The sequence below is a fragment of the Drosophila erecta genome, unplaced genomic scaffold, assembly GCF_003286155.1.
Source record: "Drosophila erecta strain 14021-0224.00,06,07 unplaced genomic scaffold, DereRS2 tig00000055-arrow-pilon, whole genome shotgun sequence".
In the NCBI taxonomy this organism is placed as follows: Eukaryota; Metazoa; Arthropoda; class Insecta; order Diptera; family Drosophilidae; genus Drosophila; species Drosophila erecta.
In genome coordinates, this window is record NW_020825200.1 from 10,176,571 (window position 1) to 10,234,617 (window position 58,047).

Sequence of the window (58,047 nt, forward strand, 5' to 3'; positions counted from 1 at the left end):
ACATAATACTTTAAATGAGTGATGAAAATGCTTGGCGTCTTGGATTGTAAAACTATTTGTAAGATTGTAAGGAATGCTTATTGAATCATTTGCTTCCTGCCAACTTGTTTCCTACATTTTCTCCAATTTCATCCCAAAGTGTCCTCGTGCCAATAGATTGCTAGATTTGAAACAAAAGCATCACAAAGTTGCTCTCCAATGTTGCCACAGTCGCAGCTCTTGCTCTCGATTTTGTTTCCTGGCCCTTTGTCCCAGTTTGATTTGGTGCTCAAATTGGAAACGGTGTTATGTGGACTAGATGGAGCATAGACATTGGCCAAAAGGGACAGGAGGGTCAGGAGGGTCAGAAACACGGCGAAGTGAGACAGAAGCCACCGTAGGCGCAAGAACACACACACACACACGCGACGATATACACATACAAAGAACGACGGGGAAGGACATGGCAGTCAGTCAAGTGTAAGAACAAAGTACTCGAGGGCACATCCAGGCCGAGCTTAAAGGGGCCCCACTGATTCTGGCACCTGGTCTAGTGCTCATGGGTTCGGGGTTGAAATTCGAGGGCCATCAAGCGGCATCCGCCCCGTTCCAACCTCCCATATTGACACACATGAAGTAGCTTAGTGATTGACAAATAACAAATAGACACGTAACTAAGCTAAGCGGCTGGCAGGGCGGCAAACATTGATTTGATTAACTTTTGACAATGGGCCCAGGCGCCCCGAAAAGGATTGTCCGTACTGAAATTGGATTAAAATGGGTTGCAAAACTCGCCGAACTTGGGAAATCATGCTCAAGGAAACCCAAATCGATCCGGTGGAGGTCGCATTTTTCATATATCGATTTATGGGCCCTCTGTCGATCCAATATTACTATTTAGCTCAGCAGAGCAATAACATCAGTCTGCATATTCGCTAAAAATTGTACAGGTTTTAAGTTTTAAGTTTAGTTTTTAAGTTCGAACAGGAGAAAATATGCGGATAGAACATTTACATAGTGCCCAACCCATTTAAAATTTTCTCACAGATTCACATCACGCACAAGAGAAAGTTTGTGCTTCTTTAATTTTTTGCTGTTTTACCCGTTACTCGTAAAGAAGAAAGGTATACTAGAGTCGTGGAAAGGTATGTAACAGGTACAGTCAGTCTGACTGCCCAAATGAGCGCTGTTATCTCAGGCATCCTACAATCTTTATTTACTTTGGAACCAATTCTATTATGTCTCAATCAATGCAGCAACCAAACCATCTGAGTAACGGGTATCCAATAGTCGCGACACTCGATTCTAGGGTTATCTCCTGTTGTTTTGCTATTGTGTTTGTCTTTAACTGGGTTGCACGGAGAAGGGGTTGAGGTGCGGAAGAAGAATACCAAAGTTCGTGTATGTGCGTCCGGTTGTGATTTTAATTCCGAGTGAGTGTGAGTGTGTGTGTGCCTGCCCCGATTGTGTTTGTATGCCGGTTGCATGCGTGTGTGTTTACTTGGCATTGGCCACTTGGGTATAAATATAATTAAAAGCGGGATTTCATTTTGGATTTTCTTGCCGGTCTCTTCCTCGAAAGGGGTAAAAGCTGATTGCCAGCAGGCGAGGCAAGCGGAACCGAAAAAGTAGGTGGAAGTAGGTGGAAGTTCCCATTCCAACTGTGTGTGTGCGAGTCTGTGTGTGTGTGTGTGCGATAGAGCCAAGGATAAGCATCTTATGTGCGTGGGTCCCTGAGACTCAAATCTGCCCTGAATGGCTTCCGCAGCAATAAAGTGACAGCAGTTGAAACAGTTCAGCACGAGCAGTTCAGTTCGCATAAAAGTTTCGCCCAGTTACCAGCAAAAAGAGCTGGTTGGTACCGAAAGGGAATTGGATGGAGGAAAGGCTAAAAAAATGAAGTCGCTTCAAAGTGAAATTATTAACTCCAGCACTTCAAACTAGTTTCAAGCGCTGTCGTCAACAAAAAATTATACAAAGTTTCATCCCTGCGTAGTCATCTTCTTGATTGCATTAACTTAATGAAATTTTTTATTGAAAAGTGCGAGTAACAATCAAATATTCAACTCATTTTATTATTAAAAGTATAATTAAGCATGATTATACATCGAGGATGAAAAGGATTGCATGGCAGTATTAAGAGATACTTTCGTTTTACTTTCAATTCCGACTGATTCACATGTACTTTCATTTGCTATTTGGCCAAATAGCTCAGCAATCCGGGTAGGTCTTCAACAAAAATCCGGGTCAACAAGCCTAATCTGGAGCAGCATTTCCGTAGAAATGCCAGGCATAAATCATTGAAACGCACGTTGAAACTCCTACAACTCAGCTCCTGGCCCACAAAATCCGAGAAAGAGGGAAGCGAAATGTGAATTGAAATTCAAAGAGCATTCCACATATTTAATGTTTTGCACACGCCATTCAAATTCCAGCCAGGACGCTAAAGAGGTCCGGCTCGCATAGGAGGCTCCGGGCCAGGACATTCAGGACCTATCGCACCAAAAAGCGGCCTGAACTGGCAATTTATGCGCTCAGTGTGCGTTATTTATGATGCGAACCATTTTGGGGCGCTGCAAGATGCGAGTTTCGGGCGATGAGCGGTGCTGGCGCACAAAAAATGGCACAGACTTGCTATAAAATAAATTAATCTGCCGCACAACACTTGTCAAATGGGCGTGGCACGCCCCTACCATATTTTGCCCTTTTGTATAGTCTAGCTCATTTGGAGCGGCGTCATCATCATCATCTGAAACATCTGTGCTCCCCGCTTTTCTGACCGAGCTTGCCGCACTTTTACTTTCCTGGCTTCTATCATTTCGATTGTACAGAAGGTATACCGAATATTACATTTTTAGATGTCAAATTGGAGCTCTACTTTTCTACTTTTGTCTATAATAGTTGGTGTAAATAAAATAAAGAAGAAAGTTGGTTACTTTGAGTTCTTGTGTTCAGCAGCCTATCATATTTGAAATTTGAAACAGATGGCAAGGCAGTTTTATTGTCCTAACAATTTTCTAAAGGGTATTTAAGAGTGCTTAAGAACATACCAGATGTCCTCTTAGCGGTTTTTATTTTCAGGGGGATTTCCCTTCAGTGTCAATGCAACCATTGTTTCGCCTGTTTCGCCGCTTCTCTAGATTTTTCTTGGTCTTCCGAGGCGACTCCGCTTTCCCTGTTTCCCCATTTCCCCGCTTTTCCCGCTTTCCGCAACTCTTCACACCAAATGTGTTTACTTCTGCGCCATTTATCTTGCTTTGGCGCCTTGCGACTACAATGAGCGTGCGGGAGCGAGAGGGCTGCGGTGTCAGAAAGGGACGGCTGCAGGCCTGGCCTTGTTGAAGCTTTCTTTCCGTTTCTATTTGGTTTCTTCCCTTCTGCCGGTCCTGCGAATGGAAAAGTCAGCGCGGAAATTCCAAAATGCCGCCACTGCTGTCCCAGTCGCTCTTCTTGGCTCTTCTGGGCTCCTTCCTTCCTTCCGTTCTTGGTAACAATTTAATTTTTCCCCGCATAGTTTCCCCGACGTTGGCTGCGCTTAATGGCAGGCAAGTGTTCACCAGACGGATTATACATTTTGGCCTCGCGAATTATATATGCAAACGAGCCCAGAATTTCGCTGATTGCTGGAGCGAATAATGGAGTCAGTATGCTGCGATGTATGGCTGTGTATTTTTTGGATAAGCGAAGTTATGCAATCTGGGCAAGAGGAGGGGAGGAGAAGCATCAGGGGTGCTGCTGCCCCACAATTTGTTCATTAATAATTCATTATTTTAGTGATCCGTGTCACCGGTCCGCGGACCACGTAATCCCCTGCATTCGCTCGAAAGTTTGCCGCTCAAATCCTGTGGCCCACAGCTTGCTGATTAAGACTGTCCGTTCAATAGCTGCCACTAATCGCTTCTTAAACACAATACAAGCCAACTGCGGATTTTGCGACCCAAAGCCAGCGGCAAAGTGGATGAACCAGAAGCCACTGGATCGCGGTGCTGTCGCAATAAATGCTCGAGTGTACAGGGAATTGTAAATTATAATGGACATTCTAGTAGGTTGAAGTAAGTGGAGTGAATACAAATTCCTGTGTTCCAGCTAATAAAAATAGCTTTTTATATCCACCGTTCAATGACTACTATATTATGCACAATTAAACATGTAATATGTTGGAATGTAGTTGCTCAGCTTTATTTTCAATATTAATATAAATATTTAAAATGCATTACAATACATTACTTATTTGCTTTGCATACTGACATATTAATCTATCTATTTGTAGTATAAACCGAATTCTTGTTTTCTTTGTATCCTTATTAATAGAAGGACCATCGAAAGTCCATTACTGCAGCGTATCCTTTCATCAATCAGAACAGGGCAGAACAATATGTCGGGCAATCAGGACACGTCAAATTTACCTACTTGTCCCTCCGCCGGAGAAGTCTATCTAAAAATGTGAGCCCCGAAATTCCGTAAGTTCAGCAAAGTGGTTTATATAATGTTTTTGGCCGCACTACGCCACGAGCAGCTGGCGGTGACAGTGATGCACTGTCTATGAAGTCGACGGAAAAATCCCGGCGCAAAGGCTGCACCTAATGGCGGGTGCTGGCGCATTCATATTTATTAACTTGGCCAGCAACGGAGGCCCTGACCCGCAGCGTATGGGCCAAGTCAGCGGCTAGCCTGACCTTGCTGACGACAAATCTCACTTCGATCAAGTGGGCGGAGCCGCGGGGTATGCGGTCCGGGGAATTGGGAGGAAATGCGGAACGGGTATCAATCAATAGCCATTGATTCGAGCCACTGGGTGGGCCATGGTCTCGTTGGCGCCAATTAAGTGCCCATAAAAAACGAGCTCGAGCGCTGCCAGTTTGCCGCTTGTTGCCCGATTGTCTCAACAGCAACGTGTAGTGTGTGCGGGTGGCATTAGTGCTATTTCTTTTTCTCTCCTTTTTTGTTGGGTCTCCAAGTGGCCATTAGGGGAATTCAAGCCGCAGACTCAGAGGAGATGGTCCCAGAGGCCATTCCTAGTACTTTTCACCACGAAATTACAAACTTTTCCAGTATCAACGAAGTAAATAGTATCAATCAAAAACAGGCGGAAACAAAAGGCCAATTCGAAAGAAGTCTTTTTCTACTGATTATTAATAAAAGTTTTATTGAATTTTGGTTATATGTCCTCTTTGTTCATCGTAAGGCAATCAATTTTGTATGCATACAAAAATGTGTTCAGAATCTAAGCAGAAATTGTACTAAATAAAATTTGCTTAATGGTATAAAACCGTCTGTCAGATATCGTATCGGTGCAATAGTAGTATTTAACAATTAATAACTATCCTCATTTTTCCTGAACTTCATATTTGAATGTTATCTAAGCGATTTGTTCACATAAAAAGTTAGCGAGAGTTGCATGTGTCCTGCTAACAAACCGAAAAGTGGTATCTCTTTCGGGGAACGCCCTCAGATTAACACTAGCCGTCGCTCCCCTGGCAGTGTACTGCAAAATGTTTGCCCAAGGAGCCAGATACTTTCAAGTACTTCACATGCTCCACAATTCAGCGTGGCAGGGTAAGGGAGAAGGGAGAGGGGTGGGGTAGTGTCCTAGAAGTGTGTCAACTCAGCCACCCACGGCAGTCAACATGGGGCACAGGGCTTCTGTAGTGTTGCATACTTTTTGGCGCCTCAAATGTTTGCTCGGTTGGGGCGGGGGGCGTGGCCAGTCACGCTGAACATGCCAGCATTAAAGCTATTTTGCATATCTGTTGCACTTTCTCTGCGAGATGCTGCAGCCATGCCGAAGCTCAAATGTAATTAGCAAATGGATGTGGCTGTTGGTTCTCCGAAAACCAAGATAAATTAAACAATTGTGGGTTTCGGCGGGAACTACAGGGTTTTTAATATTTAAATGTACAGACAAAAGAGTATTTTCTTTAATATTGCACCGCAGGGTATTGCACCCATTCATCCATTCAATTGCCTTAAAACCTAAGGATTATTTTAAATAAACGTATACATTAAATGTGTACACTTGAACTCAGGAGTAATATCTATTATAAATACTTAAAAGCCAACAAGCAAAATAAGTTTGTTGGAGAATGGCCATTAATTTAATTGAACAATGGACTTCATACCTATTTTTGTGTTACTTCTCCTTTTGTCTGTTTTGTGAAAAGTCAAACATAGGTAAGCCACTTCGATTATGTATATTTTTAGACTGAGCCTTAAGCCTGCCCCAAGGGTCCTTATTCTCCTTCCAGGCTCATTGACCTTTTCGCAAGCGGGAGAAAGCCCTTCTTACTCGGTTAGTGGGAAAAGAAAAACAGGTAGGCAGGAAATGGACAGAAACAGGACAGAGCTGGCCAGCAGTTGCCTTCGGCAGGTTAAGCCGTAATTCGCAAATTGACTGAAAATCACAGGGCGATTCGGGGCATGAAACACCTACTGATGCTCTCAAGCGGTTTGCATTTTGATTGGGTCGAAAGGAAAGTCGAGGCTTCCTAAACGTATTTGACAGTTTGTTGGAAGACTTTCCTTCGGGTAGCGAGGATTCTTGTTATCCTTTCATACGGAGTTTGTTTTTTTATGTCTGTAATTCCAAGCCCTTGCTGCATTTGTCTTATTGCCTTATTTGAAATTTCCCGCTTTACGGCTGGCTGTGAAATAAGGGGACGAACTCGTTTATTACTTTAAGTAGCTTCTAAGCCAACAAAAACGAGCGCATGAAAAACTAGACAACAAAGAGGCTGCAAAGGGAAAGCAGAGAAAGCGGGGAGCAAAAAACAGAGAGCATTTAAAGTCGCCGCAAAGTCGGACGGAAAAGCAAAAGAAAAACGTGTCCTGCAACTAACATTTTTATAGCAGAGAGCATTCTGTTGTAGCCCATTTTCCACCCACTTTTAGAAGGCGCTCTCTCTTATTTTAAGGTTGCTCTGTTACCCGGTAATTTATAATCCTCTGTTTTGATACTACAATTTATAAATTACTATATAAGGGATGCCATTTATTCCATTAATTTTAAATAGGGGATATGCGTTTGATGTTGGCAATTCAATAGAATTGCCTCGATTTTTTAGAGATTTAACAGAGCGTAACGGATTCTGTTAGTTAACATTAGCAGAGACATTTACCGTGCCGATGTTGCGAGCTCCCATGCGAGAAAAAAATTACAGCACACTACCATTTTTTAACTTTTTTATTAATTTAAAAAATGTAAAAGGATTTGGCATGAAAAGTATATCCACCAATTTTGCATAACAGCATACCATTTTTTTTAGTCTGCACTTGTAAATAATATCATACTATTAACAACCTCATTTTGCTCTTCGCCCAAGGCATTTTCAATTTGGAGCCATCATCAAGGACAAAAATATTCAAAACGCCGGCACCAAAATGTAATTTCCTCCACATAATAATTATAAATATTATTCCAATTTCTCAAGCCCCGTTCCACCGTCGAGCGGCTCTCGAGGAAAAGTTATCCACTCATCTCGCATGTCTAACGAGCATAAACGAGCCACCAACTCACGCAGCCAAGGCCAAGGAAAATGGTTAATGCGTGTGGAGCGGGGGCGGTGCACAGGGCGTATGAGCGATATGAATTCGCATGTGGGCGGAGTTCAACCCATCAGCAGACAGCTGTTGCTGACACCCGACCACCAAATCCGTGGAGTCATTCGGGTGGCTGATTGCGCCATCTTCTGGTTTATATTTTTACGGTATTTTAATTTAATGCCTGTTGACATTTGGTTACAACGGCGACAACAATGTCCTGGTCGGCACCTTGCTCCCGCCCCAATTACGAAACTTCGAGGCGGTTGTGTTGCGCCAAATTTACTTGGAGATAAATTGTTTGGTTTCCTTCCTCCAGCGCCCACGACTAGCTGATGGGACACTTGTGGTTGAGTGGTGCGGTGTCTCAGTGGCCCACTCTTAATAATGTTTTTCGTATGCATGACAACGACTGTGAATTGAGTTGCGCAGGGCGATGAGAGTTTGCTCATTAGTACAATTTTTTGGACAGACACGTAAATTGTTTTGAAATATGTCGGCGGCAAGCAAGCGTAAATATTTGAGTACTTTAATTGCCGTCTAGGAAAGTAAGACATAAAATTTCGGGAACACATTGTTTTGAAATATGTATTAACATGCACTTCATGGAAAATGTTTGTTTTTTTTATCAATTATAAATGTGTAATTCCTAAGATGGTGGATTATATAAGTAAACGCATATTTAAAAAGTTGAAGTGTATAGTTTTAATCGCTGTCTTAAAAATATCTTGCTGTACTCACAATGTAAATCCTTTTATTGCCAAAATTCTGCAACAAAATTGATTCGTTCAAGTCTGCTGCACTTCCAGGCATTAAACCAGAATTTGCATTTTGAGAATCAAATTTAAGGCTTATCTCAAAGCTGCACAAGTCAACCGAATGGAAATTTTTAGGTTGACGATAATGACGTTCTGGTATGGAAAATTGCATTATTGTTGGGCAAGGCAACGGCCAAAGGTCCAAATGGTCGTAATTAATCATTTTAGGGGCAAGGAATGCCTTCGGCCTTAATGCCACACCCATATACGTGGTTGAGGTAAACCTTACGCTACAGCCATGAAATGGCTTTTGGGCCATAAAAATCTTAAGCCAGGGTATGGCCGGAATGTGACAAAAAATAAAAAAATAAACAGAAGGCAATGGCCTTGGTGTATTGCACATAAAAGTTGAGCTTATAATCCATTTAATTGATTTATACACATACGTTTTAATGAAGCTGCAATACAGGAAAGCAGTTTAGTCACGTCCCTCCACCCAAAGCGTTTAAAATGCATTAGTTTCGCTTAATTAATACCGAAATGATTGCCTAAAGGGCAATTCTCACCTTGCCGTTGAGGGAAATACACGGCTGAAATTTAATCTCCGACAACTATACACGGAAATTTCGGAAATTTCGATACAATTTTAATTAATATTTCCTCTTCACCCGCCACCCGCCACCCGCTCGAATATGCAACATGACGTTGTGTAGGAATTACTGCCGTAGCAAGGAAACAATTAGCTTCTGACCACGGGAAACTGACCAAATTATGTTGATTTGTTTCCCATTTTGCGAAATATTTCAAACATGCCCTCGCTTTTTGTGGGTAGTGGGCGACTCGGTGGAATTATCTTCCATGTGGCATGTTATGTTCTGATTGCGTTGATGCTACTGCTCATTAACATGCTAAACTGGGATAGGAAAATGAGTTAGTTGGACTAAATTGATTTTGGACAGAGGATTAAAGGACCTGTAAGACAAAGCAAAACTCGTACCATTGTTTTTAGTGTAACCCCTCTATAGCAGCTAAAATGTATATGGGAAGTAAATCGGAAAAGCGTATTCATCATTTGGAGCATTGATAAAATCAACCCTGAATGCAAAAACTGCAATGACAACGTCTGAGCCCACAGAATTTGCATGTCAATATGGTAAGCCCAAGCAGCCCGAATATACATAAGTTAAGCTAAAAAGAGCCAAAAAGTACGCAGTAAGGCCGCAAACTCATGCAGACAAAAAAAAAGAGACAGACCAGAAAAGGGAAAATAACTGAGAAATTTGTATTTATACAGTTGCCAGGTTTTTTGGCGTAGAGAGACAAACAACAGCAGGATGTGGCACAGAAAAAAGGACAACAAACAACAAGCTCCAGGAGCCCAAAGAAATGCAAACAACAAACTGCAAACTAAAAGCGCATTTCGAAAATCGAAAAGACCCAAAGAGCCACAAATATGCAACCGCAACAGACCAACTCAAAAGCCACGCCCCCACACACACATGCACTTCCACTTGCTGTTGTGTGCGAGTGTGTGTGTGTGTGTGTGTGTGTGTGTGTGTGTGTGTGTGCGGCAAGCGAGATAAATGCATGGAACGCGCACAATTAAATATTCAGAGCGAATATTTTTTGTCGGTCCCCGCCAGTTGCCATTGCAGTTGAGCGCCAACTATGCAGCCAACTAACCAAAGTAAATTAAAGCTCAAACGGGAGCTTGCATTCTCATACTTTAAAGTCATTTTATTTGTATATTTACGATTGCTAACAATCTGGCTAATAGTGTAGATCTCTCTATCCTTCCAGCTGTGTAACAGTATCTTCACTAATAGAGGGGTACACACAATTCGAGTTCGCCCAGTCCTGAAATGTAAAGTTACCTCTGGAAATGTTAACGCCAGGCAAGATATGCTCTTACCACATGTAATGCATCAGTTTTAGCCACATTCGGATAAGTAAGGCAAAGGCGTGCTGCACTTAGTAGGCAGAAAGTTGTTAATTTTTAATTCAAGTATTCATTTTTTATCCTTGAACTGCAGTTTTTAAGTAGTAGCAGGTAACTTCTAAAAGACACACTTCTAGACTAAATATTGATTGCGTATTTTGGGAGTATCCAATTAGTTTTTAAATCTAGTTCTTTAGTCATGAAACCCCCGCCGCAAACAATGAGTACCCTTCGCGGCTTCCACACACAATTGACTGGGTAAAAACAGGGGGAGAGCAACAAAGCCTTGCGGTGAATGGGAAAAGAGCTGGAAAAGCGGAAAAGCAAGCAGGCCCAGCTGTCAAAGGTACAGTAGCTGCCGTGTGTGTCCGGATCTGCATATGGGAAAGAGACTTCGAGTCGCTGTCAGAGGAAGAGGCTCTCCCACGTCGATGGCGACAATGATGGTGGCGATGATGACAGCGCTGGCGTGGCGGATGCGGTTTTTGTTTCCGGATTGCGGTCCAAGGCTGGAAAAGCGGACCGCGCTAGTGGCTACTAAGCTGTGTCCATTTGCTGTTATCAGTCGTTAGCGCTTGCAATTCGGTTGAGCTGCCATTGGGAACATTTCTGGTGCTTGTGTATCCATTTTGTGTGTTGAAGTTTTCCCATTTAAATGCGACAACTTCCTGGCCCTTGAATTGACACTGGTTCCGACCCGCCCGCACCGCCCACACCGCCTGCACCGCCCACTTGGCTCTCTGGGAAAAGTTACTCGGCTGCATTTCCTGCTGCAAAATGTTGCATTTCCTCTGCTTCTCTGGACACTGGGCAAAGTTTACGAGCTAAACTTATTTGGATAATTAAGTGGACCAATTTCGGACGTTAAGCTGGATCGACTTTGATGCAAACAGGTTTAGTTGAAGGGAGAGACACATGGTTAATCCCTTTATTGCTCCGTGCATTTTCCCAACCCTCCTGGATTCGGCATCTGCACCTGGCCAGCTGAGAGAAACTCATATTTCTATAATTATTATTTTTCCAGCGCTGACAATGGAAAAAGGTCAAAAATATGGACGCACACATGGTCGCATATAAACAAGAGGAACTAGGGGGGATGGGGAATGCCGGGAGCTTCAACCAGTTTGCAGTGGCACCACGGCGTATACGTAATTTGCATTACAATGAACTCGACACACCCCGTGCCCCGTTCTTTCCACCGCTTGTCGTTCATTGCTGCAAGGTGTATAATTTTGATAGCAATTCTACAAAGGCCACAGGACTGCAGTTGGAGAGGGGGAGAAGGAGGGCTGAGGCGCTGGGTGAACGCTGCATTTCAATTGGAATAACAATAATTGTTTGCAGCAGCCACAGCAACAGAGCGCCTCCAACTCCCCCAGCCCCGAAAATTCCCCACCCACATTGTATTGCTTTGTTTTGTGGCTTGGCAATTCTTGCTCTTCTGACGCTTTCCCCGCCCCTCCCCATTTTCAGTCGCCCACTTTTGCAGGAAAATGGCAGGAGCGGATGTTGAGTGTCAGTGACTGCCACGCCCCCTTTGAATGGCACCTCCCAAAGCGGCTATCTAACCTTTTGTTGCCGGGAAAACCCTTGGATTCAGTCCAACCACACACAGTTTCGTGAACAAATATATTTAATTTTATTTTTAAATTCTAAAAAGTTGATCTAAGCTCATTAAAGTAATATATTGTATGACACAGCGTAGCTCATTAAAATAAGTTCATGCAGGGGTGTCAAAAGTATTTACACAAAATTCAGGTGCCCAAAATCTTTAAAAATAATTGCTCTGTAATTTAAATACCTGTTACCTATGAATATATCATTCAATAAATTATTTAGTTAATTTATAGAGTAGGAGCTAAAAACAAAAGGCTCATTTTAGCAACACTCCAGCTCAATTATTTAGCAGCTTTAAGTAAATTGTTAAGTTCCTCCGAAAGTCACTTAATCGGGCTTAAGTAGTTTATCACTGCTTACTCTGGAAAATATCCGCCCGTTCCCAACAATTTTCCCGCCCCTAACTGAGAAAATGTTTTGCCCGTTTCACGCTCTAAGTGATTTTCAATTATGAAGGGCGACAGGCGGAGATTGGGAGGAACTACAATAGCTGCGGAAATTTCAGGAACTGTGCATAAAGTTTTACCTGGGGGAAAATAAAAAATGTCTTGCATAAAAAGTTTTTAATTGCCATGTGCTCTTGGCCGAAAAAAGCACGAGGCGGCGAGGGAAGTTTGCTGTAGTAATTAGTTGGGCCTGCTTCCAGCTGCAAATTAAGCCATAATTATGCACAGCCAGCGACACTTTCAAGGAGTTGGCTGAGCCGTCAAGGGGCTCAGTGCAAACTGTGCAGCCGCTGAACAGAACAGCCTCCCAAACCACAGGCATCGCAAAGTCTAACCGCAACAATTGGCCAACAAGTTGTCGCTGGTCAACAGTTCATGCAACATCAACACAAATAGGGATTCAAAATATTTGCTTAAAACATAAAGTTGCTCCTCGCAGCGGCATTGAGCTGGAACGTTTGGAGCTGGAACAATTTGAGCGAAATGCAACGGTGGCAACCGATGGAACACTCGCAGGACGATTCTCTCCTCCGCCAAAAGGACTCGGCAGTGAGCAAGACGGTGACAGGGCGCCGACAATTGCAGCTGCCTTTTATTCTAGAAGTTCTGAAGCTCTGCATTCTGCATTCTGTATTCTGGTCATAGACCATTTTCCACCATTGTTACGCCAGATTGCTGATGAAGGCGACGGAGGGGGGACCAGGGGGGGACAAGGACATGACTGATAAGCGTGGCAGCGACGCTGTCAAAGGTTGTGATTGATGCACACAGGTTGTAGCTGCTGTCAGGACAGTGGACATTGAGTGCGAATCACGATCAGCCGCAATTGAGATGGGTCCTGAAGACAAAAAACATAAAGAGCAAACAGGTTAATAGTGCAAATCAAAAAAATATCTTTGAAATATGCTAATCCCAACTGGCAGGTCAGAAAATGCACATCAGAAAAAACTGCTAACGATATGCTGTTTATCTATCTGTATGTAAATATGCATGCGATTTGTGGCGAATTAAAATGCATTTCGTTTCAGTATTTATATGGGAATAATCTACATTTACATTACATATACGCCTTTCATTTATCAAAAAATCAATAGAAATTCCAAATATTCTTTCAACTTTCATCAAAGGACTGCATATATGTATGTATAATATCGTATCATATCATATCATAAATAATTTATTTCCTCACAAATAATTTCAGAGAATAAAATAAAATTATTTTAAGGTGTTTTGTTTGTTTACTTAATATTCTTTATATAACAAACCTTTTACGGTGGTAATTTTTATAAGCAAACAAATTGTTGCTCCTTCTAAATGCTTCCTCCGTACCATATAAATATATGGCAACAAATTCACATAAATATTGGTTCTGAAAAATGTTAAGAAAGGTTTAAGCATGTATTTCAATAATATGATAATTATAATTTGAATGAATAACTATTGTGATCTGTTTAAGTGTCGACAAGATGATATTACACAAATTTGTAGGCAAGCAGCTTTAATTTCATGTAGGTCCAGTTCAATAGTTTCGACTCTTTCTCGGAGGCTCCACTGTACAATAATTGCTGTTGGTCTTTCACCTTTGCCACTGTCAGCGCACTAACTGCAAACGATGTTTTCTCGATGAAGCTCAACTGCAGTCGCACACACGTGCAAGGACAATCACCTGAACACACACACTCACGCACACACACACACGCACACACAGCGAGGAACAGGCAGTGGTGTGCGTGTGTGCTGAAACTCGGCGCTCGGCAGGAGGTTTGTTTTTCACTGTGACACTAATGTCTTTTTCTTGCTCTTTTTCTGCCGACCACCCACTTGGCCTTTGGCACTTTGTCAATTCGCAAACAAAAACGAATTGCACGCAGGATTATCGAGGAACACACACACGTACGCACAGGTGTACAGTGTGCCCTCGCGCTTTGCATTTCTGGCTGTGGTTTTTGCTCCTTGGCCCAACAGGGTTTCCCCACTGAATAATGTATATATAAGAATATATCAGGGCGAAAGTTGGAACACCGTTTTGGATATAGATGGGATGTACTTTTCGAATTTAAAAAGTGGAAAGTTTCTCTTGGGATTTTTTGTCAAGTCCAAGCTCATTTAGTGAACAGTACCTTAAAATCCTTGACTATCGGCCTGCAGCAGCATATATTTTGTAGTCGAAGATGGAAGAAGCTCCAGTGCCCCCCGCGGTTCCAGATCGCAAGCCATGTGGAACGTTCAAGCCGCCGATCGTCTACCAGAAGCTGATGGTGGACAACCTGACCGTCATCCGACCGCCCATCCTGAAGATCTTCTACTGGGAGAGCTTCGACATAACGGGGTGAGAAGGAACCTGCGTCCAGGTAGCGTCCAGGCTATAATTATCCACCCATGCCCAGCCTGAATCGGAAGCTGCGTTCGAACCGCATAGAGCACGAGCATACCTTCAAGATCCCCATTCGCCAGATCCACAGTCATCCCCTGAAAATGGTCTTCTGGCTGCGCAATCTCGCGTCCAAGAACGCCAAGTTGACGCTGAAGCGCATCCAGAACTGCCAGTGCCAGCCGCTGCAGACCCAAGTGGGTTTCAACCAGTTCCGGCAGCTCTTCCACTGCCCACACCGCAGACTGCTGCACGTCAGCCAGGAAATCCTGGACATCAAGCCGGACGAGGTGGTGGCCCTCACCGTAACGGCCTACTTCTTCCTGTACGGCGAGCACCTGCTCACCTACGAAGTGCAGTAAGCGTAGTATGATGTACAAATATTAATATATAATCACATCACAATATGTTGTTCAGCACCGAAGACAACCGCAAGTTTCTATGGCACTTTCACCTGGAGATCTCGTCCTTCGACCCCGAAAAGTGCCTACTCACAAAGGAGCTGCTGCCGGTAAACATTAAAAACTATTACCACATAACGCAGCCGTTGTGGGTCCAGAACATCACGATGTCCCACTTGTCCTTCTCGTTCGCCTCAAGGGATCGTGGCCTCAAGCTGCTCAATATGAATCTCACCGTGCCGCGCCAGAGTGTGTGGCCCCTTCTGGTGGACTACCGACCCCTGGACTACGAAAATGAGGTAATCCTGGCAAAAGCTAACAGCGATTTTCCCACAGTTGTAATGCCTAACCTGTGATTATGGTTTATATAATGTAACGCAGGCGGAAATAGTCTTAACCTATGAAAATACCAAGGCACGCTACAAAATTAAGGGACGCGGTGTGCTGGCAGACGAGAAGGAGCAGACGGACATGCCCCTGAAGGAGCGGGAGTGCGCCGACTTCCTGCACGTCATCTATCCCAATAGGTTGAACTTCGAGGTCTGCCTGCGCGAGGATCGGACGCAGCTCGTCAATGTGCACAACTATGGACAGCAGTGCATGGAGTTCCGTTGGCAGAGGTAAGATGGAAGGATGAGGATAAGGATATTTAAATGACTTACCCTTGCAGCTACATAATCAACGACTTCTTCTCGGTTGTGTTCAACCCGCCCTTTTTCCGCCTCAAGGGCCACCACTCGAAGTTGTGCGAGATCCGGGTGACGGTGTTCGACCGACTGGTGCACTTCCGCCGCATTCCCATCGTGATGGAGGTGCACCGCATCCTCGATCGCGCCACCATCATAGCAAAGCAGGAGCTCGAGGAGGTGGAGTCCATCGACGACCCCAAGTGGAAGGAGGACAGCTACGTGGAGCACGTTTATCTGCACCTGAACATCCGATCCACCATCAAGCCCGCCATGGACTCCGATGAGGTGGAACCGGGCGACAGGATCGACCCCACGGCTGGTCCAGAGCCCTGCAGCCAATTTGGTCCTGGGGAAGCCAGCAGAGCCAACGGCTCGGGCGACGGTCCAGCTACTCCTGCACCGAGCGCCGAGGAGCAGCGCAAGGAGGCCGAGCGCAAGGAGCTGATCACCCGGCTGGTGGCCAAGAACAAGCTCAGCCCCAACGAGGTCATCGAGCTCAGCATGGCCATCGACCAACGCATCACCATCTTCGAGAAGCTCTTCTGGAAGTACCTCAGCAAGTCCAAGTTCATGCGAATCAACAGCGACCGCAAGCGGCAGAAGGTGGTCAAGACCTACGAGCAGGTGGTGTCCCCGGACAAGACGACTCCCCTGGAGGCAGCCACCGAAATCGATCGAAAGTAGGCATATTTATTGGAATTTATTTAATTATTAACAGTATAGGAAGCCGTTGATTATACCATCACTTCCAGTCACGTCATGGATCTGCTGTCCCGACTGATGCAGGAGGCCATCAACGACTTGGCCAAGAACTGGATCTTTATTCCGGCGCAGTACTACGAACGCAACCATTAGGTGTTCCCACCTTTGACTAAATGCATTCCACCTTCAGCGACCCCCGCAATCCGTATCCTTGGTTTTCCTGGTCGTTGCGTTGCACTTCGCTTTGCGTTGTCCGCGCCGCAAAATTTATGTAAGATTTCGCACGAGCTGAAAGCCGATGCCGAAAATTCTGCCGAATTTATGTGTCTGCAGGCAGCCTTTTAGGGCTTTCACGCAGACAGGGGGCGTGGTCGTTTGGGGAGTTTAATAGTAATGGTCAGGCAATTTTACGCGAGTATTTATATGTTTTTCGGCGCTTGCTTTTAGTTTGTGCGGAAAGCTTTCAAGTGGTCAAATGCTCGCCCGTTTTGTGCCTTAATCTTCGCATGTGTAGCCACAATTTCTAGGTAAGCTAATCTGAGGTAAGCTAATCTGAGGTTTCACTGGCAAGCTTACAATTGTTCATATGTATCATTAAGATTTAATTACCTGCTATTTTAGACAATTGGCTTGGAAAAGCATCCAAAAAATAAAATAAATTCTACAAATATTTTGATAAAATTTTTTACTATTTTTTATAGAATTTGAGTCTGTAAATTGTAAATTTAACAAGGCGATTGTTTTTCACAGCGACAGAAACCTGAAATGCACGTTTATTTTAAAATTTGAATTGCCCGGGCTCGGTATTTCTTCGATGTGCCTCGAACGGTCACTCTCTATCCGTGACACCCACCAAGCTCAGCGCGTGCACAAGCCGTGCGCAGCGAGAGCACTGAAATGGTATTTTTCGGAGCAAATGGTATTTTACCGTGTTGCCACCACGGCCACACTTAAATCTAGCGCGTCACTTGATTTAAAAAAATTGCAAACCAAACGTAAATTTCAGCATAAAACTAGCCCGAATTGTGATAAAAAGCGAGGAACGCAGGCCGAAAAGCGTCAGCAGTGTTTGCCCATTGATATTGCGTGCCGGGCCAGTTGCGACAGCGAATCCGCCGCAGCCGCCCTCACCGGTCCAAAAAAGAGACGCCAAATTCCGCAGCGCGCACTTCGCACTCCCTTTGCATCGGAATTTACCTGGAATTCGGAGCAGCGGCCACGATGAGCAAGGACATTTACTACTCCGACAAGTACTACGATGAGCAGTTCGAGTACAGGTGAGTGATGCCGTGATGCCGTGATCCCTGATCCCGCCACCAGTTGGATCCAGTGACGCAACTGTAAACTCTTCATCCCGCAGACATGTGGTTTTGCCCAAGGAGCTGGTCAAAATGGTGCCCAAGACCCATCTGATGACGGAGGCCGAGTGGCGATCCATCGGCGTGCAGCAGTCGCGCGGCTGGATCCACTACATGATCCACAAGCCGGAGCCCCACATCCTCCTGTTTCGGCGGCCCAAAACGGATTAGCCAACAACAAATGCATCACACACACATACTTCTCTACCTATAGCCTGTAGCACATACCTATATATCCGGCAGCTGCTGCCGATATTCTGTACTGGCGGTGGTGGTGGTTGCTGCCAAACAACCAACTGTTGCACGAACATCAACAACATCATCATCATCACCATCACCATCACCATCATCATTATAGGTACTCAGGAATCCCCTAGGAACTGCTCATTGTGCTGTTTTTGCTTCGTAATACTCTCTTTTACCATGTTTGCGCCGCACACAAATGTCATTATGCCCCTTCTACAAAAATAGCACTAGAGCTACTGATAAGTTTGCCATTTTCGTTCACTAAGTGCTGGGAGATATTTTTGAGCCAGCGTCGCCGGCTCGTTTCTCCAGCAGCCACGAATTTTACCATACTTTATGTTGCCATTTCGAAACGGAAGCGAAAAGAAGAATTTGCTCACTTTTTATAAGCTTAAATGAAATCTGATTTGTGATCTTGAAATTCTTAATCAATAATGCATATGTTTACACATAATATAATAAACTTAAAATAAATATGTTTAATGTATGGAGAAGCTTGAAGCGTTGATTGCTTGAAGTTTTCCTCAGTCGATTAAATCCTTATGTTTTTATTATCAAGTTCTGCGTTCCAAATGGTTATAGAGAAACGTACTTTAAGCCAGCCCATTGTTAGATTTTATGTGAGTGAGTGCTTTGATTTTATATTTCGATCGCAGCTTCGTTTTATAGATCGTGCAGGTAAGTAAAAAATATAAACAACCGCCATGTAATGCAATACTTTGTATGAGCAGAATCTCGATTATAAGAATAACTTTTTGTTTACTAACTAGTTCTAACTCGATTGCTTCTTAGGCCCCCCACCAACGGCTCATCCTCATTACGAGGCATTTCTGAATTAACTTGGGTCCATCAACGGCGACTAGAATCTAATTATTCAGTTATTTATATGCCACAACATAGCAGTCAGCAGTCCGATTGGCGTGCAATTTCCAGCCTCAACAATCTTTCCAGTGTCAAAAATGAAGATCGACAGTTCCGGTCCGAATGTGTGTACTGTGCCCATGGCAGCAGCTCACCTCTCCACATGAACCAGCGTAACCCATCCGAAGGGGCAGATCCAGTCCATCCCGTGGGCTGGGGAGTCCAAATCCCCGGCTGCCACGTTTAGGGACTACGGCAATCGCTGTCAACTGTGGCCCGCCACTTAGCAGCATCCCATCCTCCGGCCAGCTCTTCCGCAGTTTGCGCATACCACACTCATTTCCCACCAGCATGGAACTGGAACTGGCCCCCAAGGCAAATCGAATTGAAGCAGATCAAAGGCAGCTGCAGCTGTGATGAGCTGCTGCTGATTTTTATTGCTTTATTTCTGCCACTGATACTTATTGTCGAATGGTACGAATATGAAACCGGAAACGCTCGACTAACATTCTTTGGGTCAGCCTAGGACTCGGTCGCACTGTCTTGCTGGTTCCCTTAGACTCTGGCCATTGTATTCCCGGTGTACTCAATCAGGTTTAAGTAGTCCATGGCTATGGCCATTGTTCCCTCTTTTTTGGGGTTGTTTGCTGCGTTCTTTCCAAGTGATGAGGTGCAATCATGGCATAAACTTGACCCACTTATAGAGCAGGCGAGTTGTGACATAATAATAATAATGATAACCAGATTTAAAAAGAATCTCGCTTTCTTTCATCTAGGGCAGAGGAAGACCTTGAGGAGGGCGCTGATTCCCTGATTGCCAGTGCCCACAATGCGAGGATGATCAGTGCAGTGTCGGCACAATGCAGCTACTAATGGAAAGGAAGTCATCGAAAGTTGATGCCTAGCTACTGAACCCAGTTAATGAGCTCCTTTCATTGCACTCCTCGCAGCCAGGCGCAGCGAAACAAGGCGCGACAAATTACGCGGCCAACGCTGCGTATGCGTTACGTGGAAAGCGATGAGCCACGGGCAGCGCCGCCAGCAGAAGCAGCGGCTTTTGATGAATGAAAGTCAACCCTCTGCCAGTGGCAGCACACACACACCCACACACTCACACACCCACACCCACAACGCGGATGCCGACGGCGACGTCGCTGCCAGCGTGCAATTTGCGCGGCAGCTTGCTATATTTCGAATTTGATTTCGATTTAGTTTCTAGTGCTGTTTTACAAACCGACGAGTCAGGTTCTACTGCCGCAGCTAGCAGTGCCGACCAGATCACATCGGAATCGCAATCGGAATCGGCATCGGTGTGTGGGATCACTCCGCCTGATCAGAAGCCAGTGGCCACTTAGCCGCGTGCTCGGGACCACGCGCTCCTCCGATCCTCGCCCGCTCCGATTAGGGCTCGTGCCTGAAGACGGGTTCTCGAATTCGTCGGGAGTTGTTCCCAGCCTGCGGCACATGTGAATAGCTTTGTAAGTGGTTGCTAGCGGTTAAAGGCTGTATATCTGTATCCGCCGTTTGAGGAAATCTGCAAACTGGACCCACTAGAATCCTGTGCCTTAATTATGGTATCGTGAAATCCTTCAAAACTCAAGGGAATCTCGTTAGTGTTTTGCATATTCATATTTGTTTCCAAGTGAGTGTCTCTGTTTCTTGTGAGAGGAAACGAATTTTGTTGCCGGGCCATACACACATACTTAGTCGCTGATTTGCTACCCTGTAAACAATGAAGTTATACACTTTTGAGGTGCACCAAATGTGTGCCACAACATGACAGCTAAAATTCGATTTACTTGTTTTATTTGAATGTACATTTGCTTATTGAATGCGTACTTTTACATGTTTAAAGCAGTAGACATATTTTTTAATTTGGAAATCGTCTGTTAAAATCAAAAATTTTCTGAATGTATTGAAAAGATAAGCGTGTGAAAATCATATCGTATTAGCAATGCTGCTAGAGGAAAGTGAGGAAATGGGTTTTCACAACTTGACGAGGATGAGCCGCCGTGTGATTGCCATACAGCATTTATTTACTTGCCATCTAATCGATTTGCTCTTCCTGAGAGCCAAGGGAGAAGCGTGAATAATTTCCGATTTCTGGTGCTGATAAGGCGCTGAACAACCTCCCGAATAACCTTGGTGGAACGCCCACCCACTTTTGCATAGACGGGGCGTGTCAAACTGCTACCGCGGTTCATGTGCATATTTCGCTTTGGTTTTAATTCTTTTATTTTTAGCACACAAAGTGCGATGCACCAAAATAGTTTATCTGCTCTCTCGCCGTTATAATGAGAAAATGAGGGAAAACATGCAGTTTTAAGATGCAACTATATTATTATACGAATAATTATTTGTCAAATTCAGTAATCTTCCCTCGCGCACTTGCCAAAATTTCCTTACCTAAATAAATATGCTCATAAATCGGGCGCGTGGAAAAACATTGAAAAATGTCAGAACTCCAATTTGAGATTAATGATTATCTGGAATTTTACCCACGTGATGTTTGCTCTTTTTATTCTTCGTTTTGCGGAACCACTGTGATCTTGATAAGCCAAATCTGAATGGAAGAGTCTAGCTGCCGTTCTGAGATAGTCAGACATACTGTCTATAGATTATGGCGACAAGATCGGTCGGCTGAGTCGAGATTATAGCGTCATATGTATATATTCATACATATTTGTGTATTATAAGAAGTTGATTCGATTTCCAATCACATAAATCCAACAGAAGGTATTTTTCAATAAACTGACGGTTATCAGTTATATCTACTTTAATTTGTAGCATTTGCTAATAATAGAGATTTCGGGTAGTCAAATTTGGAAATTACACTTTTCCATGAAACAGCAAATAAAACCAACGTTGCCTCACATAAATAAATGGTGATAATTGCTTTTATAGCTCAAACGTACTACTGACTGTTAGTCGGGCTCAGATCAGCTTTAACTGGTTTTCCTCAGGGATTTCATTAGAAAATTTCCTCACAGCGAAGACAAGTGGGTGGGTCAAGCTTCTGCCCCCCAAAAGCCCCTTTGTCTAATCGATCCCCGCGATATGCAAATCAATTTGCATTGACAATGAATTTGCTGTTCCTCGCACATGGGCTCTGAATTCAGTTTGCATTGCATTAATTAGCAGAGTAGTAAAAGTACTTCTGTGTTATATAAGCCATAGGCTAGCGTTAATTAGTATGCATCTCTGGGTATACATTTGTGTTTGACTATCAACAATAATAAACTGGTACGGCATTTGTGATCATGTAAACTGTCTGCCAATCAAATATGGCAAAGAAATGATTCCCTGGTACATATGTAACCAGGAAAAATATTTCTCAAACGGAAAACAAACCTATTTATTTGAATATCTATGAAAAACAGTTCGGGCCAACGATCACAGACAGGTCCAATCAACTGGAGCCGGGCGTTATACAATAGCTAATGAAGACAAGTTCAAGTTCACCCACTAAAACGCAAAATTGGGTTTTAAGTTCCCATTAATTATGAGGACTTCTCCATTTAGTGTGAAACCCATCCCTTCATTGATGAACTTGGGTGTTCAATGCCACTTCCGCTGCAATTGAAATTCAATGCAACTATCGCACAGTTTTAACAAATTACACATATTTACATAGAACACAATGTCTGCCTGCCTCGTAGGCGACTATGTAGACAAACTCAGTCGCGGTCAAGTTCAAAATAGAAAAATATGAATAAATACTGTGCATTAATGCACACAACGGCAATTTAATAAGACTGAAATGTGGCTTAGTAGCTGCATTTAGTGGGGCACGAGTGCAACTGCCTACAAGTGCACTCCACTCAAGTTGCGCTACATTTATTAAATTTAATTCTTATCTCACTCGAAGTGTCCAACCTAAACGGTTCGCAAATGAAACTATCCAGATAAACACCTCTGGCTCCAAAATGCTGCGACACAGCCCACTGCACCCACTAAACACAGTTCAGCCGCCAGAAGGTGTCCATATCAGTGAAAGCCACCGCATCCCACTCCGCCACCTGTCCCAGATACCATCCAACATCCGACCTGGCACATGCCAGTCATCCACTCAGAATCGGTTTCAGTTTCTGGACTGTTCCGCAGTTACATCAATTAGGCGAGCCACAGTTACCGAACGCCGAGGGAAACGAGATCATCGGACCCATAATGGCTTTATCAAAGGGTGTGGAGCCCAGGCAATTGCGATCCGTGATCTCACTGGTGGGGGTGCATTGCTTTAGACCCCCAGTGCAGCCGGTTCGGTGCGCTTGGTACCCTGTATTTCTGAGTTCTATGCGGTGCATCTTGAAATGTAAAGCCCGTGAGTACGGACTAAAAGCTTATTTAAAAATGTAAATCCAATCTTTAAAATCCTTTAAGTAAACACTTTGCCCACTAGAAGTATATCCAGCTATTTGTATAAGAGATCAGATGCTGAGTTTTATTGCATTAGCTTCAACTAGGAGATCGCAGTCACTTGTTAGTCACCCCTCTAAATTGGGTTTGCTAGTCCAAGTGTTGGCTGCCATCTGAATCTCTAGCTGTCTCCTAGCTATACAATTGGCTGGGCAATTGGGCATGGCCAAGATTTCATGATTAATCCCAAATGCCAGCGGCGCATCCCAATTGAGAGGATATGGTGATGGCCATGATGCAAACGGTGTCAATTTGGTTCGGTCTCTAAAGTCGCAATCGGACTCCTCGGATCTGTCTGGATCATTGATCACCGTCGCCTTGCAGCCAGTTGAGGCATTAAATTTGCCTTCATTATTCGATCGTTTATGTAAATTTATTAGTTTGACACGTCGATTAATTGAGCTGCATTCTTCTGGGAAGCTGTTTGCCGCTTCGCACATTTGTGCATAATTGGCAAAAGTGTCAGTGCTAAATGAGTGCTAATGCTTAGCGTAAACACTTTGCATTGTGTTAGTTCCATTTGCTAGAAGTACCACCATCAAGCGCCCGCTTCCGCCCTTTGCTCTCGAAAAGCGCTTGGAATATATTCCGCAACAAATCCAGCGCTGAACAACATCCGTCCGGCTGCGTGTCAAAAGTAACACCCCTCGGATACCGTGTACTGGAGGTCAGAGGTAAGGGGTTAGTGTGCATAAATCACAAAGGCCCAGCTGCCCGAATTGACTCGTTTTGGGGTTGTAAGTATCTGCTTTGTGCCAAAGCTCAGTCGTCGATCACTGGTCGCCCGGTGAGGAGGAACGCTACAGTCTACCCCAAAAGCATCTGGAACTAGTTTTCCAGAAAATACATAGAAAACTTGAAATTGCTCCAAAGCAAATCGATGCGAGCTATTGATTCCCTATATAAAAACCTCTGTTATTTGCAGGACACCCTCCATTTCAATTCGTATTTGAGCGAGGACTTGAGCTTTGGCGACGCCTTGCCTGCCAATCGTGCGTCAGAAGGGTTAGTGGGCTTCCAGCAGGACCCAGGGTTGTCCAGGCCCTGAACCAATCCAAGGATCGTCAAGATGACGCGACCCAAGCAGGAGGGCGGCAAGTTCAAGGCGTTCATGCAGGAGAATGTCCTCACCATGGCCACCGTCATCGGCGTGTTCGTGGGTGGACTCATCGGCTTCATCATCAAAAACAGCACGGGCGAGTGGTCGAAGAGGGAGATCATGTACATATCCTTCCCCGGCGAGATTTTCTTGCGGTGAGTAGGCAGAAATTGATCCAAAACCTATATGGTCTCAGCCTAAAAGATCGAAGCCAGCCACTAAAGTAATATATGTTTTCAGAATGCTGAAATGTTTGATTGTGCCGCTCCTGGTCTCATCGATCACCAGTGCCATTGGCGGACTCGATCTGAGCATGTCCAGCAAGATTGCAACCAGGTGAGTTGATCTGAGCACAGCATGCACTTAGATGGCCCGGAATTAGATAACTTCGAATGCAAATCCCACCAGGGCCATTACGTACTACTTCGTGACCACCATATCGGCCGTGATTCTGGGCATTTGCCTGGTGACCACACTGCGTCCCGGCCAGGGAGCCAAGATCGTGGAGACCCAGACGGAGAGCATTGACAAGGCGTCCAAGGTGCTCACCCCGGACACGCTTATGGATCTGGTGCGGTATGTGGCCATCTGCCGGTGACTGAACCGCCCTCTGACTCATTGCATCTTTCCCTCCCCCACAGGAACATGTTCACGGACAACATCATACAGTCGACCATGTTCCAGGTAAGACTCTAATCCAAGGCGCATCCAAGTGCGTTCATACGCACTGTTGAGCGGCGAGAGCAACGACAGCAATTATTCAATTCTTTGCGGTTTGGCGGATTTTGATTGAAACAAAGCGCGACACACAATCAAAACTGACATGATAGGGATACCACAATTTCAATTACAATCCGGCTTCGAGCAGGGGGATTTCACTCAAGTGCTTAAATTTCAATTATCACTTGTGCGACTGCGACTGCGAGAGAGGAAAGCGGCCCATCAACGCGGTTTAGGAGGCCCAGGCCCAGACGCAAATTGAATCAAAGTACTTGGCAGATGTGTGGACATTGTACCTCCATAATTATGTGCATGTAGCGCGGATGTTGGTGTAGGTAGGCAGCCGAATGAATATTCATGCGCCCAATTAGATTATTGTTGACTCAATGGGGGGAACTCACAGACGAGCCACGATTTCGCTTGCTTCTAACATTAGAAAGCAGATAACGAAAAAGTCTGATGATAATGATGAGACGAGCTTTTCATGTATCTATGTATTTTTTACCGAACACTGCCTTGGATTGAGAAACCTATTAGATGCGCCACCTGAATTTAAACTGATTAAAAGCCACATTAATGTATATATAATATATTTACACCTGCTCCATTTTAGCACCGCACTGAGATCTATGAGAACACTAGCATTAGCCCAGCACGTAAGTTCCTGCACTCGCATCCCAAACTTAACTTATTCCCACACCCGCCCAACAGAGCCCATGGAAAACTGGGAGTTCAAGTCGGCACAGCGCGAGGGTTCCAATGTCCTGGGTCTCGTGATGTTCAGTGTGATCCTGGGTACCACCATCGGCAGAATGCGGGAGAAGGGACAGCTGCTGCAGGACTTCTTCACCACGTTGAGCGAGGCAATGATGACCATCACCTCATGGGTTATCTGGTAACTCCACATCTATTTACACCACACCAGGAACTTAAAAACCAAACTTTTACTTTTTAGGATTTCCCCGCTTGGCGTTGCCTTCCTGATAGCGGCTAAGATCATTGAGATGGAATCCATAGCCGCGACCATTCAGTCATTGGGATGGTACTTCATAACGGTCATGATAGGTCTCTTCCTCCACGGTTTTGGTAAGCAATACACACCGTCAATGAGCTCACAACGATTCTAATGAAGTCAGGTTTCTGGATGACAAATTCCAGCTATTCAGTTAGTCAGTTAATATGCTGATCACCAACCTACAGCTCACTTTTACAAATGAGGCATACAATTTGCAATCATCAATTTGGTCCAACTCTGCTTTCAGGTACGATTGCGGTGATCTTCTTCCTGGGCACCCGACGTCTCCCGTACCGCTACATCGCCAAGCTCAGCCAGGTCTTGGCCACGGCATTCGGAACAGGCTCCAGCTCGGCCACCATGCCGCTGACCATCAAGTGCCTGGACAACATGGGCATCGATCCGCGGGTCACCCGCTTCGTCATTCCCGTGGGCGCCACCATTAACATGGACGGAACGGCTCTCTACGAGGCGGTGGCTGCTCTGTTCATCGCCCAATACCGTGAGATGAGCTACTCCTTCGGCACCATTGTGGCGGTCAGCATAACGGCCACGGCGGCATCGATTGGAGCTGCTGGAATCCCGCAGGCCGGACTGGTCACCATGGTCATGGTGCTGGATACGGTGGGCCTGGAGCCGAAGGACGTGTCCCTCATCATAGCCGTCGATTGGCTACTGTAAGTCGGAGGCCTCAGATTCGAAAGAGCAGAAAATTATAATAATAATATTATATGCAATTCCAGGGATCGCTTCCGCACCACCATCAATGTGATGTGCGATGCCCTGGGCACCATTTTGGTCAACCATCTGTCGAAGAACGATCTGGCCAGCGTGGATAGGGTAAGTTTGGAGCATGTCCTCCTAAAGTATTCATCAATTCTGATTCATTTCTCAGCTGAATGCCGAGCCCCATGAGCTCCTCGAGCTGGGCCCCAATGGCCACGAGATGAAGGAATGAAGGCAGTCTTCGCTTGGCGCCTATAACCGCAAACGATGAGTGGACATGTCCCGGCTGTGGGCCTGTTTCCACATCCTGCCCAGCAACGACAGCGATAGCGACGACTACGACGACGACGACGAGGAGTTTTAAGGATCGTCGCAGGATCGCATCGAATCCGGGCTGGGACGGAGTCATCACGTTTGTTTGCGAATTATTTTGGGTGACCAAGTCGCATCTAATTTTCAGATGGATCAATTTGAAGCAGCTCCTCCGGCAGAGGATAGATGTCTGCCGGAGTACCAGTACTAAGCCAGCAACGAATTTAAGTGACACATTCGTTAAATAGTTTGTTTTTCCAAAAGAGAAGATCGAAAAGCGAGAACAGCAATAAGATTTAAGTTGAAAACAAAGTAACATTTATCGCCTAAATTAGGGATACTTTCAAGGTGTACATAATTTTTAAATATAATTATATTAAATTGAGTTCAAATTTGCATTACATTCTTTCCTATGATTAGTATTACAATTGATGAGTAAAATTAGTTAAATTCCATGCAAGCAATCCCAACTTTAGGCAATTGCATTTGATTAGGTCGCAAATTGTTGAGATTCGTATCTAGTATTTGTTAAACCATACTCTATAACTTTTGACATAGCAAAGCGAAACAAAATAACGAAAAAAGACAAATATTTAACAGTAGAACACAGATCGATTTACACACTAATAGGTGAAAAGCAAAACCATTCAAATCAAACCAGAATTTCAAATGCCGTTACAAGTTCGTGTTCATAGTTGAGCTTTGTAAATACTTAATAGCTTAAGTATACATACATAAAACTTTATGGAAATATTTATATTTAAAGCGTGGAAACCGAATTCTTGGATGACAATAATAGAGTGCTGCAATCACACATACAGTCAATTTATACGAGTAACAAATTACTTATAAAATATTATTAAACTAACATAAATTAGGTCACATTCTTGCAGAAATCAACCAAATAATGATAAACACAAAGTCAGTAAAACAGATGAAATACTTGAATGTTTGCCATGCTTTCAGCCAAAAAGGAGAATTTTTAGGTTACGAATCACCGAAATGTTTGTAGTTGTGCGTAGTCTAAATATATGTTTACTAATAAATCTTTATGAACATTAACGAACCTTTCCAGCATTTTAACTTAAGCTTATGAAGCTTCAGACTGGGTGCAATTTCAAATGCGATCTATTTGAAGTGCAGTTTTGATATCTTATAGACAAACTTAAACTTGTACTGGCTGATGATAATAAACGATATGTCTGATATTATTTATTATAAAAATTTTAAATGGCTTAAGCAAGTATTGATGGTTCAGAAATTAGTCAGAGCTTTAGCCAGTTTGCAAACCTTCGAACAAAAGCTTTTTGTAGCTGCATTGGATTTTGCACAGATGGCGCCACTGTAAACTCAACGAAACTGAAATAAAAATTATGCTTCGAAAAGGCCGGGTAACAATGTTGATTAGAAACGAAGTATTATGGCTGTCATTAAACATACTATCCTCTAGCTTATAAATTTAAATAGGTTTTGTTTATTTGACTGCTTAAAATGCTGTCCTAAAATAATTTTGAGTTGCCCATACATGCTATTTCAACTAAATTAAATGCTGCTAAGAATGTAACAGTTGACTTCAGTTTGCTGTTTAAAGCCAGCATCCCTTTGATCTACATATTCAGTGTGCCACATGCAAGTACTTCGTTTTCACTGCGAAACCCTTTTCCCAAAGTAACTGCCCCTAAAGAAAGTAAAATAACCATAACCGAAACAAAGCTCTCCAAATATAAAATTGGGGCCATCGAAAGGGGACAGAATCCTTGCCACTAGGGGCAGGATATGCAGGCAGGTTGTCAAAACAAACAAATATAATAAAATAAAACAAGGAGCAAGCGAAGCAAAGTATATTTCGATGATTTCTCAACTTCTTCCTCCTTCAGCTTCACTAGCTTCCTTGTTTGCCAGCGCACAAAGCTTTGAACTATTGTCTTAGAGAAACCCATCAGCCAAGTTGGACCCAGCATACTTGACACGCTTTTGACAGCCCAAAATTCTAGGAACACGGCTCGAATATTTGCATTTAGTTAGATACTCCCAAAATTCCTGGTGAATGCATTGCCCAAACTATGCCCTACAGCAGCAGCTAGGAACTGAGCACCATCGACAGCCATGCTAGTGAATGACGCCAGCAGGGATCGTCCCATCTATCAGGATATCCAGCGGCTATCGGACGCCCAGCTGACCACCTTGTGCAACAGCCACGGGCTCGTCCTGGGTCCCCTCGATTCCCAAAATAGACGCATGGCAGAGCGCCAGCTCCACATAGCCATGATCACGGAGCGGGCCAAGTACCGAGCCCGTCAGCAGTTTGCCCTTGAGTGCCACATGCGGGGCACCGCCTACATGCAGCAAGGTCCGCCGCCGCCGCAGAACCATTACCAGCCCATGCCGCCCCAGACGTACTGGCCATCTCCTGGCAGCAATTTGCGCAGTCCACCGCCGCCCAGCTGGAATACCCAGAATCGCCGGGTGCTTCGGGACCCGGTGCTCCAGCCACGGCAGTACACCACTTGGAGGCAGGAGCACCGGATGAGCGACCAAAGGACTGCGGACTCTGGAAACAACTTCCTGGGCTTCAGGATGCCCTTCTCCCTGGGCGCTGCTAGGGATATCAGGTCGAGGATTACCAACTCCATCAAGCGCTTTCAGGGAGGAGGTGCGCAGAACGGGCCAGTGCACAAAAAAGAGGAGCAGGTCACGCCTAGATGCCAGAATGCTGAGTATCAGGAGGATTATCGGGAGGATTCCGATGACGACAGTGTCGAAAAACCTTCCAGCTCGGACTATGAACGGGATACCTTGTCTGGTGCTTCGGAAGGCGAAGGCCAGGAAGTTGAGCGGCAAGAGCTCAGTGCCCAAAACTTCTATCCGTATCCGTTCAATGACCGGCAACTTCAGGGGCAGTTCGATGGCCAGGAGGCGCAAAATGAGCTGCGCGACTACAAGAGTTTCATTAGCCTATCCAGTGTGTATCACGACTTCGACAGCCAAGTGCCAATGGCACGGACGGCGCCTTCCGTGGACTCCAAGCCCCGCTTCAGCTGGTGGTGGCAGTGGAGGGCGAGGGCGGGCGATGAGCGGATTCCGGAGGCGGAGCGCACCACCGAACAGAATCTGCTGCAGGAGCGGGAGCTGAAGACCATCAACTACCTGAGCGAGGCGCCCGCCCGTCTGGATGATGGTGTGGTGGAGCTGATGGGCAGGGTGGAGCTCCGCGATGACAGCGAGGAGGAGGTGCTGCTGGAAGGCACTCAACGAGCACCGGGATCCCGATCCTGGATGGGCTTCTGCCGGCACATCTTCCACCTGCTCTGCTGCGATCGCCAGGGAAAACTCGACCCGGAAAAGCTGCGCTGCAGCTTCTTCTGCTGCTGCATGGCCGCAGGTGTCTACATGAGCTTCAAAATGCTGCGGTATTGACAGTGGGCAACTTCATAGGCGTTTCTCCATCGGTATTCAGGAAATTATCCATATCTCAGTTGGGAAGAGGATGCATGTTGTATTCATCGCAATCATCTGCTTTTGTTTTCTTATGTTGAGATACGAACTATATTCTTAATACAGTACAGTGCAATAGTCCATAAAAGCCGTGTTCTTCTAAGTCTGCCGGATTTTAATTTTATTCTTTAAGCAATTTTTGCATCCTAGCCACTTATTGTCTTCTATTCGTGGGCAGCTGCCACTCGTTGGAGAACGTGGCCCTTTGCGGCACGTGTTTCCATCTGTAACAAGACGTTTGCTGGCCAAATTCTCACTTTCGAGTTGGTGCGGAAATGAAACTGTAATTATATTCATGGCGCCCGAGAAGGAAGCCCTATAAGATGGAAATTATTAAAGCTTAATGACTTGCTGATCCAAGGTCGGAATCAACTCAGCAGCTTGGCTTTAACCCTTCAAGTCCCAAAGCCAGCTGCAATATCTAGGTTACACAAGCAAATCTAGACAGCAGATCTCTGTGAATACGAGTATTTCTTTTGAATCAAGAGGAGTTTGAAAAAAGGAAATCAATTTAGGATTACTCATGCATCTCCCTTCCAACGCAGAATCCAATTCTGATCAGCCAACTAACCAAGCCGAATCTTATCAAGTGCAATTGGCATGACCGTAAACTCAAGCGAGGAAGAGCCATAAATAAAAGTTTGGCCATAAAACCACAAAGAGACATAAAATGGGCATAACAAATTTAAGCGGCATAAACAATTGGCAACAAAGTGGCCCCCACGCGCTTTCCAATCTCAACTATAGAACATATCGCACGGTTTTTGACTGCAGACTTGCTATAAAACGGGAGACAGGACTCAATTGGCTGACTGGGACACAGGAGCTGAGGCAGTCGGTGGTTTGGGCAGGACTCTCAGTTTGTCTTTATGCCAATTCAATTTACCGGCAAATCGTGAGTCGAGTCTTGGTCCGAACCCCTGGAAATGAACATAAAACGCCAGCGAAATGCGGCCATTTAATTTATGTGCTGGCAGCATTAAATGGCATTTTAATTTCTATGGAAGTCGTAAAAAGTGCTGAAGAGTATTCCTACTCGTGCTCCTTTCATATTTATGTCTATGAATTTATTTTGCACTTTTCCATTTCTCAATTGCGTGCAAAAGATTTTTACATTTAATTCAATTTGCCATCTAATGGATGGGGCGGCGGCCGGTTGTGGGCGAATCCCCGAGGGGATGTCCTTAGCAACTGGGCGTGGCCGTGTCTGTTGTGCAGTCATTGCGTGAAATATGGTCCCGGCTACTTAGCAGTCTCATCTTCAGCTCCAGCTCCTCCACCTCCTCCTGCCCTGCTCCAGTTCCAAAACTGAAATCCGGTGGACGCCCGGGCCAAATTACCGTTACAAATTTGCGCTACTTTGATGGCAGCCACCTCATTCCCAGTTCTGATCCCGAGCAGTCGAGCAGTCGAGGATTCGGCATGCCCGGCAATGTCATACAAAATTTATTCGCCCTACGTGCCTTGGCCGCAAATCTTCGCTGCGTCCAGAGGGTCAAGCAATTTTGACCGGGCTAGTTTGGGTCACTCCTCGTGGAAGCTGCTAATGGTTTTTGGATGAAAAGGGGAACGTCCAACTCATGGTTCGTTGGGTGCGTTCTGGGCCAACTTCCAGGGTGCTACTTTGAACTAAAACAAGGTACTATATGGTTCATCTCGGTATTGCTTTTAATATGCTAAAACCAGCATAGAATAATGTATCTTGGCCAACTAACTTAGTATGCATAGTAGCCGAAAACTGCTTGTAACCTTTAACGTTTTTATGAATTGTAGATACAATTTCCTAGCTTCAGCGAAGAAATTTAGATAATTCTCAAATATGTATTCCAAGCGTATTTCATGTTGTTTTGAACTGCTGCAGTGTGTACATATGCAAATGCTAGCCCCAACTTTTGCTGAGAAAAATTTAAGCTGCCACACATTTGCAGCCATTTTGAAAGCTACTTAACCAGAAAAAGTTACCCGCATCTTTGGCCTAATGAACGAAACTCCAAGTAAGCAAAACTAAAAGCGCGACTGCCGGAGGATGTTGCAAATGGATGGGTTCCAGGACTGGAGGTTTTGGTAGCCCCTTGGGGGAAAATGCAATTTTGTAATTGACTCACAATCAGTCGGGCGGAAGTTGTTTAGCTATGCAATATGGCTGCCAAATGCGACAAACGGATGCAATTTGTGAAATATGCAAGAAATAAGACGATAAAGCGATGCTGGAGAGGTGGGGAATGCACAAGTCTCGCCCATTGGAACCCTGCTCCACCAGAGATTGAAATGTCAATCCGTTTATGGGAGTGGGGCATGTTCCTGCTCCTGTCTATCCGCACGAGTGGAACATGTTTGTCAGCTAGTTTTCGAAGCGATTTTTTGATACCAACTGCTACTGGGGAGCGCGGGTATATGCTTTCTACGGTGATGGACTTGAAACAATATTGAAATAATGTCAAGGTGGCTCATAAAGTAAACAGTCAATCTATCTTAAAGATATATTCAGACTCTGAAGATAACATATATTTTCAATATGGATTTCACACCTGAGCTCCATTGCAACATATGAGGGAGTTCATACCACCCTTTGTGCCGCGTATGAGGCGCAACTAATAGGTACCAAGCCAGTTGCAATTAACGCAACGTCCTGCTCTTTTTACGGCTTGCATGAGTGCCACAGAATGTTGCCAAAATGTCCGTTCGTCGCCCACATGTCTGAGCTGAATGCCGCTGACAGATGTTCCACCTTTGGCCAGGAAACGGGCTGCGCAGACAAACTGTTTGGGTTCGCCGGCAACCTGGAGGTGGACGTAATAGTTTTTATGTGCGGTTTTCGGTTGAGTTTCTGCCTCTGCCCTGCCATAAACGAACAATTTGTGTAATGCATTCGGTGAATAATGAGGTGGGCAGGAACTATTTTGGCTCAGAGGCGACAGATTTTTTGGTTCACGTGCGGGTTGGAAGTCGTTCTATGCAGATCCATTTTTTATGCTCGTTTTCCGTAAGTTCGGAAAAAGTTTCCATATGAAATGTTTACGTGTCGATATTTGCGGAAGGAATGCAATTTCGGGTAGCACATGTGATTTGAAATTGGACTTTTATATATTTATACATGCCTTTGACGCCACACAGCCATGTGCGAAACTTGGTTTACATCTCAGATTTATGGAATATTACATTTCCAAAAACTGCGAATATCAATATCTATATTAGATGTATTAACGTAGTTTCTCATACTTATAAGAACAAAGCAAATGAATGACAGCATGGTAAAATTTTATCATTCAGCTTTTAAGACCTCGCTTTATTGAAGCCAAAAAAAGTTTGTACAAAATGAGCTAAATTAGTGCCTCAATCTGAGCGCAATTATTTCTATACAGCCCCATTTTCAGCAGCCAATCAAGTTAAGCAAATGCTCACTTAACCAACTGGATGCAAACAAATCAAATAACATTTCTTACAGACTTCTCCCAATTAATAAGAATACGGTCTCACAGAGAACGACTGTGGTAATACCCTTAAGCAAATGATTATATAGCACTTAAAACTTTAAGCATTGTTTTTATGTTTGTTTCCAATTGCAGATGGCAATTAACCACGCGTAGACTGAGTATTTTTTCTCCCCAACAAATAGTGAACCAAAATCAAACTACCTGAACAATCAAGGGAATTAAATGAATTGCTTAACCCGTCTACAAGGGCCCGCAGGAACAAATGTTTCTGTTTCTTATTTTTTGATGCAAATGTCAACAATTAATTTGGAGGCAAAATATGCGCAGTCTCACAGAAAAGTAAACAAGCGTCAAGACGCAGAGGGCCAGGCCAAAAGTGTAAGGAGGAAAATGGCAAAGGAAAAGTAAACAACATTCCCCCTGTTGGCTGGCAAAATGTAGGAGCAATCCTGGCAATTAAAGTTGAGACTGCAGAGGCGGATCCAGAAGCAGATGAGCAGGTGGCTGAGTCCAAGGCCTCCATTCTGGAGGAGCAGGTGGCATAATGAAGTCGATTGGAAGTTGAGTTCACTTGAGCTGGAATAATTTGTTTCAATGCTAATGTTGACGCCCGCGGCGCTTGCAAAGTAGGTGGAAAATGAACGAGAGCATTATCGTCCCTCATAATAAATATGAAATTAAAATACCCTAGTTCCTGGCACACATGGCGTACACTTGATGTTTAAGAGGAACTTAAAAATTAGGAAAATAATTAAGTGTCCTCCAGACCTTTTCATATCAAGGGTTCGAACAATGATTGAAGGCTCAGGTTTGGGGAAGAATATTTCATCGGGGGACTCTTCACTTCGCAACTTGAAACTTTGATCGAGGCCCAAATAATCCAACCGCATCATTGGCCATCATGTCCGGTCATCGGCGTTGGCCGCTCCATTCGACAAGCTACTTTAATGGCAGCCGTTTTCAGCTCGCTTTTATTTACATGTCCCGTGGAGCATCCAAACATGGCCTCGACTGCTCCAGGATCTGTCAGATGTATTTGATTGATTTGTTGGGCAATTTGCCGCCGCCTGTTGTTCCTCGAAGTTTGCACAAAGTTGTGTGCGCCAGTGGCTCCGCTCCCAGTCCACTGGAATCACTTTTCTGCCACATTCATGCATGATTTATGTTTGAACATATAAAGCTGCCATCGACGTAGTTTGCGGAATGAGTTTGGGACACAGGCTGCGGCTGCAATCCAGACCCGGCTCTTCCATTAAGAGCTCCTTTGAAGTGGGTGCCTGGCCAAAAGTGTCTGTCGCGGATCTAGGGTTAAATCAATCAATGACTTAATGGCTTACTGTGAATATATTCTCACATGTTCTTCGACCTTTCCCCATTTCCCCACGGCCCGTCCATCAAGCGTCAGTCTCTGCGATAATTGGATTTACAAATTACTCAGGAATTGATTAGGAAGGTCATAATCCAAGCCAATCGAATTAGTTGTTGTGACGATTCTGATTTGACAGGCTCGTTCGATTTTAAACGAAGTTACAGCATGAAATTCGAATTTTCCGGAAATATTACAGGAGCATTTCTAAAAGCTTTCCAAATCAGAACTGAGGCCATCTGACCAGAAACATGAAGCTGCTGTCACTGTCATTTGCTATCTTTTGTGCCTTACAAATTCAAAGTGCCGTTGGCTATAACCCTGGTGCAATAAATGAATCAACTAATTAATTTTTGATCTCTTAAATTATTATCTATTATTTTTAGCTAAGTGTAATGACCCCAGAAGTAATGGTGGGGCTTGTCGAAAGCCGCCCGAGGACAAATGGACCTTTGACAAGACTCACCGAAAATGTGTGGAAATAGATTTCTTCGGATGCCCAGATACGCGGAACATATTCAATTCTAAAAGCGAGTGCGAAAATACCTGTTAATATGATGTAAGCCCCCAGTTCCAAGGTGGAGGAATGGCAATTGATTGCATGTAATTATGTCTGTGCCACGAGTCGTATGCGTAATAAGAGTATTAATTAATTCAGACAAGCTTCCCATGTTTCTGTTGTTTATGGCAGACAGTTGAGTCAACACAGCCCAGCTAATTGATGGCAGGCGACGTTTTCCTCTGACCCGACTGCCCATTTCCCTGGAAACCGTGGTTGTACTTTTCCAACTTTGCCTATGTGTGGACAAACAAAGTGTGGGCCACCGAGCACTGATTGATTGAGTTTCTGTTTCTGTGGCACGAAGGCGTCCAGTTAATGGATCAATGGCTTTCTGTTTAGCTGGTTTAGTTTGCTGCCATGCTCGTGTACATTTAACATCGCCCTCACTCCTTTCATTCCTGTTGTAATAAAGGCAATCCGGTGAGTAGAAAACAAATTGTTTGCCTAGATTGCCTAGTGCAGTTCTATTTGTCCTTTATGAGTTTACTGAGAACGCCAGCCAAGTGACTAAACTTTATTAAGTTCTGTTTTGTGGCAAGCCTTCATTTTTCTTTCCAGCAGGCCATGATCTATGAGTTCTTCCATTTGAAAACTCACTCAACTACACAATCCAGTTCGCTAAACACCCAACACACTTTAGTTCATAGAATATCTGGTTTCTCAAAGAACTGCGTCAAAGATGCTCATTCCAGAGGTGGACATGTGGAATGTGTCCAAGAGCAGCAGGATACACCGCCTTTCCATCTTCAACTGCGATAAGCCCGGGCTGAAAGTGCTGGACTACTCCGCAGTGCGCGGAGTTGACAAGTTCTACTTGGACTGCCAGGACTACAGGGACTACTTCAGAGACCCCTATAACCGAGTCCACAAGCCGAGGCGGTTCACGGCCTATGCGGGCAGGTGCGCTGTAAAGCTGGACTCCGAAGTTGAGCTCCTTTCTATGCCGACCTCGTGGCGCACTGACCGCCAGCCCATCGTCTATCCGATCGACTACCACTCAGATATGGCACTTGGTAGGCGGGACTGCGATCACATCAAGGCCTTCTGCTCCCCGGCCGAGAGCCTCAGCTTCAAGCGGTCCTGAGACTCCATTGCTGTTACCATTTTGGCAGCTTAAATACAGCTTGAAGCACTGCAAACTGCGGTTTTCTCGTTATATTTTGCAAATGCTGACATTGGAGCGCTGTCTGTTCCGTCAATGGGTTCCCGGATCCGAATCTGTTGTTTGGCGTCAGTTGGGATGCACTTTTCACCCGCTTGCTGGCGTGCAAATTGCTAATGAATTTAATTCCCCTGCACACACGCTCGCAGACAAAGCTGTCAGAAACGGGAAACGGATGGGGAAAAGCGGAAAAAGGAAAAGGAAACAAGGCGACAGCACGGCAACTGCCAACATGTGATGCAGGCGACAAGTGAACTTTGCCTGTTGTCGGAAAATCTAATAACCGACAGCGAGCAAACACACAATAACGCCGAGTTTTCCGGCTACTGTACTAGTCGCTGTACTAGCTGTGTATTGCCGGGTTTTAATTTGTGTCAGGACCTGCATATTAAGTGGGGCCGGCCACAACGGTATCGAAGGATGCCAGCCGCATTCTGATTGAATTTCGCAGGCGGATCGGGGCGTGGCAGCTCCAGTTGATACGACACATCCCGACGGCTGATTAAGCATACGCCATGTGTGCCGCACACCAAAGTACACACTGCATTTCGGGGTGCCAAATTTGAAGCCTATTATCACTGGCCCCGTTGCAGTGGTCGAACAAAAAACGAAATAATGTTTTGTTGGGCAACTCAATTTTCATCAGCCGTTCATTTGCATCAGTATGCATCAGTAACGGGCTTACCGAAAATTGTTGAAAACTCTATTTCAACTTTGCAGACAAATCATATTCTCGGCTCAAACGGGCAACAGTAGAAACTTTTATTTTGTGGAACACAATAGACGGTAGCCCGCAGAGGCCATCAATTGTTTCTATCTACTCCCCTTTGCAGTCCGACTGCTTCCCGAACATATTTTTCGATTTAGTACATCCTCCAAAAATGAAGAGCTCGCATTTTTGTGCCTCCTTCAAGAAGCGCCACATATTATGCAATGCCTTTAATGGGTTTATCACACAACTGAGGGAATTAAACGCAAGTCAACTTAACCGCATTGTAGGCCAAGTAAAATGATGCACGCACAATGAAATTTCATTTTGGGATCCATACATATCAGCTCCTGATTATTTTTGAAGGGCAGATTTTATTATTTTCTCTATCTACTTAACCTGTTGCCTACGACCATACACAGCGATTCCGCAATCCGCTTTCGAAGTGAAATCGCATGGATATTACCCTGGAAAACCTGCCCTGTTTGGGTACCAAAATAATAAGTTTTATATTTTTAGTATACAGTTTAGGCTTGGTATATTGTTTACCCGATGAGGTAGCTCTCCATATGAAGCCATATTCCATATTTCTTATTATTGTGCCTAAAGTACACAGGTCGACTGCTCCTAAATCGCAACCGAGGGGATTTGTTAAGCCTGCCGATGGGCTGGCATTGAATTTCAATTCAGGTACTCAGACCCAATAAAACGGGTAAGGAATGTCGGGTGGAGTTATTTATATGGGGATGTAGTCGAGTTCCACGTTCTGCCAATAAGCCATTGATACGTTAATGTATGTCCTGTACCTGTATGTGTGTGTCAGTGCCAGTGCCAGTGTGTTTGTGCCAGCTTAAGTTGGCTTTTTCAAGGATTTGTAGTAGCGAACGCTGCGCCATGTTTATTTCCCGCCAAGGACAGCTGGATTGCATTTATGAGGGCATTACGTATACGCACCGCTGGCAGCGAGCGATTTTTTCAGATTTTATGGCAGCAAGCAACCAAAAACATTTATAATTTCATTTGCACCTAACGAGTTAATCCGGGAAGGATAATAAATTCACAACTTGAAAAAATGAATGTTCATATAAGCAGCTTTAAAGAACCCTTCCAGTTCCCTTTCTCATTCGACTCATAAATTATACAAATATAAGTGCACGCAAACTCTAACCGCAAACGAGTATTGTTTTGCCTTTTGTGACCCATGGAGGCTTATCGAGCTCAGACCCCCATAAATGGAGGATCCCCCACAAGTGCATGCAGTTCATTAACTAGACAAAGCAGGACACACATAAACGCCTTCTAAATACAAATCTATTGACAATGTAATTAATGCAAGCCAGAAACAATTCGGGTCCGAGTGCAAACATCAGCAACAGGAGCAGCATCTATGAACTGTCAATACAACGGCAGTGTGTATGTGTCCTGTTCGTCCTGTTGTCTCAATGCAAACACAGAAAACGTGACACGTACTCGTCGCAATTTCTGCTAGCTTTTCAAGCGCCATGTTTATTAGAAACCCGAAAACGTAATGCAAATAGCAAGCAAACAAATATTTATATACGACATTTTAGACAATGGTGCGGCACAGCTGCGAAAATCCGGGTCCTCTCATTTTTTGCCCCGATTTTAGCCCGATTTTAGCCCGAATTCAGCCCAAGCTAATCCCCCAGAGAGGTGTCACCAGTTGGATCAATCAAATCAGGCAATGAGCCATATGGAGCACAGTCACCCACAAAAGTGTGGCCCCAGCAAACGCATCTGTGCGGCATCGGATTTCAGTAAAACTGTCAGAGTAGAATCCACATGAAAAAGGACCATTGTTCCATGTGGTGACAGCATCCTGTGTGGTGTCTCTGTGTGCATAATGAGCAAAACCCAATCCGCATGCAAATGTGATTAATTACAGGTGGGGGTGGGGTTGGGGGCAATGCGGCTGAACGAATGCGATATGCGATATGATATTGACACTCTAAATCGATATTTAGATGTAAATATTGGCAAGGCCCTGCCACAACGCAAACAAGTAGCGACAGCATCAACTTTGCGAATGGGAGGAACAGCCTTGTACATTTGTGTTTTGCCAGGCGAAATCAAAAGACAAAATTGGTTCAGCAACCGCGCTGGAAACTTCTTCAACTTTTGCCGCAGGATGAAAAGCGGCAACAACCACAACAAGGAGCAGCATTAACGGCAGCCAAGTGAAATGACAACAGCAATCGGCGCTCATAAAGTTCAGAAAGTTATGTTGTTATATTATACTGATATCGGTTGTTGGTTAAAACCCAGAACCAACAACCAACCACCCACCACCCAGCATCTCGACCATCTTCATTCATAGCAAAAAGTTTCATGTTTCGTTTCGAGAATTGATGTTGAAGACTCTCGGCCGCAGGCGAAGGACATCGACTGCGGTTTTTAAAGTCAAAGCCAGCGACAGCGCAAATGTCCTCCAAGTTTTCAATGGAAATGGGATAGGAATCGATGGGGCTGGCGGAAAAAGCTGGTTTCGCAGGTGTCTCCATTGTTAAGTAATGTCATTACCGCCTCCGAAATGATTGAGGATGAAAGCTAGCAAAGCTGAGTAAAGTACATACAGTGCATTATGTTAGCCAACAGTTGTTCTCAAAGATAAACTTTATTATGCATTGGGTTGTCGTAGGAGGTCATACCCGTGTATTTCTGTATAATTTAAGGAATTATTTTGCATTTATAAATCGTTGTGCGCACTTTTAACCGGAATACGGGCATATCAAATGCCCAAGTGCTAATGAAAATACGAATGGCCTGGATATTGCTGTGCCCGTTCAGTTTCCATTAACCACAACCGACTACCGGGGCTTGGACCATAAATATTTCACATATCGTTGCTGTTCGCAACCAATTAGATTCCCGCACTGCAAATGGCGAGACAAGTGAAATGGGTGAAATACCGAGGGCGGATACGGAAAACAGAACCCAACTCAGTCCGGGAAAATCATTTTCAATTTCATTTATGAAAGCAAATAAATTTTCAATTGGTTTCATTCGGCCACATTCAACCCGCTCAGCCGCCCACTCAGCTTTCACTTTCTCTTTTTGGCCTGTTAAACAAATACATAGAAATTCCGAAAGGCCAAGTGCAGACAAAATCAACTTCTTATAAAGCTGCTTTCGCCGAGGGAATCCTTTTTACGTTTTCCATGCCCCCCTCGCCCATCGGCCAATAAAAGCCTGCTCAATGCCCAGGCCACGTAAAGGACGTAAAATGGGGCGTGGCCGAGGTGTTTACCTTGCCGCCCACTTTCGTCCTGCCAGAGACATTTAATAAGCAGTTGTTGAAACTCCCGCCAGGAACTTCGAAGCTGCTCTTGTGGTCTTTAAATATTTCACAACTCAATGGCCTCTTGTAGCCGAAAACTTTGCTTTAAGTCCAGAGTTTGTTTGACGGGCTTAAATACAGGCTTAAAGTGTTCTTGCTTTGGTCGAAAGATGCAACAAGCTTTACATTTGTCGTCTTCTTTTTCTGTTTAGATGCCAGTGTAAAGCAAATAGAGCGAGTTTAATTTTGGTAATTTTCTGTTGAATAACAAGTTTATTTTTTTAATACATACGTATAAATAGAATAATTTTTTGCATACCATAAATTCATAAAGCAAAAATTGAGTTGTATGCACCATTGCCTGGCAGAAAGAAATTAATGGAGAAATGGAAATTAATAGGAAAGTACGAATAGCTTCACGTTATGAAGATAATGAAGATAAATCGATAAGAAGGGGTATCTTAAGGCAGTATATCATCGATGTATCTTTGCGGAAGTGTGTGCTGAATCTGAAATTAGTTGTTCTCTGAGGCGAAATTATGCCATCCCACCAGTTATCTGCCCGCCCCGAGTTTGTCGACAATTCGATTTTATCCTGTGAAGTGCTTGGCTCAATCTCTTTTGTCCGCTCCTTGGCGATTGATGTGCGCCGGCCTTCAGTAAAAAAAAAATAAAAATATATTTCATTTTGCATTAACTTGGCGGAGAGCAGAAGACAAAGAGCCAACGGAAGGAGCCTTGAATATCGAAGCCGGACTCGAGACTCCTTCAGGTTAAATATGGCAAAAAGAATGTGTGCACAAATTGGCTGTCCAATTGCGTTTTGTCCGCTTTGTTCATACATAATTAGATTTCCGTTTCTCGAACTCTAAACAATTTCCCCATTTTCGCAACTTTCCCATTTCTGCCCCAGGCAGTTCCTATTTAATTGGCTGTCTAATACTTGGATGGTTTCCCATTCTGTCCGCTGTTCTCTTGTTCTCCTAAAAGTTTGCCAATGAAATTTCGAGCTATAATTTACCAACAATTTAAATGCGTCCTAGGGGTGCACAACAGCCAGAACCCTTGACTTTTGACATTTTTAGGTGAACAGGAATATTTTATTTAAGGTCTTTATTACTTCTCATATTAAAAGCATATATTTTCATGTTTTCCATTCTGCGTATCTACTAGACCCGAAATGTGATCATTAAAACCTAATGAAATTCATAAGAGGGGCTCAACTTTGAAATTATTGCCCACCATTAATATTTTCCTTGGGACTGCTTCTTGATGCCAAAAGTTTTGCGATGCGAGCTGTTGGGAAACCAACAGCAGAAGACAGGCAAACAATTTCTAATTGCCCTCCAAGGACTCGTTGGTATCCTCAAGGATTTGGACATTTGCATAAAAAATGATTTGCTACAAATTAAAAATTACCCAGCTGAGGCATTCTGCAAACAAAAAATAGAAGCATTTAATTAGCAGCATTTTTCAATGCATTGATAGAGGAGAAGAGTAAGAAAAACAGGATGCAGAGCGCCTTTGGAGGGGGGAAAATAATAGAGAAATCGTAGGTGTGGGTGCTTTAAAGTTGGCTTCACCAGAATTGTGACCAGAAATTTACAGTCCTAACAGAGACTTCCTAATTGTTCCTTGGCGCAGCCCGGTGCTTCACCCCTCCGCCTGCACCTTCTGTTGCTGTCAATAATTAGTGCTGGGAATTTCCTCCGTTTCCTTGGGTTTTCCCAAATAGATTCCGGTCCCTCGGCTGGCACGCGGATTACTCGGAACGTGGCTGCTAAGCGCCTCTAATGCCACTTGGCCGCCTGGAATGGGGCAACAAGGAGCTCACTTCCGGCTGGTTGGAGTGTAGGTTGGTCCTTTGTTTCGGACTTGGACCAGTTAGCAGTCTCTGGCCATTTCTTTTCATTATTTGCCGGCTTTAGTGTTGACTTATGTTGCTGCCCATTGACTTCGCACATGCTTTGAGTGTCAAATCACCCAGGCAATGATTACATTCCTATTTGGCCAAAAAATGTATACTTTTTGATTTAAACATAAGAATCCTGATTGCAATTGAACTTTTTTAATTACTCGAAAATTTAATTAGTTCTCACTAATTATTATTGGGCAGAAATCCAATTACTGGTGTTTGTCGTTGAAACTCCGGGAAAGAGAAGGCTCTAATGCCAAACTATTTTGTTCCTAGCGCACTACTACTCTTAATTATGTGGCCTATTATCATATTAATTGCAATTTCACCAATCATAAATAATAATTACATTCAATGCATAATTTATTGAAAATCACTTGTCTGAAAATCGCATAAATTAAAGTCAAACGATCGATATCTGAAGCAAAAGCGTAAAAACCAGTTCAAGGGATTTTAAATGTATTTTAAAGAAGAGTTTAAAGTAGTCATTATGGAAGAGAGAACCTTTAATTGGAGCTGCTACAAATATTTTAGTATGCATGTAAATTTGTAATGTAAAATATAATCAGGTAAACAAGCACCACGAAACATTAATGTCAAATTGAATTGTTTAATAATATGCAAACGTGTGCCAGCAATTAGGAGCAAAGAGAAGCAAAACCAACATTTACAATGTGTGAATTAAGAGCAATACTAATAAATTTATTCTGGCACTCGCAATAATTGTGGCAGCTTGAATGGCTGTGGCAGAAAAATCTTGGAAACTGCCACACATAATTATGTAAATGAGTTTTCCACCCCAACTCCGCTCGATTGGAGCCACCGAATGGGGTTGGGTGCGGCAAAGACACATTTTAATTACCAAGAAAATGTAAATTAACCAACAAGAGATGGCAAACAGACAAACAGCAGAAGCAACATGCCGCGGCTAACAGCAAAAGGCCATAAAACCCAAATCTCATACGCAGGATGTGTGTGTTCGTGTGCGTGTGTCTGTGTCTGTGTCTGTGTGTGTGTGTGTTGTCCTTTCCCTGAATATGTAAAAGTTTGCCTCTCTTTGCAAATGGCTGCGCATCTGTGATAACTTCACCCGCACACTGCCGAGCCGAACAGATCCCAACCATGAAAGGACACAAAAAAGCATTTATGATAATAAAAATGAAATTTAAAGCATATTTAGGGATGTGGGGTCACGACCCGGACTAAGCAGCTTTAATGCATCTGCTCCCATAATTATGGGCAAATATATATGGGCATTTCATGGGAATTCGTCGGAATTCGTTGGAATTCGTGGGTGTGACCTGGAAGCTGACACATTCGCAGCTTTACACGCCTCATTAGAACTTGACAACTTGACAATGTCAGATATCAGAAGTTTTTTCCCAGACATTCTTAATTGAATGACTTTCACCTAAGTTAATGTGTTATGTGAAGCTTATCGAATATTTAAAGCAATAATTAAATGATGTAACATTTCCGTAGAAATGTTTTTTATACAAACTGGTCTGTGCATAGGTAGTTCATTTATTATGTTACTTTAGCAAAACGATTTTTCCATTTTAAAGGGCTTGTTTTATCTGCAACCAGCGTTTCCGATTTCAATTTCAAATGGTCAAGTGCTAAATAATTTAAATCAATTAACAGTGCAACATCTGCGGCAAAAGCGCAGCTTAACAGAAACAATTAAATAATTTAAACTAAAACCGTTTAAGTCATTAAATCAATTCGCAGTAACGTAGCGGGAAAAATGCAACGACGAACTGGTCCAAGCACTTTTATCAGCTTGAAAATTGTAAAAATATGCAAAACAGTTGGCAGGAAAAACTGCAGCGTTCTTGGGTAAAAAGTTGGGGAAAAATGCGGAAAAAAGGGAACCAGCATTAGGGGCAATTTGTTTTGCATTACATATCACTACTACATACTACTACGTACATACATATATACGCTTCCGTAATGACTGGCAAATTAGTTCAACTTAAAGCTTAATTGGTCATCGGGGGTCGGCGGGGCCATATGCCATCTGACTGGCCGGCTCAAGGGTCAAGATGTGCAGTGTAAAATCGAACCCAAATCCAGGGTCCTGCGTTTTGTTCGCTGTCAAAGGAGCCACCTCCTTTCCCCCTGCCAGCAACTAACCATCCAACCAACAGCTGTGGGAACATTCCGTCTGTGGGTGTGTGTGCGGGGGGGAGTCGACATAACAATAACCATTTTCGGCTCACACACACACCCACACACACAGAGTGCGAGGACTTTGAGCGCTTATGCTGCATGCCAGGGCATAGATAATGTATACGCAGTGTGGTACGGGGGCAGTCGGCACCACTGGCATGTCAATCAACAACTGTGCAACTTGTTCTTTCTGTTGTTCCTGCAGTGGCTGAACTTTGAGGTGGGCTAGGCGGGAAATGGGAAATTGAGTTTGCAGTGGCCCACAAAAAGAAGAGGAGAAATATTGGAAAAGCGTATCCCTTAAATTGTATCCATTCGCTTTTTCCTGAATTATTTTTTGTTTTTTCATTCATCCTTTGCGTCACGCATCTCTGGCAATTGGCAGGCACACAAAAATCAATTGATAACAGGTGGCGTTGGCAGAGGAAACGAACTGCCTTTCGCCTGCCTTTTGGAAAGAGTCAATGGCCCAGCCTGAGACAGGCATAAAAATCGTTATGAAAACACATAAAAATTTTAAAATTCTCGGGTCCTTCCGACCGTGTGTGTCTCTTTGGCTTGAAATGCTCAGGGCGGTGTCACTTGTGTGTTGATATTAAGCTAAAAGGGCCATTAGCTATAAAAATACTTAAGATGGAAATGTGCGCAATGCCGCGGGGCATTCGAGTGGCAGCAAGAGAATAACACGGCAAGCAAAAGTCGCCCCACAAGAAGAAAGCTGGGGAGCCAAACGACTCAACGACTCAACGACTCGGCGAACTGTCACCGAAGTTGTCAACGGCAGAGGCAGTCGGATTGGACTGCAACGGATACAGGTACGGCTATGGGTTGTACAGGTAGCACAGGTAGTTTGTCTACCTGGAAATGGCATTAACATCTTGCCATCGCTGCGTATACGTAATGTATGCGGCAATCCTTGTGACCCGTCGAATTTTAGATGCAACGGCGCACAATTTAGCAGTGAGAGGCGAAGGCTGTGGCTTCCATTCCCATCAATTAGATGTCAAGGATATTTATTTCTCGCACAATTACTGCTGAGTTGTGTCTGTGGTCGTCAGGTCAAATATTTAAGTGCAACTTCTTGGTAGACGCCAGACTTATGCACGACTGCCGGGCGATGGAAGCCATTTAAATGTTAAATACAGTTATGCAAATTTGGCAGCAGCCCCAAATCGTTCGTCCGGAATAGCTTCAATTGCGCACATTAAGTTCATTTAAGTACGTCCAATTTACTCCCAAAAGCCTGCTTACTGCTTTCCCCAAAAACCCAAAGTCTGCTGAAGCGATTCCCGCGGGTTGCGCGACAGCGTTTTCAATTAAACTTTTCGCATAGCATTTAATAACTCCGCATAGTTTAAAAGCCGGCTTGGTCTCCCAGTCTGGATGTTGCTGCAGGTTCTTTTTGGGGACCCAGATGTTTGCATTAGCCCAGTTCAGTTGGGTCTGCCTAGGATGTGAAAGCTTTCCCACTGCAGCTTCCGAGAGACCAGTGACTTTTCGAGGTGAGCATGCGCCTTGGGTGTAGGGAAACTCATTTCTGAGAGATGCTGAGAGCAGTTGGGAAGTTGGACTGACTCCAATTTCCATTTCCTGTCCACAGGCAAAGCAGGTTGCTAGCTTGTGATACCTCAATTAAAGGCTTTAGAGGCCCCCTATAATTCTATTGAATTCCTCACAAATAAACATATATATCCATTCCTTTCGAATTGTTACTTGCACCTTACGATAAATCAGCATACTACCTAAAACTAGTAATTCCAACTACTTTTAATCAACTTTTACCATGGGTTACCTTGCCAATTATCAAAATGATCGGTACCAATAAAAATGTGTGACTTGAAATCACTTGACTGAGCACAGAGTCACTCAAACCGGCGTTCTGGTAAAACTTTCAGAAAGTGCCACCTGCTGACAATTAATTTGGCAATACCGGCACATTAATTGCCGGTTAGATAAGTCTGATGCACCTGCCGGACCCTCCGATGGCCACAAACACACTGTGATGTCAGCAATTAACATAGTCTTATCAGGTAAGCCCAGTGATCTGTGGCACAAATGATTCACTAATTGTCGTGACCAGGACAGCCGCTCCGGAGACTGGATGCAGTGCGGTCCAGTCAGTTGTGTTTTGCTCGGTTTCGTCATTAAAAGAGTAAACAAACTTAATGTCTTACTAATGCCCGAGGAGGAAAGTGGGAAAGCGGGAAAGCGGGAAAGCCGGAGGCGGAACAGGAAAGTAGCAGTCACGGTGGCAAAGCCAAGCAAATAGCCAACAAGCGTCGCCCTAATGATAACAACGTGGAGTGTCCACAACGTCCAAAGCTGCAGGTGCAGCTGCTCTCCCACACCCAGCCATTTACACTGCAAAAAATACTGCAAGGGGGGAAAAGCCAAAAAAGTAGCGCATATTTAGCAATGCATCTTGCTCACAAATCGATGTAATTGACTTGATCAAATATAAAATCTCATTGACACAAGGGGGTTTTACAAGGAGTGTCTCAAGTGCATGGGGGCAACTTATAAAACCATTAGAAATTTAGGGGCAAATGCGGATTTACGCACGCGGAGTTGTCCTTCCCGGCCGAGTCCTGTTTCCCCTGCTCCTGGCCTCCAGGTGCTCCATGGAATGCGACTTGCTGCGTGCCGAAGTGCGCTCGTGTGCGGCAGACTTGTTATCCCGGGCATTAAATTGTTTGTACATGCAACAGACAAGACAACAGGACACAAAAGGAACAGGAGGCGGACTATAAGTCAGCCTATTTGCTTGATAACAATAACAAAAGCTCCAACAAGCCATGTGAGCTCCGGAGGAGGAGGCGCCAATTGGGCCTGGCGGCTGATGGAGCTGCTAGACGGGAACAGGAACTCCTGGAACATTGCCAGGGCTTTGAGACAGCTTTTCCATTGCAAAAAAAACTTAAGCCTTCATTTATTTATTTGTTTCTGCTCTTCATCACAGTACTTCGTACTTTTAATTTCACGCAGCGAATTTGATTTGATTTCCCCAGCGAGATGAGGCTTAGTAAATACCCTAACTTTTTCAATTAGCCACTCCTCCAGCTAACAATTATTTTCACCCCATTACCTGTTATTTCTAGCCCTTCCTGTATCTGCCACAAGACTTGGATTGGCAAGACAGATTATCTACACCTCTTTGATGAAGCCACATGCCCGAGAACATTCCTCAAAAATGAGTCAAGTTTGTGAAGGCTCACTTCGGAATCCTGCGAGTCCTGCCGTTAGGTACTGCCACTCCCACTTATGAAGGTGTGTGCTCTTAGTTGTGTTTCGCTGGAGCGTGAAATATTTTATTGCCGATATAAATCTTGTTTATGCTCGCAAGGAATAAGAATGGAACTTGGCCACAGGCAAGGATTCCAGACACTCACTGCTCCGCCTTTTTCCTGCTCCGCAGCCATCGTGGCTCACTGACTTAGTTGATGTTGTTATCGGCAAAACCAAAACCAAAAAATTCGATTTAACTTAATCGAATCTGAGGCCCCATGGAGTGTGATTCAATTCCTGGCTTGCCTAGACACTTTTCCCCAATATGTCGCCATTGTCAGACAAGTAGGTCGAAAAGGCGGGAAAAGGGGAAAATCAGGGGGAGAACTCAACTGGTGGAGGAGACCAGTAAAGGCAATAACAGTGCAAAATTGGAAAGTAAATGCGAAAATCGTGTTTTAAATGCCTTCAACGTCAGGCCATTGCGACGGCAAAACACTTTCGACAGTTTGGCATTTATCAAGTTTGGATAAAACTGACAAAACAATTTAAAATTTGTTGCCTTGGCAGAGCTCAACTAATTGAAATGTTTGCCTAGGTCAAAGTAACACATGGGCACAGGATATCTCGAGGGTCCTAGAAAAGAAAGTTCAGCTTGTCGTTAAGGAAGATTGAGAGTGCTCAGGCCTATTTTCGGACTGCCTTTTCTAGTGCCGAAGGCGGGCAAATGTTGTTATTTGTACCATTTTCATTCGGATATTATTCTTCTCAATTAAATATACATGTTAAGCTAGTTATTTCTTCCATCTCAATCAATCCGGTTGTTTAAATTCACACATCAAAACTACTTGTGGTGGATAAACTATCGCATTTATTCTTTTTTATTCTAGACTGCATTCATTTTCTTAATGCCTTAAATTAGCTGCCCTAAACAGCAGCCAGCTTAAAATGCGCTCATTAGGAGTCGCTCGACCGCAGGACATATGGAAATGAAGTCCTTTTCCCTTCGCTGCCCTCGGCTTTTTCCGCCTTGTCATTTGCTGCTCATGAGCGTGTTGAAACTGCGTTGAAATGCAAATGTCGCAGGCCATGAGGCAGCTCAGTTTTTCCGCTTTTCCCACTAATCCACTGCTGCAGCAAATGGGAATGCTTATAAATTATGCAAGGTGTTTTTTGTTTGTGGGAGGAAGGACATCTGGCGGACACCAGCAGACACTGTCATTGTGTTCATCCTTCATTTGGCAGGACTAGCTGCACTTCCGGCCGGCGGGCGATTGAGAGGGGAAAAGAGACGGGGGCGCTATTTATTCTGGCCGTGTTGTTGTTTTCCTAATAGCTGCGAGCATTGACTCTTGTTTGTGTTTGTGTTTGTGCTTGTGGCTTGTCACCAAACAGGACTACAGCCTCGGCTTTGGCAGGACTCCGGGGAGGCGAGCTCACGAAGAGTTGTCAGATTTGCATCACAAAGTAAGAATCCTGCGGCTGCTTTTTGGCAGCTAGTCTTGCAGTGCTCTAAGTGAAACAACTCTAAAACTTTGTATATCCCATCAAAAACTATATTGCAAATTAGGTGTACGTAAGCCTCGCCGTCGTACGCCTTCTGCATTCAAGCCTCATTGACTTTCTGCATTTCAATTAATGCAAATTTCAGCAGACCGATCTAAGAGATGGTCCTTCCCTTGCGCGAAAAGCTGCATTGCGTCTACGTACACGAGGAGAAAATATGAAAATATGCAGCAAACCATTTTCTTATAATATAATATAATTTTTTCTTATATTGTCATATTATCTACATTATTATGAATCGCTTACAACTAATTAATGTACCTGTTAAGCATTAATAACCTTTGTATTTGTAAATTTCCCTATCTGTTAACAGGAGGAAATTGATTCCGTTGATACTTCCAGTTGGCTTAAAAAAGCAGTTGGTTCAACACGAAATGTTCTTGTTTTTCCGTGTGTGCTGGGCCTTGACAATTAGCGTGATTTTCAGCGGCTGATGGAGCTGGGCGAGTGAAAGTGGGATAGCGGGAAAAGCGGGAAAAGCGGTCCGGAACGAAATGCAAATCAAGCGATGCCTGCACCGAAACGACACACAAACAAATCGCCAATTGCCGCAGTGGCAGCCGCCGGCTGTCCGCATTTCGAATGCCACAGAGTTGCAACAATTCCAACGAATTCAATTTGTCCCCTGGGAGGAGCACGGTGTGGCTGATGGGGGCTGGAAGTGGAAGCCGGAGCAGGAGCAGCGGAACTGATGGCACTGGCTTTGACAAGTCGCTCCGCCTGCGTCACGTAAAAAGCCCCCAATGCAGCTCCTTTTCCCGATCCCGGCTTCCTTGTTGCCGCCTGACACGTGTGCAACATGCAGCTTGCACGACAGACAACTTTGTTGCTGCCGCAACTCATTTTTGCTAGGTATGTGGGGTATATTAGACGCAAAAAAAGGGGTGAGCTGCTAACTAAGTGGTATTTAATATTATTCATTTGCTGTGAAAATGCATTTCTGAAATCTTTATTTAATTCGAATAATTTTTAAGAAAGAAGCCCTTGCATACTTCACACCCATTAATCGCAACTTAATCCATTGTATCTTTGCCTATTGATTATGAAGAGGTACAAGGTACGTCATTTTATTAGCTCTTCAGCTGTAAAGTAAGTATCCGCGACGGGAAACGTGCAGGTAATCTGCGAAAAAAGAGACCTTTCAGGTAGCAGCTGAAAACTTTTCATGGCTACAACTTTTACGCGCACGATTTGACAAGCCAAGTTGGTTGTTGCTGCTGGCATCTTCAGCAGAACCTGGTTGCCACATGTTTCCGGCCCCTGGTTCACCCACATCCTTGAAAAGGACCGCACACAATGCATTTGGTTGCCAGGGCAGCCCCTGAAACCAATAGTTGGGGATCCACCGGAATCCTGTTCACTCTATATTAAACACTTTTTAATGCCAATTTGGGGTCGGTGACTAAACATATATGTTATGTATGTTGAACACCAAGAATTCCAAAAGCAAAGTGGGGAGCTAATAACATACTTAACAGAATAGTGTACCGAATATAAAGTACAACGGTTTACTGGTTTTCAAACCACAAATAGGTATTTTTATACCCGTTACTCGTAGAGTAAAAGGAATACTAGATTCGTTGTAAAGTATGAAAAAGGCAGAAGGAAGCGTTTTCGACTATATCAATGTATTACATGTATTATTTACAATATTTACCGATATTCCAGAAAATTATGATATCAACTCAACTTATCTTAATCGGATTTTGAAGTGGCATACCTCTAAATGTTTCTGGCGCAATTCTCTAAAAGTCTGCATTCAAATTTAGAAATTTATTTTTTTTCAAATTTTTTGTCATTTTTTTTATGTGATGATGTAGAAACTCAAAAACCTATAAAATGTCCCAAGGCTGAAGTTCTATACTCCATAACTCAACTAATTTTAATCGGATTTTGAAGTGGCGTATATCTAAATGTTTCTGGCGCAATTCTCTAAAGATCTGCATTCAAATGTAGAAATTTATTTTTTTTCAATTTTTTTGTCATTTTTTTATGTGATGATGTTGTAGAAATTAAAAAACCTATAAAATGTCCCAAGGCTGAACTTCTATACCTCATAACTCAACTAATCTTAATCGGATTTTGAAGTGGCATACCTCTAAATGTTTCTGGCGCAATTCTCTAAAAATCTGCATTCAAATTTAGAAATTTATTTTTTTCAATTTTTTTGTCATTTTTTTGATGTGATGATGTTGTAGAAATTCAAAAACCTATAAAATGTCCCAAGGCTGAAGTTCTATACTCCATAACTCAACTAATTTTAATCGGATTTTGAAGTGGCATACCTCTAAATGTTTCTGGTGCAATTCTCTACAAATATGCATTCAAATTTGGAAATTTATTTTTTTTCAAATTTTTTGTCATTTTTTTGATGTGATGATGTTGTAGAAATTCAAAAACCTATAAAATGTCCCAAGGCTGAAGTTCTATACTCCATAACTCAACTAATTTTAATCGGATTTTGAAGTGGCATACCTCTAAATGTTTCTGGCGCGATTCTCTAAAAGTCTGCATTCAAATTTAGAAATTTATTTTTTTTCAAATTTTTTGTCATTTTTTTGATGTGATGATGTTGTAGAAATTCAAAAACCTATAAAATGTCCCAAGGCTGAAGTTCTATACTCCATAACTCAACTAATTTTAATCGGATTTTGAAGTGGCATACCTCTAAATGTTTCTGGAGCAATTCTCTAAAGATCTGCATTCAAATTTAAAAATTTATTTTTTTTCAAATTTTTTGTCATTTTTTTGATGTGATGATGTTGTAGAAATTCAAAAACCTATAAAATGTCCCAAGGCTGAAGTTCTATACTCCATAACTCAACTAATTTTAATCGGATTTTGAAGTGGCATACCTCTAAATGTTTCTGGCGCAATTCTCTACAAATCTGCATTCAAATTTGGAAATTTATTTTTTTTCAAATTTTTTGTCATTTTTTTGATGTGATGATGTTGTAGAAATTCAAAAACCTATAAAATGTCCCAAGGCTGAAGTTCTATACTCCATAACTCAACTAATTTTAATCGGATTTTGAAGTGGCATACCTCTAAATGTTTCTGGCGCGATTCTCTAAAAGTCTGCATTCAAATTTAGAAATTTATTTTTTTTCAAATTTTTTGTCATTTTTTTGATGTGATGATGTAGAAATTCAAAAACCTTAAAATGTCCCAAGGCTGAAGTTCTATACTCCATAACTCAACTAATTTTAATCGGATTTTGAAGTGGCATACCTCTAAATGTTTCTGGCGCAATACTCTAAAGATCTGCATTCAAATTTAAAAATTTATTTTTTTTCAATTTTTTTGTCATTTTTTTGATGTGATGATGTTGTAGAAATTCAAAAACCTATAAAATGTCCCAAAACTGAAGTTTTAAGCTTCATAACTCAACTAATTTTAATCGGATTTTGAAGTGGCATACCTCTAAATGTTTCTGGCGCAATTCTCTACAAATCTGCATTCAAATTTGGAAATTTATTTTTTTTCAAATTTTTTGTCATTTTTTTGATGTGATGATGTTGTAGAAATTCAAAAACCTATAAAATGTCCCAAGGCTGAAGTTCTATACTCCATAACTCAACTAATTTTAATCGGATTTTGAAGTGGCATACCTCTAAATGTTTCTGGCGCGATTCTCTAAAAGTCTGCATTCAAATTTAGAAATTTATTTTTTTTCAAATTTTTTGTCATTTTTTTGATGTGATGATGTAGAAATTCAAAAACCTTAAAATGTCCCAAAACTGAAGTTTTAAGCTCCATAACTCATCTTATCTTAACGGATTTTATCGAATCGAAATTTCTCGTTTGCACTTCAACTGCTGAGTAACTAGTATCTGATAGTTCTATTTTGTTTTACAATTAATTACCCAGTATACGTAAGAACATGCACCCCCAATCAGCAGGGCTCTACCAACATCTCTATAAGCAATTTCAAAAGTTCAACTTCGAGCAAAAGTTAGAGCAGGATTAGCACTCTTGCTTACCTAGCCTTAATGTTCCTACTTGGCCGCGGGGCATCCTATGCGAACTCAATCTCAGACCGAGTATAGCTCCTTTTGGCCCATATTAATTTGCGTGTGTGTAGCGAGTGAGAAGAGTTCATTAAAGTTTCACGTGCGAAATTATATAAAATTTTTAGTGCCCCAACTGCCTGCGTGTCTGCTGCCAACTGCTCATGGCTTCCTGCCACAGCCCGTGGAGGGCTAAGAGGTGCGAACAGGTCGCGGAAGTGCAAATTATTTTCCCCAGACATTTTGCAGTTGCTTACCCTTAATTGCAGTCATTACTTCTTTCCGGAGAGATTTATTATTTAATTGGAAAAAAGCGGCAGTTGCTTCCCTTGGCGCAATTTTTTTTGGGTATCAGCGATGACACGAGAATGCACATTTATATTAATTATTAATTTGCCCTTATTATCAGCAATGCCATTTCCTGGCTTGCTTGTTCTTTAAGTTCCGCTTGAGTACTTATTTGGTTTTCCACTTGAAAGATTTGGAAAATAATTATCTTATCAAACGTAACTCCTATGGCCCGCAATAACAACCTCACCCAACCCGTTCAAATGTCAAGCACACAATTTCGATTGATTTTTCCAGCCAAATGCCTTCAATTACTGGACTTTTTTCGCTCCTATCTATCCATCCAGCCAAATGTACGCATCCTTGTATTTTGGCCCCATATACAATAACCAAAGTCATGCTGTGACACCTCCAGTCATTTTGATGCCTGGCCCACGCCAACTTGTTGCATCCGAAATCAACTGTGATTCCGCTTCACTGGAGAAATCAGCAATAAAAAATTTCTCTATGCCCAGAAACTGTCAGTGACACTTACAAATTGGGTTTTCGACAGCGGCAAGCTGACCTGAAGGACACACCATTAACGCGAGCTGGCATAAAATCGCTTAAAAAGATATCCCAAATTAATAATGTCGCATGTAAATAACAACAAATCAATTTTTAAATAGACGATGAACCCGAACACGCACAACAGGACCCAATTCCCGACAGCAATGAACCCTCTTCATCAGTGGGCTTAATGTGTGTGAATGCCTTTGAACAGTGGTACGAAACACTGAAACACTTAGCAAATATTTTGATTTTTCCTATTTAAGTTCATTCGAGATGCGCTCAAAGGACAAGCCCTGAGTCCTACCCAAAATATATACGAGTGCTTTAGGTTATCACAAGTAGTCCAGACTTCGCACCACTGTGGCAAAAAGGTCTTTCTCCCTGTCAAATCCAGCCACTTTCACTTGGCCAACGCCAATGGCTTTGATAGATTCAAGTTCGCAGTGGCCGCCAGGTAGCCATTCATCTACCACCCGGCCAAGTTACCAACGAAAAGTCGGAGACAGAGGTTGTTAACTGACTTTTTGGGGGTGGGCACTGTGTAGCTGGCCTGTTCATGCGGTTCATTGACATGGCCAACTGAGGGGCGTGGCGATGGCCGATTTAATTTTGATTAATTGCGGTAAATGTTATGTTAATTTGCTGGCACTTTTTTGGATGGCTGCCTGCACCGACTGTCTGTCGACCGATTTTAGATAAGCGCGTAATAGAGACACTATTAGTGGGCGGGTCGGTAAACTAATTTTCTGTCAAGGCCTGCCACACATTGTGCGTGTGTGTGTGTGTTGAGTCCGCCTGGCTGATGTGTGTGTGTGTGCCGATTTGTATGGGCTGACAAACACTAATTAATTGCAATGAGCTCCTCTTTGAAGGGGGTTCGTCTGACGCTTTGGATCCTGCTGTTGATTGAAGCATGCTAATTACCTAGGGATTGTCAATCATGTTAAAGCAAGTGGGTAAATTTGCACTTAAGGTACTTAAACAGCAGTATTGGCCCTTATCCATTGAAAAACATGGTACAGATTGGCTGATGAACATCGATTAGTTAATCCTTAAGGTAAGGTATTTATTTCATTAACTATATTGCATTACACTGTATTTTCCTATTACAATCTACAACACGAAGTAAAAATCTAGTTTTCCACCGAAATCTAAAAGTTTGACAAGCATTTTTTTGGTAATAGTTAAAAAACAGAACATATAAAGGGGGTAACATGGATAACCTGGCTGTGGGCCTGGCGGCCTTCTTCCAGCTGATGGGCTGCTACTTCTTCTTCGCTCAGCCGCAGGATCGCTGCTCGGCGGCTCCAGATTTGGCCAGCTGGCTGTTCCTGGCTGCCACGTTGTGTTTCCTGTGGGACACCAGCATCTATCCTCGACGATTTATGCACATGGCCCGCTTCTGGCGTATTCTGATCGAGATTGTGGCGTCCATTTTCCTGGCCGAGGTGGGCACCGTCATAATTTGGTGTGGCCTGGAAAGGTTTCTGTACAGCCTGACGAACGAGCTCCTGAATTTGATGCAGTGTAGCTGTCAGCCCTCGCCGTATGTATATTGGCTTTCAGGACTAATTACCTGCTTGGTTAGCGGATCAGTGCTCTGGTATGTCCTCGAAGCCACCGACGGCATGTACTATATAAGGAAGTTCTCCCGCAAACTGCGAACCACCATGGGCGTGTCCTGGCGGATGTTCCGCTGCTATATGAGATTGAACACGAAGGCTAAGCGTCGGGCATTAAAGATATGCCAATTAACCAGGAAAATGCGCCACTGCCGCAAGGCATCTGCTAAATATTCTGAATCGGAGGACGATTGCTGTGACTAATCCTTTTGTATCCTTTTGGCTACTGTGCTGACCATGCAAATTTTGTATTCTTTCCTAGAACTATCACTTGTGTCTGACAACCAATACGAATATTGAATATTAATAAACTTAAAAAAATATTAAATGTGTTCTACCAAGTGTCTTTTACGTAATAATAAATGGCAGCCATTATTTTTCAAGTTATTACACTTGTAATGCCAGCATTGTGTTGATGAAAAGTTCAGGGACATTCCCGAAAAACAGAATAAGATGTTCCGATTATTCATCGAAAAAGGCATTTCTCATACGCCCCGTTGGCCACACCCCCTCGCTGTGTGCGTGGCCATAAGAAGCACACAATACACACAAAACACACAAAACAGCTGAAAATGAATAAAAATGGGAGTGTCAGACGAGTTGCAGACAATCAGGGAAACATTTGGAGATTGCCGTGCATTTCCAGGCAGCAATAGACGCCATATGCTAACTTTGATTACTTCTTCTGGCTTTTATCGCCGCCTCCCAACCCCAAATGTCTATGCCATTTCCCAGAAATGTTGGCAGAGAAGCAGCAGCAGAAGCAAAGAAATTGTATTTCATTTCGCTGGGACTGAGAAAAGTCGGAACCGGATATGCGACATTTTATCAAGTCAGGCATAAATCAGCAGCTTATGCTGGATTCCATCGGGAGATGGGTCGGCCCCATTTCCTCGCTTTAACTCGGCATTCACTTACTTTGCTCGTTGTTCCTGCATGTTTGAAGCTGGCAAATAATTTATTTTGCATAAATTTGCCAGCACTTAACGATGGGGGATCTACGCCACACCTATGAGAAGGCCATGCAAACTACCAACCCATCCAACATGCAGCCCGTCGTGGCCCAAAGAATATATTCCGTGGGCGGGTCACGCTGAATTATGCCATCTAATTTGTCTGCAGGCAGGTGGTGCTCATTAATCTTACCACGCTTATGAACGACTCTCCTGTATCCGTCTGTTTTTCTTGCCGCACAGCCGCAGCACACTCCTGGGACTCCGGAATCCTGGGCTGCAGATAAGCTCTTCGCCTTTGCAGCGGACTCACGTAGCTGGTTTTGTGATTTCCTTTGCCCGCTTCAATGCCAGGCGTGGGACTTAGCATGATACCCTTTCTCCGGCTGAGCAAATACAACTAAGTAATACTCTGTGCGATGCGGAAAAATATTAAACGTTAAGGTTACCAAATCCAGCTAGTTAAGAGCAGATGCAATAAATAGGAAAGAGCTCTGGATACAAATACAAGACGTACAAAAATGCTG

The 58,047-nt window shown here is 43.6% G+C and overlaps 7 protein-coding genes and 1 long non-coding RNA gene across 11 annotated transcripts; 7 read left to right on the forward strand and 1 right to left on the reverse strand.

Annotated features, from left to right (window-relative positions):
• Window positions 1–4,393: 4,393 nt before the first annotated feature.
• Window positions 4,394–16,901, forward strand: LOC6542159. 2 transcript variants are annotated; one of them, XM_001969251.3, is made up of 7 exons: window positions 4,394–4,439; window positions 14,424–14,604; window positions 14,663–15,004; window positions 15,064–15,346; window positions 15,429–15,667; window positions 15,718–16,416; window positions 16,489–16,901. In XM_001969251.3, exons 2-7 carry the CDS (start codon window positions 14,447–14,449, stop codon window positions 16,589–16,591), a joined length of 1,824 nt encoding a protein of 607 aa, XP_001969287.1. In that variant the 5' UTR covers window positions 4,394–4,439; window positions 14,424–14,446; the 3' UTR covers window positions 16,592–16,901. The 2 variants fall into 2 exon arrangements, with proteins under 2 accessions (XP_001969287.1, XP_026834673.1); XM_026978872.1 differs by lacking the exons at window positions 4,394–4,439; window positions 15,064–15,346; window positions 15,429–15,667; window positions 15,718–16,416; window positions 16,489–16,901 and having other exon boundaries at window positions 14,405–14,604; window positions 14,730–14,784.
• A 434-nt stretch (window positions 16,902–17,335) lies between these two features.
• LOC6542190 (cyclin-dependent kinases regulatory subunit) lies at window positions 17,336–18,021 on the forward strand. Its single transcript, XM_001969252.3, has 2 exons — window positions 17,336–17,715; window positions 17,799–18,021. The coding sequence occupies exons 1-2, from the start codon at window positions 17,660–17,662 to the stop codon at window positions 17,965–17,967; spliced, it is 225 nt and encodes a 74-aa protein (XP_001969288.1). The 5' UTR covers window positions 17,336–17,659; the 3' UTR covers window positions 17,968–18,021.
• A 2,093-nt stretch (window positions 18,022–20,114) lies between these two features.
• LOC6542128 (excitatory amino acid transporter 1) lies at window positions 20,115–28,257 on the forward strand. Of its 2 annotated transcripts, none has more exons than XM_001969253.3 (11): window positions 20,115–20,381; window positions 24,245–24,573; window positions 24,659–24,754; window positions 24,827–24,994; window positions 25,060–25,102; window positions 25,752–25,794; window positions 25,850–26,033; window positions 26,094–26,224; window positions 26,401–26,830; window positions 26,897–26,993; window positions 27,049–28,257. In XM_001969253.3, exons 2-11 carry the CDS (start codon window positions 24,389–24,391, stop codon window positions 27,109–27,111), a joined length of 1,440 nt encoding a protein of 479 aa, XP_001969289.1. In that variant the 5' UTR covers window positions 20,115–20,381; window positions 24,245–24,388; the 3' UTR covers window positions 27,112–28,257. The 2 variants fall into 2 exon arrangements, with proteins under 2 accessions (XP_001969289.1, XP_026835046.1); XM_026979245.1 differs by lacking the exon at window positions 20,115–20,381 and adding an exon at window positions 24,089–24,106.
• Window positions 28,258–29,141: 884 nt separating this feature from the next.
• LOC6542754 lies at window positions 29,142–30,773 on the forward strand. The gene has a single exon (XM_001969254.3). It carries the CDS (start codon window positions 29,298–29,300, stop codon window positions 30,606–30,608), a length of 1,311 nt encoding a protein of 436 aa, XP_001969290.2. The 5' UTR covers window positions 29,142–29,297; the 3' UTR covers window positions 30,609–30,773.
• A 4,143-nt stretch (window positions 30,774–34,916) lies between these two features.
• On the reverse strand, window positions 34,917–35,525 carry LOC113564117. The gene is made up of 2 exons (XR_003407805.1): window positions 35,475–35,525; window positions 34,917–35,422 (listed from the first exon to the last, which is right to left on the reverse strand). It is a non-coding gene; the product is annotated as an uncharacterized LOC113564117 (long non-coding RNA).
• A 171-nt stretch (window positions 35,526–35,696) lies between these two features.
• Window positions 35,697–36,210, forward strand: LOC26526040 (papilin). 2 transcript variants are annotated; one of them, XM_026978944.1, is made up of 3 exons: window positions 35,697–35,810; window positions 35,873–36,045; window positions 36,178–36,210. In XM_026978944.1, exons 1-2 carry the CDS (start codon window positions 35,738–35,740, stop codon window positions 36,037–36,039), a joined length of 240 nt encoding a protein of 79 aa, XP_026834745.1. In that variant the 5' UTR covers window positions 35,697–35,737; the 3' UTR covers window positions 36,040–36,045; window positions 36,178–36,210. The 2 variants fall into 2 exon arrangements, with proteins under 2 accessions (XP_026834745.1, XP_015015437.2); XM_015159951.2 differs by lacking the exon at window positions 36,178–36,210 and having other exon boundaries at window positions 35,873–36,148.
• A 3-nt stretch (window positions 36,211–36,213) lies between these two features.
• On the forward strand, window positions 36,214–37,187 carry LOC6541893. The gene has a single exon (XM_001969255.3). The coding sequence runs from the start codon at window positions 36,728–36,730 to the stop codon at window positions 37,130–37,132; it is 405 nt and encodes a 134-aa protein (XP_001969291.1). The 5' UTR covers window positions 36,214–36,727; the 3' UTR covers window positions 37,133–37,187.
• Window positions 37,188–56,095: 18,908 nt separating this feature from the next.
• Window positions 56,096–56,843, forward strand: LOC6541853. The gene has a single exon (XM_001969256.3). It carries the CDS (start codon window positions 56,160–56,162, stop codon window positions 56,769–56,771), a length of 612 nt encoding a protein of 203 aa, XP_001969292.1. The 5' UTR covers window positions 56,096–56,159; the 3' UTR covers window positions 56,772–56,843.
• The last annotated feature ends 1,204 nt before the right edge of the window (window positions 56,844–58,047 follow it).

Excerpts from the sequence above, each read along its gene's own strand:
- LOC6542159 (XM_001969251.3), top strand. The coding sequence starts at position 14,447 with ATGGAAGAAGCTCCAGTGCCCCCCGCGGTTCCAGATCGCAAGCCATGT. Across the intron at positions 15,668-15,717 it reads ATGGAGTTCCGTTGGCAGAG|CTACATAATCAACGACTTCT; the intron begins GTAAGATGGAAG and ends TTACCCTTGCAG. Across the intron at positions 16,417-16,488 it reads GCCACCGAAATCGATCGAAA|TCACGTCATGGATCTGCTGT; the intron begins GTAGGCATATTT and ends CATCACTTCCAG.
- LOC6542190 (XM_001969252.3), top strand. The coding sequence starts at position 17,660 with ATGAGCAAGGACATTTACTACTCCGACAAGTACTACGATGAGCAGTTC. Across the intron at positions 17,716-17,798 it reads GATGAGCAGTTCGAGTACAG|ACATGTGGTTTTGCCCAAGG; the intron begins GTGAGTGATGCC and ends TTCATCCCGCAG.
- LOC6542128 (XM_001969253.3), top strand. The coding sequence starts at position 24,389 with ATGACGCGACCCAAGCAGGAGGGCGGCAAGTTCAAGGCGTTCATGCAG. Across the intron at positions 24,574-24,658 it reads CCCGGCGAGATTTTCTTGCG|AATGCTGAAATGTTTGATTG; the intron begins GTGAGTAGGCAG and ends ATATGTTTTCAG. Across the intron at positions 26,994-27,048 it reads ATCTGGCCAGCGTGGATAGG|CTGAATGCCGAGCCCCATGA; the intron begins GTAAGTTTGGAG and ends TTCATTTCTCAG.
- LOC6542754 (XM_001969254.3), top strand. The coding sequence starts at position 29,298 with ATGCTAGTGAATGACGCCAGCAGGGATCGTCCCATCTATCAGGATATC.
- LOC26526040 (XM_026978944.1), top strand. The coding sequence starts at position 35,738 with ATGAAGCTGCTGTCACTGTCATTTGCTATCTTTTGTGCCTTACAAATT. Across the intron at positions 35,811-35,872 it reads TGCCGTTGGCTATAACCCTG|CTAAGTGTAATGACCCCAGA; the intron begins GTGCAATAAATG and ends TATTATTTTTAG.
- LOC6541893 (XM_001969255.3), top strand. The coding sequence starts at position 36,728 with ATGCTCATTCCAGAGGTGGACATGTGGAATGTGTCCAAGAGCAGCAGG.
- LOC6541853 (XM_001969256.3), top strand. The coding sequence starts at position 56,160 with ATGGATAACCTGGCTGTGGGCCTGGCGGCCTTCTTCCAGCTGATGGGC.